Below are 50916 nucleotides of genomic sequence, written 5' to 3'. Positions count from 1 at the left end.
CAAAAACACAATAATATTACTAAAATTCATTCAAAATGTTAATACAAACTGTAATACAGCCTCAGTTGTTCTGTGCAGGTGCCACACAAATATTGTTTACATGTGGAGGAAATTTAGTTATAAAGAACAAAGAGATCTCAAGTTGTTTTGAGCTGATTATTGAAATGAGGTTTGAGCTTAGATCAAAAACTGACTGACTGAGTGCCACAGGGAGGTCCAGGAGTATTATTTCTGAATTTATTAGACAAGTTTAGCAAACTAGTTTTATGCATCCAATCACAATTGAACCAGTGACTTAATTAATTGTATGGAAGTAGTAACTTTACACACTAAAAAGTTTCAGGAATGACAGTCGCATTTGCAGGAATGATCCCCTAAATTATTAAAAATTTAGATAAAAAATTGTGAGATAAAATGTTCCAAGTACTTTTTTATTTTATTTTATTTAACCACTGGCAGAAACAAGCTTTGAAAGAACAGAAAACACAACTCGGATACATTTAAATATGTCATTAACAACTAGTAGTTCAGTATGTTTCTGTACACACTGCATATCATTTTTGTAAATGCCGTTATCACTGCCTGAGCTTTTCAGGAGTTAATTCGGTTGTAGAATGGGGTTGTCACACCTGTAAATTACTGAACTGTGTGTGTACAGAACCGAATTAAGCACTAAAAGGTGAATTGACAACCAAATTTAGCTGACGGCACAAGCAATATTGACTGGCAAATGTTTATATGACTCAAATGGGTCACAAGATCAATCCAACACTGAACAACCATCACAGATTCATTTTTACAGTATAGATTATACTCCCCAGTGACTCTCACATTACTCTTCCTGGGCTCGTGTAAATGGTTGGCAGACAGACAGACATCCAGTTTAATCTCCTGATATGTGGTCAGGTAAACCCCATCCTGTCTGCAGTAGATAATGTGTCATGGGTGTTATTAATGCAGGATTGGAACTAAAAATAACGGTGGCTGCGGTGTTTCAAAAAGGCCATGGTAATCTGCCTCTGCTGGGGTGTGCAGATTTTGTGTTCGGGTAAAACAATGTGACTCTCTCTAGTTTTCCTTCATGCATATCCAAATAAGTATTGTAATTGAAATCTGACTGTCTGATTCTTTTCACAGACCGCTGAGATCTGTTATTATCCATTTCTATACACACAGAGCTAATAGGACACAGTAATGCCCATGTATTATTTAAGAATATAGTAATGGGCTGCAGATTTCTATTCAAGTTGGACTGATTATAGGTGACTTGTTAGAAGAAATTTGTGGTACCGTAGCAGTGCTAAGCTATATGGCTTTTCTCTAACAAAAACAATTTAGTATGTATGTGAATTTAAGATTCTGTGAGAGATCTGAGCTAGTTGTCACATGAAATAACTACAGTGACAATATACCTATTGTGACAACATGCCCCTGTAGTGCTACTATATGGAGAAAGCTGTCACAATGTATGGAACCTGCCTTTTTAAAGCAAGATTAAATAGTAAGGCAGTTATGAAACAAAAAGATTCATGAAACGTTATAAAAATTGAAAAACTTCCATTCCAAAACATTGGAATGTCTACCTCAACAATTTAGGGTGACAATTACATTTTTCCATTCTCACTCACCCTGACTACACTGACCATACAACATACACAGCAGAACTGTATTTTAGCCCATAGGCAAACACACGAGCGATGCAGTCAAGCAAACTGTATGCACAGATGTGTTTCTCTGCTGTAAACTGTTATTCAGCATTATAACTGTTCACCGCACTAGTCTTTTGTTTATACAGACCAGAAGTGCTGCTTTGTTTATTGGCTGGATGTCTGAAGTGAGCAGAGAAGAGATGAGGGCAGAACAGAGTCCTTGCTCTCCCTCTATGTTCCTCGTGTATTTTCAGATATTTATGAAGTACAGATGTGTGTTTTTTTATGTTTTGGTGTTTTATCCACCTTGTCTGGGTCAGTCCTGTTATGCAGTACTGTACCTTTTGAACTCCATAAGTTTAAATAATAAATATGCTTGTTTTTGAATATGTCGAAATGACCGTCAAGGAAAGATGCTTTTTCTCTACATAATGGTTACAGTATCTTCTGTAATGGACCTGAAGTTTATGCCGTTGTTTCAAAAAATAATGTGACTTTTTTTTTTTTTTTTGGTTGGTTGGTTGGTTGGTTTACAAAATATTTTAGAGTGATTAAAACCATTAATTGTCACAAATTCTTATCAATATTTACAGATACTTACAGATGTTTATGCTGTTGTATCAACAGTTTTATTAACAGAATTAAAAGAAATAGCAATAAAAAATATATATAAAAAAAAAATACTTATTGTAATTATATTATGATATTGTTATAGAAAAATATGTTTAGAGGAATATTTAAAAAAAAATGAAATATTGCAAATAGAAAATTATTTTTAAAGATCTGCAATTTTATTAAATGGGACAAAATATTTCATAGTAATAAAATCCATTTAGAGTCGCACAGTTCATTCATTGCTAATATTTAGAGTACAGATCTCTGCGCTGTTGTTTCCCCACTGAAATTATGTTTTAACCAGAGAATTATTTAAAATTCAAAAACAGTAACCACAATTAAGCTAATGTGATTTTTTTTAAATGTTCTTTTCATTTTCTCATTCAATATATTAATACAACATGGGGACATGAAAATGTGTTACATAGTAGGAATGACCCGTCTGCTCACACATGGAAAGCAGCAGCACAAAGAGGACCTGCAGGTTTAAGCATGAAGCCACATTTATCCCTCTCCTTTACAATGAGTGATGAATGTAATTAGGGCAAGCACCATAATCTAGCAAGGCCACTTAAGGCATCCCAACATATACCCATGCAAAGTGCTTCAGACACGAGTGTCAGTGAGCACGCAACCCCTCTGTCTCAGTCACACACACGCACACACTTCCTCATGGCACGCATAGAGGACAGAAATGGAGATGAATGGAGCCCCAGCCACCAAAGTAATCAAAAATGCATTTTCCATATCTCGGTAATTGAATTGTGTACAAGCTGCAAGTTAATGAGGTCATCTCCCCTCCAGCTCTGACAGGAAAGCACAAATAATTATCTCCCCATTTTTCCTTATGTAGCAATTAATTTGAACCATTGGCAAGCGACCGCCGCCCCTCCCCGCCGTCGTTTCTCCTACTTTCTCTCCTGCTCGCCCCCTCCCCCCAGCCTTTTCCCCCATGTGCCCCTTCCCGCCTCTCGCTCTCGCTGCTTGAGTGCCTTCTGGTTAAGGCTGAAAGGAATTGACAGCCGATTGATGTGAGAGAGCCAGTGGGCGGCTCGGGGCCGACATGGGCGAGGCAGGCAATCAAGGCCCTACAGCTGTTACGAGGCTGAGAGGCTTCCAGGTGACTGTCACCTGAGATTTCACATGCTGGCACTCGTCGGGCACTGGGGGCGTGAGAGAAGTGCCAAAGGGGCATCTGGTTCCAGGTGGAGAATGAGGAGGCCGGGCCGGCGCTGATGTTGTTTGTCTTGTGCTCCACTGAAAAAGAATGAGGAACATAGCAAGAGTCTGAATTTGAATGACAGGAAGATGCTTGTCTTCTATCTATCTCTGTGTGTGTGTGTGTGTGTGTTTGTTTGACTGTCTGACTGTCTGACTGTCTGTCTGTCTGTCTGTCTATCTATCTATCTGTGTTTTTCTGTCTGCCTGTCTCTGTCTGTCTCTCTGTCTGTCTGTCAGAGGTGAACTTGCTGGTGTTTTGGGATCATTGTCCTGCTGCATAACCCAAGTGATGGGCTTGAGGTCACAAACTGATGGCCAGACATTCTCCTTCAGGATTTTCTGATAGAGTGCAGAATTAATTTTTCCAGCAATTATGGCAAGTCATCCAGGTCCTGAAGCTGCAAAGGAGCCTCAGACCATCACATTACCACCACCATGTTTGACTGCTGGTATGATGTCCTTTTTATGAAATGCTGTGTTGGTTTTATGTCAGATGTAATGGGACACACTCCTTCCAAAAAGTTCAACTTTTGTCTCATCAGTCCACAGAATATTTGCCTTGGGGATAATCAAGATATTTTTTGGCAAATGTGAGGCAAGCCTTTGTGTTCTTTTTGGTCAGCGGCTTTTGCCTTGGAACTCTCCCATGGATGTCGTCTCTAGTTGAGGCAAGTGAGGCCTGCAGTTCTTTAGATGTTGTTCTGGGTTCTTTTATGACCTCGTGGATGAGTTGTCGTTGCGCTCTTGGAGTAATTTTGGTAGGCCGGCAACTCCTGGGCAGGTTCACCACTGTTAAGTTTTCTCCATTTGTGGATAATGACTCTGACCGTGGTTAGCTGGAGTCCCAAATCCTTAGAAATGACAGGGTCTATTTAAGTGATTTCTTGATTCAACAGATCTGGCAGTAATCAGGCCTGGGTTTGGCTAGTGAAATTTAACTCTGCTTTCTAAAATAGTATGGTTAATCACAGTTTTTTCATGATTTAACAGGAGGGGGCAATTAATTTTTCACGTAGGGCTCGGTAGGCTTGGACAGCTTTTTTCCCTTAATAAATGAATTAATAATTTAAAAACTGCATTTTGTATTTACTTTATTTTGCATTATCTTTGTGTAATATTAAAATTAGTTTGATCTTATTTGGCAAATATGCAAAAAAAAAAAAAAAAACAGGAAGGGGGCGAAACCCTTTGCACAGCACTCCATCTATAAAAAAACCAAGGCTTTTAAAGTTTTGTCTAACCTTGCATTTTTAGTCAAAATGTAGCTATAAAAATTTCTTTAAATCTCAATTCATGACTCCTTGTTTCTTTATAGTCAAATTCAGATTGCTCTTTTGCATTTTGGTCAAATCCAGTTCAAATTCAAGAAATAAACTGAAAGGCATTTACGATTCATTTCAGTTTAATTCAAACTTTTTTACACAAGCCATTTATCCTGGTTAAAATCTGCACTATACATTTGTTAACACTGGGTTAGCATTATTATTTGCATATTTATAAATTTACTTAATGAAGTCACTGTTTAGTTTCTAATTGGTTAATAACTCTCTGTGCTTGTTGTAGCATTGCAAAGTTTAACCGTATACCTATGGCAATGTTAACCGCTAGTGTTGTTAACCCTACACTGGAATATAGTTTCATAATCCAGAGGTGCTAACTGGCTTTTAAAAATAGAAGTGTGAAACATTACTTTAGGGTTAAAAGTCACGGGTTAAGCTTGGTGTGAAAAGCCATGAAGAGGGTTAAGGAAGTGTTGCGTTAGAACAAATTAATTTACAATAAGTGGGTTATTTGTCACAATTAAAGGAGGGACAGACATTTATTTTTCAATTATTATTTTTATTTATTTCCTTAAGCTACTTTTCTCCATTCATCTCAACCACAAAATCCCTCCACACGCTCTGAGCTTTAGTAATTGCTGTCACTCAGTCCTCAAGTATCTCTGTGGCACTCCAATTATACGATCATCTGCAGTCATATAAAAGGGGCTGTCAGTGCTTTGTCTTTCATCTTCAGGGGATTCTTTCTGAAGCCACAAATAGTGGCTTAATAAGCATCCTCGGCCAGGAGCAGCCACAGAGGAAGTGTCAGTAATTGGGGTAATGGAGGAGGTTGGCAGATTTCATTGACCTCTGCCCTTCATTAAACCATTTTCCTTATCCAGCTAATATCATGTCTCAAGTGAGCCCCTCCACCCCTAACCAAACAGACAGTTTCCCATTGAACCTAAGATCTCACCTCAGCGGAGTGACACCCTGCCGCGTTTTCTGTATGTCCTTGAAAATTAGGCCTAATAAGTCCTTTGCTCCTATTTGGAAAGAGAAATGGCCCTCATTACCACATCTTTTCCTCTGTGGTGTTGATTTACACTGAGCACCGGTGAGCCGATAGGCCTGACCGTTTACCATGGTGTCCCCAGCAGCCCTGACACTGTTACTCCTTCGACGCCACCAGCAAATAAGAATTATGAATTATTCAGCACTTGAAAGAAGTGTTTGTTATCCACAGGCATAGTGAAAAGGAAATGTGCATTCGTCCTGAATTATTGTAAATTACCGACTATATGGGATTACCTTTCTGCCTCAGTAGTTGCTGAAACCAATTCACCTGCTTAGGAAAAAAAACAGATGCAGGAGGTTGCGACATCATAGTAAACAAGAAATTCAGAAATATGTTTTTGATGTTCACTGAGGCAGTAACTGAATTCATTCGTTTGATCACGCAAACTGGGCGTTCTCATACATGTAACTGCTTAATCTGTTCATCCCACCAAGCAAATAAAGATGTTTTCATGTGTTTTAATGAAGGACAAATGTGTCAAACCCTGAAAATGACATATTGTAACTTCAACAAGATCTAGTATAGCAAAAAAAGAAATTTCTGCCATTATATTTACCATTTACTAAGGACGGGTTGTAAGGAATTGACCAATTCTATTTCCCAGTTAATGATTCTTTTGAATTTGAAGAAAGATTATTTGGAACTAATTATTACATTTTAAAATAATAAAGAACAAAAGATATGCTAACATCATTCTTTAACTTTGTCTAAAATATCACTGACTTGCGTAGGCTCTCTTTAATTGCGTATTGTCATATTAACAAACAGTCTGTTCTTGATTAATTTAGCCTGACATGATTCAGAAAGTGAGTCAGATTAATTGAGACTCTGCTCCAATAGTTTCATGCTTCTTTGTGATTCACTAAACATAACTGATTCATAAAAGTATTCGCTTGGGATTTGGACTCAATTGGTACATAGCGGATTCTCTACAACCTTTTCGTAAGGTAAACTAGGCCTACCTATTGTGTGGTTATGTAAGAAATTAGTAACGCTCGTTCACCTGTTTACATTGCCTGAAGACTTGTCTCAGGAATACAATTGAATGATGAACGACAAAACGTACTTGTTCTGATGAACATCCTCTGTTGCTCATCAGAGTCATTTCTCTCGAAATGGTAAATAATGGTCATTTGTAACATGTAGGCTATATAATTTAATCAGTTTAATGCGCCAATTTTAGGTTTTTATTTACAAATAAAATTTTTGATAAACCTAATGCATTCTGGTTGAATAAATGTTTCAATTATGTGTTTCAAACCTTTGAATGGTACTGTAAATAGGCCTACTTTTATTTGGCTTCATACTGTTTAACATATTTCAGAGACGTTGAGCTCTGATTTGTTTTGTACTTTCTGCAGTATAATACAATTATAAACAATGTGTTTACCAAATTTAAATATTTTTCCAGGTCACAACCTGTTTTGTCTGGATGTGTGTACAATGGCAAATCAGTCAAACTTTTTGCTACCTTAATACGTTCTTGCTGCAGTGCTCATTTTAAAAACAGAAATGATCATTGAAAAATTGTGCAACTTGTTAGCTCAGAAATCCAAATGCATCCGTTAGCTTTTCAGACAGCAGGATGAAAACATGGAGGTCTGTGCTTGTGATAATGAGGGGGATGGAATTGGGCTCAGATCCTGCGCTTCTATGGATATGGACTTGTTTTTTTTTAGGTCAAAGTGCTCTGTGAGCCAAGACATCTAATGTTTTCTCACATCTGCCAATTTGTTCTCCTATGGTAATCAGGGAGGAAGAAGCGTGTTGACTTTAGCGAGAGGGACTTCATTTTCCCGTCCATTCCATGCCCTGTCTATCAAGATGTGGTCTCCATCTCATCTACGTATCATTATGTGTTGCTGTGTGTCACGCTTATTTTCCTCACATGCCATTAGGGCTGGAATATGGAATGCAATAATAGGAGACAGCGGTTGTGTGTGTATTTGTGAATCTCCATAACGTACACAATGCTAACATTAGCTGTGCTGGATGTGCGTATGAATGGTTGAGCAGAAATTGCTGTGATTTGAATGACGTTTGGCATTATGTGAAGTGACACGGGAAGGTGATAACCCAGCTAAATGCTTGCTTTTGTTCGCTGTAATTTTAAATGAAACTAACAACGTTTCAGTGTCATTTTGACATGGTTCTGGCATTCTCTGCAGCAATGACATGAAAATCTACAAGACAGTGTATTAGAGCACATGAGGAAGATTGGCTGAGGGAGAAAATTGAGTTTGCTAAATTCTCATGTCTGATAAGCAATTACATGCCAATTGTTTTGGGTTCTGAGTTCAGCTTTTGCTAGCGTACTTTTAGCGTAAGATCTCGTTTTTAATTTTAAGACTTTATCTAATGTATGCTAAGCTTATGCCACTGACATTTTTACTGGCAAGACCTGGATGAAGCCCATCAAAAAGTCAGTCCTTAATGGAAAAACTCTGAAATTAGCACATGCTGTTGAAATAAGACCGAAAAGTCTGAATGTAGATACCGGATTTAACCTTCTCCAATTTAGAAGGAAGAAACCTCAACCTCGGTCCCTTGACAACACTAATTCAGACTGCAAGATGATGTACAAGGACATCAAATGAGGACCCATTAGATCCATCTGTGGGTTGAAAATTAGGCCTGGGAAATTATATCTGACATGAAGCATAATTACCTTTCAGTGAAAGTGAACATAGATCACAGGTTTCCTGTTGAGGACTCGCGATTCATCTTGCAGTCACCTATTTTTTTTTAAAGACTCAACAAAGGATTGGCATCAGGTGTCAGTGCTAATGAATAAGTGTATAATAAATGTCTTCGATGACTGGCAGAGGGCAGGAGGATAAGCTGGTTTTGGAGCTTCGCAGAGTGATTTAATTCAAGTATTGGAATGGAAATTGCACATCAAATTTGTTGCTACACTGTTAGCTTAATGTAAAGTGGCCCCAAAACGTATTTGGACACTTTTGGATACCAAAGCCACACTTAAAATTGGCTGAATGTCATTGTGTTATATCAAAGTGGCATCTGCAAAAATGACATTTTCTCAGAACTAACTTCACTTTTCTTAGTTGGTTAGAGGATGTGTGAAGTTAGGTGTGAAGAGCCTAACAAACTTTTTGTAAAATTATTTGCTTGACTTATGAGTGAGACATTGATCAACTGATACTTTCAAAAAGCTAGTTCATGGTCTTTACGCGTGACAACTCTGATTCTTTCGGGAACGATCCAATTATCTGTCCTTATGAGTGAGTCATTGTATCATTTACTCAACCCATTTGGTCAAAAACAGTGATTCATTCAGAAACGCCACTATGTGTTGCTTGGAATCGTGCAACGGAAATTTATGACAGAACATAAAGGCCGGGATACACCAAGCCGACTTCAAAGAACTAGCAGCAACAAAAGCTGACGGTGTTGTTACCTTGTGTTGGCAGCGTCTGGACCAAAAAGCCGCACTTGTACACAATGAACGGACTATAGCCGACTGCAAACTAACACTTGCGTTCTGTGCCTGCATGAGAGGAATTAACTGTCTATTCGTCATTTAAAAGGAAAACCTGAAACAAGCATATACCAGATATATGCAGATATACGAAAAAACGTAAAACAAAGCAGCGCTTGCTTACCATTTTGAATATCAGTTATGTTGATATCTTTCTTCATTTTAAGCAGCTCATGTTGTTATGAAATTATTCGCAAATTAGCTGTCTATATCAGTTGCTATCAATAGTATATATTCGTCATTTAAAAGGAAAACCTGAAACAAGTATATACCAGATATACGCAGATATACAAAACGTAAACAAAGCAGCGCTTGCTTACTGTTTTGAATATCGGTTAGGCCTATGTTAATAACTTTCTTCATTTTAAGTGGCTCATGTTGTTTTGAAATTATTTGCATATTGGAATGCTTGGGTAAAATCACATAACATTAGAACAGCCTTCTGTCTGTGCCTCCTTCATTTTCATCACTTTTGCTTTAAAGGTGCCATAGAATGAAAAACTGTATTTACCTTGGCATAGTTAAATAATAACAGTTCTGTACATGGAAATGACATACTGTGAGCCTCAAAACAAAAAAAATGGAAAAATAAGCGAATCAGAACATAACACTGACTGTGACGCAACAGTCGGGATCACTATGCCCCCAACATTTGCATAAACCCGCCCATGTTCTAGGCCAGCCGCCAGCTGAACCATCAGAAGTTCTGCAGGTATTGTAAATAAGCTAGCACGGACAACAGCGAAAATGGCAGATCATGGAAATAAATTTTATGTTCCAGGCTGTGCAGTGGATTTGAAGTGCAGGGATGGGTTGGTGTCTGTATTCAGAAAGGCACGGAAAGCAAATAACGCGTTCTACTAAAATAACGCGAGCCACTAAAGAGACATGGGTTAGCTCCTTGGTAGCTGTAGCCTGTTACACTGCAGTACATAAGATTTCACTTACCACAGAGTAATGATTTACAGATCCTGAGCACCACTGACAAGCATCTGATCTTGTAAAATGTGTGGTAAGCTGCTCCATAATATAAACATAGTGTGTGCGATCGCGTATCTTGAAAGTGAAACTATAACACGATCGACCGATCGTTCAAAAACGGCACCCTGATACCTGCATTTTATTAACAGTATAATTACCCGACAATATTACTGCGAGAGAAAGTATTTAAATATATATTTTCCTTCTTGCTGTGTTACTGAAATGAAATGAGCCACACTGTGAAACAGCTAATCAGAGCAGAGCTCAACATTGAGCAGCACTGTGAAACAGCCAATCAGAGCAGAGCTCTCTTATTATTCATGACCCTGCCTAATAAGCCAATAACAGACCGTTTCATTCTAGGGAGAAATCCTAGGGTTGTAAATGGTCATGTTTCTGGAGATTTTTTGCCCTTACCTAAGCTACATTCCTTCTATGTAGATATCAGAGAACAATTTAAAATACTGTATCAATGCATTCTATGGCACCTTTAATTCTCGGGTACTGATTTGTTTGCTAAACTGAACATCCAATCAGAGTTCTCACTCTTGCTAACAGCCCTGGAATCAGCCACACCAAACAAACTATCCCGACAGACGCTCTCCTCATCAGCTTGGTGTGTCCCGGGCTTAATAGACTGGAAATATTGAGAGAAATAGAAATAGACTGAAAATATTGTGCCTGAAATGCAAATGTCTTGGAGTAATACTAATATTCAGAACAGCTGCTCTCGTGCTGATGTTAAATTATCAGTGATACTTTAATATTATTATAGTATTTGTTCATATTTTGAATTAGTTTTTATTTTTTATATTTTCTGTTTACATTTTAACTTTGTTTTTTTAGATTTTTTAAAAATATATATTTTATTTAAGTTGTTCTTAAATTAATTGTAATTGTTTCATCTAATATTTACATTTTATGCAGTTATATTTTAATTACCCCCTAAGTTTTTATTTTTTTTTACTGGTTTTAGTTAATAACAAAATCTTCATATCTATGCATTAAGCAATTTTTAAGTGTGACTGAAGGGTCCAACTAGTTTTCAGAATATATATATATATATATATATATATATATATATATATATATATATATATATATATATACATATACATATACATATATACATATATACATATATATATATATATATATATATATATATACATGTGTGCATATATGTATATATATATATATATATATATATATATATATACATATATATATATATATATATACATGTGTGCATATATGTATATGTATATATATATATATATATATATATATATATATATATATATATACATGTGTGCATATATGTGTATATATATGTATATGTATATATATATATATATATATATATATATATATATATATATATATATATATATATATATATATATATATATATATATATATATATACATGTGTGTGTGTATATATATATATATATATATATATATATATATATATACATGTGTGCATATATGTGTATATATATATATATATATATATATATATATATATATATATATATATATATATATATATATATTAGTTATTGTGCTTAGATCTCAAGGTTGAAACTCCTGGTTTCCAGGCTTTTATTTGCTCTGCTTCAGTAACTCCCCAAGGAGGTGAATTTAATGGGTTCAAGTATTGCTTAAATTCTGAGGATATACTGGACAAACACACATGCGTTACCCCCATCCACAGCTGGGTCAGGTGTAAGTGTTGCCTGAACAGAGACTGAAGTCTTTTCCATTCTCTTCCCATCTCTCTCTCCAACCCATGTGCACATCTTTCCTTACGTCTTTCGCACAGAAAAAGGGCTTGAGGCGGAGAGGGTCTGTAGGCCTTTCCCTGGAGACGCGGGAGCCCATCTGTCTGTGTGTGCCGCTGAAGCTAAACTAGCGGCGGGCACGACGACTCCTCAGAGAGCCCCCCTCCCCCCGCCCCAACTTCTACCACAGACGGCAGATGGTGCGCAGCCTCATCGTTTCTTTGCCATGTTTGTTTAATACATTTAATTAATATTCTACCTCAATAGAGACCCACCGCAGACCCTCCCTCCAGCCTCCTTGTGTATCCATCGCCATCTCTCGTTGCTCTTCTTCTCCTTCTCAACTCTCCGCTGCTCTTTTCTGATGGACAGACTGGCATTGGACAATTATACACACAAGAGGCTAACAATGCCCTGGAGTGGTCTCTAAATGAAAAGCTCCATGTGTTTTCTTGTAGTGTCGGATGTATTAATCACACGCCACCCTCAGGACACGTACAAGACCCCCTGAGAGCCTATTGCATCGACACTAACCCTGGCGACCTAATGCATTGGTTAACCAAATATAGTGCTTAGGAATTTTTTAAAGTTTCCCTTGGGTGTCGGTGGCCTAAAATTTAATAACGCCGTGCTTAAAATGCAATTTGAGCCTAGAATTTCCTGGATGTAATTTTGACCAAAGGCCAGTTTACGCAAAATTCAGTTGTGGCTTGTTATCCCATGATTGGGACCGAAGGGAGTAGCTATCGTTTTAATACGCTGACAAGTGCTTCTCAACAAGAGCTAGGGCAGATATGAAGTGGTCCAAATTGGCAGACACTGCTAAGTATTGATAAAAGGTCAAAGTCGGACACATACAGGTAAAGATATTAACTGTGCGATTCTTACTCTCTAAAATCTGTCTCTAGTGACACCTAACACTAGGGCTGCACGATATATCGAAATTAAATCGGAATCGCGATTAGACAGAAGCTGTGATTGTCATGCAGCACGGTTCTGTGATCAGCAGTAAATCTCCATCTGAAGGCCAGAGGGCGCTCTCGCGCGGAAAATCCGAATACGCCCCACAGAAGAATCCCAGGAAATGCCTATGCACCTTATTTTTCCGTTAGAGCGGGCGCGGCCATTTGTAAATTTAATGTTTCTGGCTTCCGGTGTCATTCGCTTCCAGCTGTTTTCAGCTGTACAAAACCGTTCGTTTTGCTGCTTGATATTACAAATTGTTGAGTCTTGCCATATTATTTTAATGTTATCTTAATTATAAACACACTGGTTTGTAGTGCAAGCAGTTTTACCGTTTACTGCACTTTGTTATTCTTCTCGTTATTTCTCTACGGTGGCTCATGAAACGGAAGTCTCACACATTCACAGAAAATGGCTTACTTCTGCGTTGAAGAATAAGGTGGATAGTGGTGCTGAATAAACAGAAGATTTAAATGCTTTCATTGATTCAACATGACTAATAAACACATGGCAATATATGGTTTATCTGAGTTGTTATTATTATAATTTTCATTATAATAAAGTATATCTACATAGAATTTATCGCTGCTTAGAATACTATGAAATATGTTGCGTGCCTTATTCTGTGTAAGAAGCCTTGGAGTAAACACGTGTTATTAAATGTGGTATTTTCACGTGCTTTCAGATGGAGCAGCATTTACTACACAGAACCATAGTTCACTGAGAGGCTACGCAAACAGCTGTCATTATCGCAAACTATTTCTTCGATTTCATAATCGTGTTATGAATTATTTCGTCTGCAGTTTTTTTTGCGTAGCTTTTCAGAGAACTACGGCTCTGTGTAGTAAATGCTGCTCCATCTGAAAGCAGGTGATGGAGATTTACTACTAATCACAGAACCGGCTTTCCTGACAAGATGTGCATGAAAATCGCATTCGATTAATATAACATACAATTTTTTTCATTTTTATATCCATTAGCACACTTTCAATATCCTGTAACATTTTATTATCAGCTCAAAATTTGTTTAAACAGTGGAACTATTATCAATCAGACTTTTGCTAGTAACTAATATAAGTCATGTCTCAATATTTAAATAAGTACATTTTATTGTGTGTGTGTGTGTGTGTAAAATTGATCAAACTGATTAGAAAGTCTAATTCAAAAATATTAAGCAGAACCACTGTTTCAACATTGATAATAATAAGAAATATTTCTTGAGCAGCAAAGCAGCATATTAGAATGATTTCTGAAGGATCATGTGACACTGAAGACTGGAGCAATGATGCTGAAAATTCAGATTCTCATCACTGGAATAAATGATATTTTACAATATATTCAAAACTGAGTTATTTTAAATTTTAATAATATTTTATTATTAATTATAGTTTTGCTGTATTTTTTAATATTTAATCTTTTGCTTAGAACTTTTACATCACACAGTACAGGACAAAACAAGACACAATAGGACTAGATAGAAATGAAAATAAATTTAAGAAAGAAATAAAAAAAATAAAAATAAAATAATATAATACCAAAAATAACAATACATTTCACTAAATTGTAATGTCTTAGATAGGGGAAATTTCCATCTGGTTTATTAGTGTATTTTCCATATAATTAAGGAAGTAGTTGCCAAACTACTTTTATTTCTTAACTAGTATGTTTGTTTTTCTGAAGGCATACAATAATTAACCTCTGATAACCACAAACCTATTGGAATAACTGTATCAGGTTTCAACTTCATTGCAATACACTTCTTCGCAATAAATAATACAATTTCCATAAGCTTCATCTCATGGCTTTGTTTTACTGTATTTTTGATCAAATAAATGCAACCTTGGTAAACCTAAGAGACTTGAACTCCAAACTTAACCGGTAGTATGTGGTATATGATCACATTAATTAGATCACATATATTTTTATTTAATATTTCTGTTTGATTTATTACCTCTTATCACATCTTATCCACAAAAGTAAGTGTGTGTGTGTGTGTGTGTGTATACTTGTTTATGCAACATTGTATGTCCCCACAAGGATAGTAAAACCTGAAACTTTTGACATTGTGGGGACTGGCCTGTGGTCCCCATGAGGGGAAAAAAATGATTAAAAATAGTAAATGATGTTTATGTGAAAGTGTAACATTGCAAACAGGATTTCTGTAAGGGGTCTAGAAGTCTATGGAAAGTCCCCACAATTCACAGAAACAAATGTGTGTGTTTGTTTGAGAGAGAGAGAGAGAGAGAGAGAGAGAGAGTGAGACAAACCATCCAAGGACATTCCTAATTGGAAAAATTATTAATAAAATGCAAAAAAAAAAAAAAGTTCTCTCTTAGTGGTAGAGAAATCTAAATCATAGGACATTGACATTTGGAACAATTGTTAACTGTTGGTCTTCATTTTTTTAACACAATGAGATAAAGGTCTCATCCTTTTAAAAACACTTGATTGTATGATTGTATCGCACTTTTCCAAAAAACAGATGAATACATAATCATAAGCGAAGATTGTGTTGATGACAGCGTTAATGACGTTAATTGCGAGCAACAAAAGGAACAGCAGTCAAATAAAGCACATCTGTTTCATTGAAATCATCCAAATTGTCTTTGTGTAATGATGAAGACGTTAGTGGAAAACAGGCCGACTGTAATCTGTTTACAAGCACTGAACTGGGAGACCGTCCAACGCCTTAGGGCAGCGCTAATACAACACTGCTCGTTTCACCCAGATGTACATGGCACATTTCTCTATCAAACAAGAGCATTTACATACGCAGAGCAGGACATGAGCAAATCAAAAGTGTCATTAGCATATGCACCACGGGCTCATTTGACTTGCTAACGTGCCGGGCATGGATTTTGCCACTGTGGATACGTTTCTCTCTTTTCACAAAGACAAAGGTTATCTGACATGTAATCCAATTTGGAGTATCCTTGGGGCCTGCTTTATTTAAACAAGGATCTGGCTTTGGCTAGACCGAAGCCGGTTTGTCAAAGGTTATTCCATTGCATTGGGAATATTGTAATTGATTTAAATCAAGGAGCACGATGGTGCCAAAAGAATCCATCTTTGTTTTCCCCTCTAGAAAATCCCCCGATTTTTGTGTTTCAGTGCATATGTTTATTCTTACTCACTTTTTGTTGTTATTTTAGGCTGTAATCTGCTTTATGCAGGACAAGACAAGGGATTCTCTTCCAGGCCATGTTTAATTTAAGACTTTTTTCACCTGAATAATTCACCTATTTATTGAACTGCGCGCTAACTGACACACAACCCCATACACATCATGCATATTTGATCTACATTCACTCAGTCGCTGCTTGCTTTATGACTGAGGACTGCGGCAGCTTTTCCAGGGACATGAGAACAGATTTTCTTTAGCACTCACATGAAGACTAATACTGACATCATGTGGTTAAACAATGCACTCGGCCATTGATGTGCAAAGACTCATTTATACTGGGTGAGGGACACATTAAATGTGATCTTGAGAAGAAAATGTTGTTTTAAAAATGAAATAATTTAGGCTATATTGTCACTATTCTAAATGAAAACAAATTATCAAAACAAATTATTGTTCTATAAATAAATATAAATACTGTATTTTATGAGTGTAAATGTTTTCTACTCATTATTAGATGATTATTAGATGTAGTTCCATGAAAATAAGTATTTATTTAATAACAGCTTAGATTGATTTGTAAAGCTCTCTTCCATAAGTGTTCCAAAATATGATGATAAATTGTGTTAAACACATTTAATAAATATTGAAAGTTAAGAATGATAACTTTCACAGGCCTAAAAATAAATTAAATAAAATATTTTTTGTTCTTTCTTAAACTTTGTGGTGCCTTAGAGGACCCTGATTCAATATTATGTTAATATCACTAATATACTATTATAGTTTTTGTTAATATTTTGAATCTGATTTAATTTTTAATTTTTCTGTTTTCATTTTAATTTTATTTAAAGTCTTGGTAGTTTGTTTGTTTTTTTTAATATAATTTTTAATGTAATGTTCCAAAATATGATAAAAAAAAAAAAGTTACATAATTTTGTAAAATACATTTTTCTAAAATAAATTTTGTGGCACTTTAGGGTGTCCCTGAATCAGTATTATTTTAATATTACTGATATACTATTATAGTTTTTGTCAATATTTTAGATTAGATCTTATTTTTATATTTTCTGTTTTAATTTTAATTAAAGTCTTAGCAGTGTATATATCTATATCATATTAAATTTTAATTTATTAGTTTTAATTTCTATCATTTTGGTTATTAAATGAAAATGATGAAAGGTTAAAATGAAAATGTTGCTTTGGTAACTAGCTTGAGTAAATGTATTTTTTTTATGTACTTTGTTTATTTATTTATTATTTTCTATTTAATTGTTAATTTTAATGAAAAGGTTTCTGCCCTGGAACCCAGTTTGAAAACCTCTGGATGATAGGTCTATGAAATTTCAGCTTGTTCCAAAACATTTTATATTATTATTATTACTGTTGTTGTTGTTTGTTTATTTATTTATTTATTGAGCTTGACAACCTAGTATGCCAAATTATTTAACAAAATAAATGAAAGTAACAACATGTGATTTTAGAACAACCGTATTTATATTTTTGGTCACATTTTTTATTTGCCTTCAAGCAAAATGAAAAAATAAATATAATCCGTCCATTTATCAGAACCTAACTACCGCCCTCCTCCCGTCACCATCACTAAATCTAGCCATTAACACTTCAGTTTGTTGTGACACTCGTTCCTGTTTTGAGTTCATCTTTCACCATAAGGCTTCCTCAGACAGCCCATAAATCAGATAAATAGCTCAACGATGACCTTTGACCTTTCAGGTTTGCTCTCTGGTCACTAGGGCACAAGACATGTGTTAGGTGGAGTATGTGATAGTGTGTGTGTTTGTTTTAACGGGCTTGATGAATGTCATCTGAATCCTCATTGACTTTCACTATAGGCTGAACAAAGACTTCGATTGTGGACTCTAAACTCAGTTTGTCTGTTATAACTCAATCACTTTAAAATCTCAAAACATAAGGGCCAACTTAATGTCACATGTTTTCACAACTTAGAATAAAATCTTCATAATGGTATAATATTAAGTCTAACTCAAAATGTTTGTTCTGGTTGGATCCATTCACTGGATCGTGTGTTGTTTAAACCCAGGTGTTCCTACAAGACTGTGATGCGTTTAAAGCATGCTGAGGTCTGGCAGTTTACATCATCAATCTGAACTATGGTCACATTCCACAGAGACAGCTCATAATGACCTGCCACAGCAAGATGAAATGCACCATTCTCAGCTCCTCGTCATGCTGTAAACGGACAGTAGAAGGCGCTCTTCTCCCTTTCACTCCCCACACTGGACTCGAGCTCCTGTAAAATATGTAAAGATATCATTTTATTTCCCTCCATTAAGTTATATATCATTGGCATGTCTGATGTGAAATGGCCAAAGGTTATATTTTCCCCATGTTCGTTTGGATAACTTATTGTCCTGTGGAAAGGGTTTCTTATTTCCTGTTAGTTTTTGTGCCAAGCAAAATATGTTTTTGCCATGTTTTGCCAAGCCAAATATATGTTTTCACCACTAGACAGAAAGAGAGTCTGCTGATTTTCAGGTCTGCCAAGCACTTCCTCAGAAGCAAAGGACTTTTGCTATTCTGGGAGATATTTGGAGAGTTTCTTAAAAGATTTATACTGGTTTGTTCATGTGACATCATTTGCTTTCTTTCAGCAAATTTATCAGTGATTTATTTCATTGAACTGAATTTATATAAAAATAGAAATCTAAATATTTTAACTATACATTAAAATTAGTAATATATATAATACATATTGTAATAAAATACACACAGAATATATTTAGCATTATTCTAAACATATTTGATATTAGATTTTTTTATATTTTATTTGTATATATACATATAATTCATTTAAATACTCATAAATATATTTAATATGTATATTTATTTTCTTTTTATATGTAAATATTTCATTTGAATAATTGTACATATTTTGATACATATAATTATGTATTTTCATTTGGTAGGTAGGTAGGTGGATGGATGGATGGATGGATGGATGGATAGATAGGTTATTTATAATTCTTATTCATAGAAATAATTTATTTTATATTATTTTGTTATTTTATCATTTGTATATTTCTTATATTATTTTATATAAATACATACAGTATATTAATATTGTTTATTTATATATATGATTTTATATATTTTATTTCTCAATTTATAATCCCACAGTCTCATTCAGTCTAATTATTTAAAATACATAATTATTCTAAACATATATTTACTATTTATAATTTAATTTATATTTAATATTTATCTTTATTTGTATTTTAATACATGGTGTGTTTATATATATTTTTTAATTAAATAATTATACATATTTAATGTTTATAATGATTTCTTATTTTATATTTAAATATTATTTTGTTTATTTAAATAATTGTACATATTTTAATACATGTGACTATCTATCTATCTATCTATCTGTCTGTCTGTCTGTCTGTCTGTCTGTCTAGTTATTTTGGTTTGTAATTCAAATGATCTTTTGGTAAATAGGTTTTATTAACCAGAAGAACATTTGAATTACAAGCCAAAACCTGCATGCAACTTTAAACAAGCAAATTTCATGGTTTTAAGTGTGGGCAGGAATTTCTCCATGCAACACAAACAAACGCTCAGTCAATAACAGCTGCACAGCGATATTCATCCTATGGCCTTGTGAGCTCCGTTTCTTTTTTCAGTGCAAAACATCATATTTGCGCAAGATACTATCACTTTGTGGAAATGCCTCTTCCGAGCTTCAACATCTCGATAAGGCGATTGTTTACTCTGTTAAACTAAGTATTGTTCCTTTCCTCAAATTAGCCATGACAAACGAGTGGAGATCGTAATGAACTTTAGCTGCTACTGGGAGTGCTGGAGGAACTCGGTCTCCTTTATTTACTTTGGGCACTGAGTTCCCAGAGGTATTTCTGAGACCTTTCAAGCATGCAGACCGCTTACTCATTACCTCTGCTGTCTTAAAACACTTATCACATTTCCCTCTTTGCTTCTAGTCCTTTTGCTGTTTAGAAGACACTTTTATATTTTTTAGCTCAATCAAATCCAGCCACAGTAACATTAGGACCAGGCCGTGGAAATCAATATTTGCTTTAAATCTATAAAACAATAGGCTTAAATAAGAAATAAGTAAGTAGTGTGTTTCTTTTTAAAGAGAGACAACAACCTATTATGTGTATGAGTCACATTATTAAATTATGGGTGTTACAGTATGTAATTATGGGTAATGTTTCATACTTGTGGACCTTGAATGATCATAAATTCCACTATTCAAACTGCAAATGACCCATTGGTTATCATTTATAAATACAATTGCAATCTGATCTTTCTCAGAGAAAATCTGAACCTGAAATGTTAAAGCTCATGATTATACAGACAAGCTCAGGTGTTATTAATATTAACAATAACAACAACAACAACACCAATAATAATAATGAGATATATTTCCAATCATGTACATAAATGTAATATATATAAATTTAATATATAATGTTTATATGAGATACAAAAATCGAAATGTATAAATTATAACTATACATTCGTATTTAATAATCATAAATGTTAAATATTTTAGTTTTATATTTTAATGCTTACAAAAATATTTAATATATAACAAATATTTAATATTCAAAAATATGAAAATATGCACAATTATTTGTATATAATTAAAATGAGATTTTAGTAAATATTTAAATAAATACATATTATAATATTTATTTTTATTTTATTTCAGTATTATTTTATTTATACAAATAGTTACACACATTTGAATAATTTACCTATTTTTGTTATCTGAATATTATTTTTTTTGTAAACATTAAAATATTATATATTAATATATATACATGTCCATATTTAATATTCATAAACATTTGTTTTATGTGTTTCATATAAATATTATTTAATACATATATAAATATTAAATGTATGTATTTCACACTTATTATTATTATTATTATTATTATTAACAACAATGTACATATGTTTTGAATTATTAAAATATACATTTATATTATATCTATGTATTAACTAAATATAAAACTATTCATATTTGTATTTCATATAAATATTAATTTAAATTATTCTTTACATAAATATATTTAATTGTTATTAATAATAATATTTTTATTAACAACAGCAACTATCATTTTTAAGTTAATTATTAATAATGACCACTTTAATAGATGATGATGATATGTCATTGATGGTTTGGTGTATATAAAAGGAGACTTACTGATGGGGCTGTTGAGGTACAAAAGACAAAAAAAAAAGATGGGGAAGCATCGCATTGGATGTAGATGACCGATTCATGTTTTTTTGTGCAGTGTGGGGCATTAATTTAGGGGTCACACTATAAACAGCACCTTTTTCTTGAGGAGCTCTTCTGTCATGTACTTTATCAAGTCCTTTGTCATAAGGGAAACACAATAAGCAACAACAGTTTTGAGCTCCATCTGAAGTTTGTCTGTAGTGGGGGAATTGCCCAGATTTGAAGATTCCTCTTCAATGACTTGTTCACTCAAAACATGGCGATCTGGCATTGAGAAACACCAGCCACTCATGCCGAGCCTTCCCATCTACCAAAAGAGGGAATTTTAAGAGGGGTTTAAATCAAAGCTGTTTCCTTCATTGCCCACTTTTCCGTCCAGGAGAGAGTTATAGTTGCGTGATGAAGAGCGCTTACACGTGTGGACAGTAGAAGGCTTCTCTGAAGAACCTGTCCTCTGTTTCTCTAGAGATAAGTGCGAGTTGGAGGGTAACCTCCTGGCCTCTAGGGCTGCAGCTGGGAGACAGGCCTCCTGACACTTGTGTTTGCTTTCTTATGTCAGTCAGTTTTAGTGGCTGTAAAAGTTAGGAGAGAACCTCAGTATAGTGGAGCTAAGTTTCTAACATAAGTTGGATTAACAACGAGAGGTCAAAGTTAGTCCTGAGGTGAAGCTCTTGAGGTTACATTAAAGGTTTGGGCAGCATTTTAGTTTCTTGGTTCTTTAAAGCAGTGGTTCTCAACTGGTTGCAAAAAAAATAAATAAATAATAAAATTAAAAATTGGTCTCTGATCAAAGGAGGAGGATGAAAGATGCAAATCATAAAATACAATATTATGTTTTTTTATCTCTGCATGTGGTGTTAGTTTCATATGCATTTATTTTCAAATTCACATCATTTCTAACATCTGTGGACAGACGTTTACAGCATTTCAGTAAATTTATAATGAAAAGTATTTATAAACGGTTAACTAGGCTAAACACAGAAATATATTTTTAATATATTTATTTGTAAAATGTTTATTTTTTATTTCTGTTGTGAGTGTAGTCATGAGTTAATATTAATTAATTGGTAATATTAATATATTAATATGGTTAAGAAAAATATGATTATTAAAGAAATTAAGATGTGCATATTTTACTAAAGAAAATTATGAATTTATTATTATAACATGCATTAACATTTTGTTTATATATTTATTTGTTTATTTATTCATTTGATTTTACAGAGTAAAAATTATATGTTGATCTCACAATTGCTTTTTTTAAAATATATAATTGTGCCTTTATTTGTTGGTTCTTCAATCGTATGTGACTTCATTTGTTCCCTTTATTTGTAAAACAAATTTAACAGTGATTTAGTTGGCTCACCCAGTTTAGGGTCGGATGGATTTAGAGTGTCTGAGCCTGAGCTTAATTTTGCAAGATTTCAACCAAATATCTCCGCTATGCATTACATCACGGTTTTTCTTGCTGAACAGCTGAAACATCCCAAGAAGGCATTTCAATTAAGCTCTAAATAAGGGGGTGGTGATTCTAAATATAAGATTGGAATTCACACTCTGTGTGTGTGTGTGTGTGTGTGTGTGTGTGTGTGTGTGTATATGGTATGTATGTAATTGGAGAAAAGTCAGCCTTGAATACACACTCCCACACAGAGAGTCCAGGAAGGAGCGTATCTCACCCTCATTACTGTACAGGCTTGAGGAAGTGCAGAGGTATGAATGATGACAGTGCCAGGATAGTGTAGAACTATTGCACAACAAAGAAGAAGAGTGTGCCTCAGTGTGTGTGAGAGAGAGAGAGAGAGAGACAGAGAGAGGTGAAGGAGAAAATCTGTCCTGTGACTGATGGAATGCAGTCTGTAGAGATCCGTACCAGGACCTTCACATCAGAACACCATCCACAGCCATTACAGCATCACCCTAGAGGCCTGGATCAGTTGGGGGTGATCACACACACACACTTACACTTACATTTACGCTTACGCCTACTGCTTCTTTCAGCTCTGGATGCTGTCGGATCTACTTTTTTTGGTTAACTGGAGTGTGCACTAGTTGTTGGGAACTTTGGGGGGGGAAGTCGTGGCCTAATGGTTAGAGGGTCGGACTCGTAATCCAAAGGTTGCGGGTTCGAGTCCCCGGCTGGCAGGTATTGTAGGTGGGGGGAGTGAATGTCCAGCGCTCTCTCCACCCTCAATACCACGACTGAGGTGCCCTTGAGCAAGGCACCGAACCCCCAACTGCTCCCCGGGCGCTGCAGCATAAATGGCTGCCCACTGCTCCGGGTGTGTGTGTGTTCACTGCTGTGTGTGTGCACGTTGGATGGGTTAAATGCAGAGCACGAATTCCGAGTATGGGTCACCATACTTGGCTGAATGTCACTTCACTTCACTCACTCACTTAAATTTAATTAAGCTTAACCATTAATTAGAAATGTTGCTCAGGCAACTAAATGAAATACTTTTACATTGACTGAAAGCCAAAATTAAGATAAAAATAAATAGAAATATTTACTAAAACCTAAACTAAAAATAAAACGAAAACTGAAAATCTAATGCAGTATAAAATCGCATAAATAATACTAAAATAACACTGAACTATGGTAGTATCACTGTAACAAGTGACTTATTGCTTGTGAAAAACAGTAACAATACATTTCTTAAAAAAATTAAAAACATTTATGACAGTTATCTCAGATAAATTACACATTAACAAAATCACATTTATTAATAATCAATATTGTGATTATTCTGTTAGATATATCTTCTGCACAGTGCAAATATGTAGTAAATAGTGCAGAAATGACATTGTTTTTTTCATAAAACAATATTTTTTAGGGATGCACGATATTGGATTTTTGCCGATATGCCGATATTTTTCGAATCATTTTGGCCGATACCGATATATTTCCTTTTTGCTTGGAAACAACACCAAGTCTCTCCTGTGGAGAAATTATAAGCTAAATATTTTTTTTAATTTTGGTTAGTTTTAAACAAGAACTTATTTGTTAGAATTAAATAAACCATAATGAAGGTTTTTTGACAGTACATTGAAGCTTTGAAAATCACTATAAATAAACTATACATCAATCCCTGCATTTTTCCCCAGAAAGATGCAGTTTTAACCCTAACATTTTATTTTATTTAGAAGATTTAACATTTATAGATGGTCTAAAGCAAAAGAGTTGTCAAAATTCTGAAACTCTTTTGGAGCTTATGATTTGTTTAAAAAATAAAACATATGACACGTCAATGAATAAATCAGTATATATAAAATGACTTAATTTACAAGTGTCATGTTTGTGATTTTTTTTTCATGTAAGCTATAGCTTCTGACCTTTAAATAAAAAATACTCATTATTTTATGACATCAATTACTGCTTTATTTAATCAGAAACACAGTCTAAATGTTACTTGTGTAGCTTGTTTTACTTTTAATTTAATTAGACGTAGGCCAACAGCGCCCCCTACAGATTAGAACGAGTATTAGGACCTGGGGGAGGCTGTCACTGCTGCACTTGCTCTTACTGTTTACTCTATCACACACCAAAGGCATCATTCCGTACATGCTTTCACAGATTAAATGCAGCATCCAAAAGAGTGAATCTAATCATCATTCAGACAAAACGTTGCTTCAAGAATGAGCCACCCTGACCACATGTGAGTTAATGTATTCCTCTTATCGGCAAGACATATCGGCATAATTTTTAATATCGGCCGATATTTACATTTAAAGCCATTATCGGCTGATTCCGATAATATTGTGCATCCCTAATATTTTTAATGAAGATTATAAAAGTATTAATAAAATAAAATAATATTGTTAATACGTTTTTACTTTTATAGCCACAAGTTGGAGCGATTTCAGCTTTATTTTTAAATAGTTTTTAATTACCAAATCCCATGCAAAGAACTACATTATTCACAATTCCCAATCAGAGAAATAGCACAGATTTTATATACTTTTTTGGAGTAAATGTATAAAAATGAATGGGAAAATACTTCCAGAGCTAAGGCTTCTTTTTAGGCTATGGCATCAAACGTGGCTCATCCTATTAGATTTTAGAGTCGGAACTGTCATTTTATAATGATTTTCATAAAATGTTTCATGTGCTGTTCATCTATGCAAGAAACATTATCAGAAAGAGCAAAAATAGCCAGAATGACTTAAGAATGAAGAAATTTGATCCTAAATGACAAACCGTGGTTAGACTTACACCCCGGTAAGCCCTCACATCCTCACCATTGAGCCACTTCTAATCCCATAATGGCCGCTGACCGCCTGATAAACACACACACATGTGAGGCAGAGGGTCAGAGATCCTCCTCGCTCATCTTACCTCTCAGTCTGTCCAAGCATTTATCACTCCTGCTCTCTCTTATCTTATCCCGTGAATGAAGGGGCTCACTGATCGCCCAACACTAGGGTCATAAAGGTGTCGTGGACTCGGTCAGTGTTTATCAGTGAAGAATCAGATGTAGCTCTTCTCTTGTGTGAGGAGCTCTTTCCTCCGAAACTCTTCACTTTTTATTAGCTCATGTCTTTTTGTAGATGCTTATCGAGTGGCATTTCAAAGTGGTATTTTAAGTGTTTTGAAACAAATAACTTAAATATCATATATATATATATATATATATATATATATATATATACAAACACAGAGCTGGGTAGATTACAATTGTAATCCATTACTGATTACAGTAGGCTAACTGTAGTTACTAATGTAATATAGGTTATTCATTTTAGGTAGTGTATTCTTTATTCTTTAGTGTAAGTCTTTTTTACTAATATAGTATAGCTTGTCATACGTTTGATCAGCAATGTTAAAATTAATCTGAAATAATATACAATTAAATTTGGAGCTTTAAACAATATAAGCTAAATCTAAAATATACATTAGAATACTGAAAACTTCACTTACATTTGATATTAAATGCAAAGGAGCTTTTGTTTATTTTGGCTATTTTTCTATGGAAAAGGTACTGGATGGATGGATGGAATCACTTTGAGCTTTCCAAGAAGGCTTTTGAATACTCACTTTGAGAAAGATGGAGCAAAAATGGAAAAAGACTGCCGTGTGTCAACGTACGCTCTATTTTGGAGCTATTCTTCAACCATGGATGTCTTCATCAAATTAACCCTCCTTCTGAGAGTTTGAAGGGCCTGAGATGCCCCTAAAACTGGAGTCCAAATTTTATCAGCGTTTGGAAGGATCACAGAAAAGAGAGTTCAGTGAGAGTGTGAGTTTCTTTCATCTTGTGGTATCAGAGCCAAAAAACAGGCTGCTGATTAGCACGTTTTTCTTAAGAAAAAAAAATCAAGGCAGGGAATAAAAATTGAGTTAAAAACAAGAATTGCAGGCTTTGTCTATCATTCGGACCCATAATATCCTCCTGGCCAACAGCTATCAAACACAAGACTACTAGTCGTTGGTCATTTCAAGCTGTTGCAGTGCTAAAGTTTCATCCGCCTTCCCCCTTTTGAAGATCTCCATTTCAAGACCAATGATTCTTTGGATTGAAGTGGCGAGTAGAAACGTACCATTGGAAGTGGACTGTGCTGGAGTTACACAAAGCAGCCACCTCGCCTTCAAAGGGCACTCGGACCAAATCTATAGGACAGAGATTAAGCGCTGTCTCTGTGAGATATAGCGGGACTTTTCGGCATGAGTAATAGGGTGGAGAAGCTCGCTGATTCACACCGCACTGGGGGCCAAGCAAATTGTTTAAGATGGAAAAGGCTAGACGGCCAAGACTTGGGCTCCAGATAAAGATTAAATAGCAGCAGATAGCTGTACATTTACATGGGTGTTTTAATGTAGAGCATGTATGTTTTGAAGGGAAATATTTTCAAATTAAGTACCAACATTGAGTTTATAATTAAAACAAAAACACACTGTTAAAATAGTTTTAATTTGAAGGGAAAACAAGTTTTCATTCCTACTGTCAGGTGTTCATAAACTCATTTAATTTGATCATTTTTCAGAAAACAAGATTTATTTGTTCAATTTGCATCTAAAGTAAATTTATTTATTGAAGAATGCTTAGATATTTGTTTTGGCAAACAAAACAAAAATCCTGTTGTGGAGTTTCATGCCAGAACTCTGTATTTATTTATTATTATTTATCAAGAGACAGTACTTTTTTTCTCCATTTTAAAAAATAATAAATAAAAAATTAAGAATTGGAGCTTCACATTTCATCAAGTTAATGTTTTTAGAGTTTAATTTTTAAAAAAACAATGACTGTCAATAACAGATATATATGACAAACATACAAATAAAGCTCATTTAAAAAAAAAAAACCATGTCCATCCAAATACGTTTCACATTTCTTTCCATTACTTATAGATAGAGTCACATTTCCCATGAACAGAATTTTGCCTGTTAGATTTTTAATTTTTTGGTGTTGGCTGAGGATTGAAACTAATATTTACAACTTGACCACAACCGCTCAGCCACATAACCAGTGTGACCTACTCATAAATTAACTGGTCAAAGAGAGTGGATTTTTACAAACAGCATGGATGAACACTTCAGTGGAGAGAGATTCACAACTCCAGATACAACATGCCAAGGACGGATGTAGTTTGGATGATTTTACAAGGAACGGAAAAAACTGTTACTTTTTAATTTACAACAAAGAAAATAAATTACTCTAAAACCTACTTCATTAACTGTTAGGTACATAATATTTCACATCCCAAATCTCAAAATCTTATTTAAGACATAAGGTTTCCTTACTGGAAACATACTTTTATGTTGAAGCCACTGTAATGGTGTATTAGAACTGTTGTGAGCTGCCTCTAGGGGGCGCTGCACAAGCAGATAAAGACAGTGTTGTCTTGGCTTGCCAGTTTCCCATATCCAAACCATAACTTGAACTATTATAAAGGAAAACAGACTATTGCTTTTCCTTAAAAAAGCTGCAGTTAATGCTTTGGGATGGGGCTGCACCAGCACCCACTGCCAATGGGACGTGGCTCAGATGGCCAGCTGTAGTTTCGTCAGATTCCTCTGGTGCATGTTGTGGTGCCGGACAAGCTCATCAGACCTGGCGAACTTCTTCTGACAGTTTGGCCATCTGCAGTTAAAGGGCTTCTCACCTGAGAGAGATAAACAGGATATAGACATTAGGATGGAATCAAAGATAAACGTTGAAGAGCAATAAGGAATATCTATGTTATTAAATTATACTGAGGTCACCTAAGAGCAGTGGTTCTCAACTGGAGGCTCGTAACCCCAAAAAATTGAGTTGCAGGTATTTTTTAAATGCAAAAAATAAAGTGTAGGACAACAAATAATAACAACAACAAAATAAATAAAAATTATTTAAATAATTTATCAAGTTTTAAAGAGAAAAACATTTTTAAAAATAATTTAATTTATTTATTTATTTATGTTTAAGGCTGTGTTCAATCAGTCTTTATCATAAATTGACTGAAATTCATGTCACTTGGTAAATGCTATTGAAATGAGATGCATAAAAGCATGAAAAAACATTGAAAGTCAGAATTCAAGACATTTAGAAATAATGATAATTATTATGAAATTAATTTTTGCTTTTAGGACATTTTAGTTTACAATGTATGGTAAGAACTTGTTTAATTCCTGCTTTTTAACACAGTAATACTGTATCTACTATCATTTGACTAAAACAATAAAAACATGCATTATGAATAGTTCACTATTAATAATTATTACTATTGTTATTTATACAACGCTTGTTTTGTGATCTACTATATTTCTATTTATTTTTTTGTTTTATTTATCTATTATATTTATTGATTATATTTATTTAAATTGTTTTATGATCTATATGATCACAAATGTTTCATCTTTGTTTTTACATTACATTAATTAGGCCACTTTACCTATGAATATAATAGCTGTGTGCTTTTCTCTAGTACAGAAAAATGGAAAAAATATTTAAGAATGGTAACAGATTAAGTTGAAAATTGTGAATATTAGTAAACGAAATTGTATATCTCTAGTTAAGAACCACTGCGGTCGACTGATTTTTCAGTGTGCTCTTTCGAATGCAAACTGAAAATATAATGCTAAAGAAAAGTGACCTCTTAAAGTTCAATTATCCATTAAAGAGTGGAAAGAGAGGAGCGAATCATGAAAAAAATGAAAAGGTTTACGCACTTGTTTTACCTGTATGTGTCCGGGTGTGGGTCTTAAGGTGGTCTGACCGCGAGAACTTTCTCTGACAGGTTTCACACTGGAATGGCTTAACGCCTACACACACACAGGAACACACAAGTGTGGTCACACACACACACACACACACACACAAGGAGAGGACGAGTACAGGCTACAGTAGAGAGGCCATGCCAAAATGTGTCAGAGGGAAAAAAATCACTCTTATATTAAGTATGTGAGACCAACGTCCAAAGAGAATCCTAGCAATACATCGGCAAACACTTGAGCTAAATGATGGAGGAAATCATAAAAGTGTTTTCACACACTTGGAACGAGAGTGAACATGAACATTAAGGCTGTTTTATCAAGTTTTTGTTGAGATGTTAAGAATTAGCATCATTCTACTTGCATAGCAGTGTCTTTAAGGCCCCTTTTAAAATTAGTACATACTACAAAAATATTATACTTTAAAATAATATACATATGTGCATCCTGAATGTAATGTTTTCGGACACTTAACTTCATATTATTGACAATTAAATGAAAATGTTTTATATTTTATGTTAAATGCAATTAGTTACTTAAGTGTCCTTTTTTTGACCCACTTAAGTACATCTTTATATGCAATTTTATAATTGTCATAATTATCTTCTATTGCCTTTGAAATATGATTGAAGTGTACTGCCGAATGTACTGACAAGCATTTATGGTAAACTAAAATAAATTTTTATGTCATTGTTATTGAAACTTCTGTTATGTACTTAAGTATATTTCTAATGATAAAGTTGCAGTTTAGTACATTTAAAATATATTACTTTTAAATGTAATATTGAATAACACTCATCAAAATAATATCAAAACATATCAAAATAATTGTACTTCTTTACAGCATGACTATATATATATTAGTGCTGTCAAAAGATTAATCGCGATTAAGCGCATCCATAAAAGTTTTTGTTTTCATAATATATGTGTGTATACTGTGTATATTTATTATGTATATATAAATACACACACATGCATGTATATATTTAAGAAAAATATGTTACGTTTATATATTAAATATATTTATATATAATATAAAATATCAGAATGAATATATAAATGTATAAACGTAAATATTTTCCATATATATACTGTATGTATGTGTATTTTTATATATATCATAGTTCACCTAAAAATGGAAATTACCCCATGATTCAGGCTACTCACCCTCAAGCGTTCTTCTTTCAGACGAATACAATCAGAGTTATATTAAAAAATGTCCAAAAGAAGTACAAAGCAAGGATTTGTAAAGAAAAATGTCAGAGGATTTCGATATATGTCAAGAGAAGACTGGTAAAGAAGACTTTGCTGTAAAACTTGGTTCTCACGAGACTAGTATATTCTCACCGGAGCTTACGCTACACCTACGTCATCCGCTGGAACGCCATTCTCTCGACTACAACAGTTAGCGGAAGCTGCAGATTGTGGTTTATAAAGTTTTTAATGTGGATATTTTTCTTACACAAATGCATCGATTCACTTGAGATGGTGCTGTGTGGAGACTTTTTATGATGGATGGATGCATTTTTTGGGCTTCAAAATCTCGACACCCATTCACTGCCATTATAAAGTGTGTAAGAGCCAGGGCATTTTTTTAAATAACTCCAACTGTATTCGTCTGAAAGAAGAAAAACATATACACTTAGGAAGACTTGTGGGTGAGTAAATCATGAGGTAATTTTTATTTTTGGGTGAACTATCCATTTAAGCGTGATCTGAAAGTGTACTCTCTTTAAGTACACTTAAATGACCTTTTATTTCACTAATATTATCTTTTCGGCAAGTACGGTATTTAAAAAAATATACTTTTGAAATTTGAAGTACACTGTAAGTGCACATTTAATACAATATTTAAAAAACTACTTTTTCTCAAGGGGGCCTAGATCTGAAACTCTCCCTCACCTAATAGTTTAATATGCTAGCAAGGAAGTACTACAGGAAAACAGGAGGAAATGAAAATATAAAGGACAGAGGCGCAAACCTGTGTGTCTTCTCTGGTGTCTTTTAAGCTGGTCTGATCTGGAGAACCTGCGACCACAGTCTGTGAAGTCACACTGATAGGGTTTCTCCCCTATGAGTTTAAAACAACCAAACATGTTAATGTTACTCTTAGCATTTGTGCTAATGGTATCTAATCACATTTGTGGGTTGTCTTACCTGTATGTTTACGACTGTGCATCTGTAAGTGAGATAGTTTAAAGTATCTTTTGTTGCAGCCCGGGTAGGCGCACATAAACGGCCTTTTTTCGTTGGTTTCGGATGAACGCACAATGGCGGGTGTAATGCCCGGTACTCTCCGCACATCCTGTGAGAAAGTAAAAAACATTCAATTCATGCTACAACAAACGCTGCGCAGCGAAAAAGACATCCAAACCCAACACCCATGGGGAAAACTGCTAATGATTAGCATGTCCAATCGGTTCATTACTGCAGAATTAGCTGTGAAATGATCATTCGGACTTCCCCATGCTACTGATATGAGCTCTAACTGTGAACAGTTAGTCACAGACGTTAGGCAGACCCTATTTCGCTGCTTCACTCCCTCTGTTCCTCCCGTTTCACTCATTTGCCCACTGCTAAAACCCATCTGCTCTTAATTAACTAGCGCTTAGCATAATGGCGTTTCCGTACGCTGGTACGGTAATGAAAGAGTGTTAAGTGTTATTGATAAGTAAATTACTGAAACTGTTTTACGGCTGTAGTGCCAGACTTATATATTGACCCCACGGGGATGATAACACAGCAGGCTAGGCAGTACAGCTCAGCGCCTAGCATGCTACATTTGATTTGTATGTGACAGTTAAGTTCAGATTAGCTGTCTGCAACCATAAATTTTAACTAATGTTTTGTATGCATTTCCGTACATTTAATATCTATCTATCTATCTATCTATCTATCTATCTATCTATCTATCTATCTATCTATCTATCTATCTGACATTTTTCTATCTATCTATCTATCTATCTATCTATCTATCTATCTATCTATCTATCTATCTATCTATCTATCTATCTATCTAGCTGACATTTTTCTATCTATCTATCTATCTATCTATCTATCTATCTATCTATCTATCTATCTATCTATCTATCTATCTATCTATCTATCTATCTATCTATCTACACTGCAAGTTGAGAAGTCATTCTAAGTTGCCCATCATGCATTTATACAATGAAGAGGGAACAAATAAACAGAGAAGTGAAGAAAGGCATCCCATTTTGAGCGAGAGCAGCTCTGGAGTATCTCTTCTTTTACAGCTTTAAGGCCGCTGACAGACATTAATTAAGAGCTAATGATTTATATGCATGAGCAGCAGGCAACTGGAAACTGCAGCTTTATGGCTAATGGACTTTTTTAAGTGATTCCTCTTTGCTTTTCATCCTGAAATGCCTTTCAAATCTCTCAACTATTCTGGCAGGGGCCTGCTTCCTCTCGCATAGCGTTCTCATTGCGTCAGATGGTTTTCTTCAGCACCTTCTTTTTAAATTATATTTGTCTCTTTTTTATTAGTTATTTAAGGCACTGTATCACACTTCTAAATCTTGGGTTTTTCATTTCTTTTTGGATTATACATCAGTTTAGCAAGCTGTATAATCAACCTTTTGATTAAGGGTTGTGTGTGAGGTGTTTGTCAGTGTCAGTGTGTCTTTGTACGCTGTGGCCTGACCTTGGCCCGATGTGAGCACATCCCAAGAGCACAAAGAATCTTAGTGTGTCCTGAGAGTGAACTCAAATGAGCTGTGAGCAAGAGATACTGACCTGAAGGCCTCTGAAGACACCGTGGGTGTGGATGCGGTACTGCGTGCTGCAGCTGTAGACCATGGGTGTGCTGGGGTCACTCTCATAGCCTCCTGCATGGCTGTTTGTGATTAAACGGGAGAATATTTTGTTAATGTGATCAGATGGAATAAGGTAAGGTTATTCAAAAAAAAAAAGGAAATGCAATTAATTTTTCTAGCTGTAAGTAAATCTTGTGATTTTTTTTAGTTTGTGCTTAAAAAAAGAAAAAACATTGCCAGTGAGGTAAAAAAAAAATCACTTCTATTTTAAAGGGCTCAATATTTTTTTTTCCATGCATTACATTCAAAATTTACAGTAAATACATTTATAATTTTACCAAAGATTTATATTCATCAGAGAATAATGAAAAAATAATGTATCGTGTTTCCACAAAAATATTAAGAGAAACAACCATTTTCAACTTTGATAAGAATAAGAAATGTTTCTTGAGCAGCAAATCGGCATATTATCATATTAGTATGATTTCTGAAGGACCATGTGACATTGAAGACTGGAGTAATGATGCTGAAAATAAATTAATTTTTTTAAATATATTAAAATAGACAAGTCATTTTAACTGTAATAATATTTCACAATATTACTGTTTTTACTGTATTTTTTGATCAAATAAATGCAGCCCTGGAGAGCATAAGAGACGTATTTCAAAAGCATTTAAAAGCAATCCCAACATTTTAACGTACTGTAGTGTATATTGAAAACAAGTCATTGTATAAGATATTTTTACTCAAAAATAAAACAATACTGATTAACAAAATTATTAGCTTTTTCATAATGTTAAAAAAACGTTCAAATTTGAATATATATTTAATGAACAAACTTTTAGTTTTAAAATTTATTGCACTGATATGGTACTATAACTAGAATAAAACTTGTCTGTTGATGCATGCAAAACATCAACAATTGCACCACGCTAAAGCAACTGTTAACCAAATGTATTTCTACTTCATAACTTTCTCATTTATGTGCGACAGCAGATACAGTCCTTCCTAAATCTCTCCATGCATTATTTCACAAAGTTTGGATGACATACAGAGGGCATTGCTAGCCATAAAATACACAGAGTCATGTCTTTGTAACTCATCTTGACATTGGGGCAAATTGCTCCCTGTTTCAAAGAGTAATATTTTTGCCCTAAACATTTGAGGTAGGGCCAGTCAGAGAGATGAATGGGGAATGTATGGTCTTGCTCACTGTTGAACTTCTGCCTGAACCTCAGCGGTATGGCTTTTTACATCACGCTGTAAATACACGTTTCTCAGGACAATTCTACACCATGTTTCTCCGCTTTGGAGAAAAGACCACACATTATGGAAACTGTTTGTCGTTACTGTGCAGATATTTCCCAAAATTTCCCAAATTTAGATTCATGAGGTATAAAGTTCTCTTTGTCTGACCAGCCAGACAGAAAAGACAGTCCAAAACAGCATCCTGCAGTAAATCTTCTCACAGTTCATTCATTCACCCAAGCCGAACCACCTTGGGCTTGCGACAGGCATGGGATTTGGAGCTATGTGAAGAACTATAGATAGCTGGACGTGTATAGGAATGATTAAGTTTGGCTTGAGGAGCCACAGCAACGCTTCCATGGCAGCCCCCTTGAGATCGATCAGCGTGTCTGATTTTTCCTCAACTGAAACCAGCCACGTCCCTCTCATTTATCAGCATATGAATCATTCCGTCACCCAGGGCTCCTCAGACTCTTTCAGGGAGGCTGGGGAGAGGTCACAGCCTCCTCCCCGCCTGGCCGAACGTGACTGCGGATTCTCGCTCGAGTCCCAGGGGGAGTAGAGGCTGTCCCATTGTACACTGATGCACTTCCACCTCCCCCCTGCACGACTCCCTTCCTCCCGGCGGGCCGGCGCTCAGCCTGGTCAAGGCTGAGGTCCCACTGGCAGAAATATATGGCAGGATATTGTTCTCTAGCCAGACAAAACAGAGGCTTATTCTGCATGTGCACACTCTAATCTCTGGCACAAAGAGAAAGATGAAGAAAGTTGTGGAGAATAGATGTTTAGATCATGTGAAACTGATCCAATTAAGTTTTTTAATGTTAAATATGCAGACACGACTATAAGTACATCTACAGGTTGATTAAAAAAGTGCACAACCGCAAACGGTTCTGACGGATTTTTTGCGTGCTATTTTTGCCTTTATTATGATGTGGGAAAGAGGGGGGGGGCGGGATCGGGACCGGAATTCGAACTCAAGACGCCCATAGTGCAACAGCACTGCATGTCGGCGTGTTGCCCACAAGGCTACCTGTGCCAATGAAAACTAGTATTTTATAGGTTGGTTATCTAGTATGAATTAATACAATGTGTGTCACATAAAAACATATGATTTTTAGAAAAAAGTACACAAAAATCCAACCCTAACCCCACCGCTAAACCGAATCATACGATTGTTGATTCAGAAGTCCTTCGTTCAATTGGACTGCACTAGCTGCGCTGTATATTTCTGATTCGCTAAAAGAAATGTATAACAAGAGACAGTTGTTTGGGAATCAGACAACACTGTTCGCGCTATATCTTTTTGATTCGCTAAAAAACAACTCATTTGTTCGGGAATCAGAGTAAACTGGTTGCCCTGTAATACACTACAAAGAACCGACTCATTCACAAGAGGCAATTTTTCAGAATTGGAATATATTGATGAGGTATTTGTTTCACTAAAATGAAGAAGTTTATTAGAGAACCTGTAATCTATAATCAGTAACTGTGATTACATTGATCAAGCTGTTTAACGCTATTTATTCAGTTGAAGAAGTAACGCAGGAAACTCATTAACATTTTAGTACAGTATTCTGCAATTATGGTGAACATTAATAAGAAAGAACCGCTTCTTAATTCTGACACCTATCGTTTTATCCAACCAATAACAGAAGTTTGGGATGAGCATTAAAGAGACCTGTCAGTATTTTTGCAATTCATTTTGGTGGTGCTAGAGGCTCAAAAATTCCACATTTAACCTTAAAATAAACATTTAAAGGCCGTTCACACCAAGAACGATAACTATAGAGATAACTATATTAGCGTCCAGACCAGTGGACGATATTGCCTATTTATTCTAAGAGCATGCTCATCTGCCGCTTTAAATTATTGAGCTCATTATAGCAAGATTGATTCTGATTGGGTGTCAAAGTTTTTATCGTTCATCAGCTGGAAAAAAAAATTTTTTTGAAAGTGATTCCAAGGATATCGTTTCTCTGTGGTGCGGACTCTGCTATTCTTTAATATTGAGAAAGATTTTTAGAACTATATGTATATAGCCAATGTTTATTGTTAGCTTTAAAGTCATCAATCATCCTTGGTGCAAATAGATCTTATTACTAAAATAAAAAATCAGTTTTATTTTGTCATTCAACTTATAACTAAAGTGTTTTGTTTTATTTATCTCCCTCCCTCTCTTTCTTTTTTTTCTTGATCTGGCTAGTATTGTACTATTTGCAATGAATTTGGTTTTCTGACATCCATGGCAATGTACCTTAACAGAAACAGAACCCAAACCATTGTGGTTTGTACACATAATCCAACTTGAATTCAGACTTATTATCAGACCCTCACAATAATTTAAATTCCCATTTTATTTTCCCAGCGTAAATACCAGCTTAAATGAAGCATATTGCAAGTCCTTCTCTTCTCTTAGCTGAAACAAATGTGTGCTCATTCAAATCACAGAAGAATTTCCTACATGACAGGAGCGGGTCACATCGACCTACCTCTTTATAGTGGACGCCAGAGGGTTGACAGGATTCCACGCCATGCATTCCAACTGTGACGCCATTTGATATAAATTATCACTGCTGGGATTGAAAACAACAGAAATACTATTTAAGAAAATATACATATGCCGTATTTTCCTGCACTACAAGCACTCTTAATCTTAAAAAATAGCAATCACTGTTAGATGTAAAGAATGTGTGAATGAAAAATAGCCCTTTTGACAAAGGCATCCTGGGTAACAGCGAATGAATGTGTCATATGTGCAACAAAAAAAAGGAGGTTACCCACACCAGGGGTGATCAGTTAATCAGGTCATCCCTCTGACCAAAAACCTGCCATAGGTTATTAAAAGCCTGTCTGTAGGACCATTAGTTACCCTGCCAGGTGCTCACCCAAACACATAGTTTGGATTTATCTACAGCAACTCTGACATCATAGTGTTTCATCATAGACAGGCAACAGTGTATGGTGGTATGAACTGGTACCTGGTACTGCGCTTGCTTCACTGCCAAAGAAACATCACAGTATTTCAGCATCAACAGAGTTTGTTTTGAGAAAATATTGGCTGAAGAAACTAATTTGACACGTTTGTGTTAGAAATGTTTCAGGACTCTTTCTATAATGATAACTTCTGCACATCAGTAGTATTTGTGGCATGTTGGTTACCACATAATTTTGTGGTAAAACAGATTAATACTTTTATTCAACAAGGATGCATTACATTTATCAAAAGTGACAGTAAAGACATTTATAATGTTAGAAAATATTTCGGTTTTAAATAAATGTTGTTCTTTTGAACTTTCTGTTCATCAAGGAATCTTAAACTCTTTTAAACATTAATAATAATAATCAAATTTTCTTAAGCAGCAAATCAGCATATTAGAATGATTTCTGAAGGATCATGTGACACTGAAGACTGGAGAAATTATGCTGAAAATTCAGCTTTGCATCACAGGAATAAATTACATTTTATCATATATTAAAATGGAAAACAGTGATTCTAAATTATAATAACATTTCATAATATTACTGTTTTTACTGTATCTTAAATCAAATAAATGCAACCAGGGTAAGCATTTTTAATGCATCTAAAAATTCGCAACACAAGTTAAAGAGTATTTATCAACAGTATTGATGGCATAATGGTTACCACAAAAATACATTTTAAATTATTTTTCTTGCATTAACATGATTTTATTGTGCAAAAATTGCTCACTTTACTGTGCTTGCTTTGCATTATCTTTACTGTGTAAAGTTATATCCAATGTTACTATTCATTGCCATAACTATATAACGCCTAAACAATAAAAATGATTATTTATACAGCTCTGCACCTTAAATAATACACCAGTTTTAAAAGAAGAATTAATGTTAGTGCTTTTATAAAAAAGAACCTGGTATATTCCTTTAAACAGAGTAAAATATAATCAGGCCAACCCATAAATGTTAAAATTTTCACTGTTTTAGAAGTACAGCCACAGGTTAGAAAGCAATTTTTTAAGCTATATTCAATTTTACAATCCATTGGCATGACAATGTAATGCTAAAAACCATAAAACTTAAATATACTACAGGCAAATCACTATTACTAAAGCAAACCGTAAACTTATTTACCCACTGTTTCAAAAGTAAAGCCACAAGATGTACAGTAGAAACACTATGTGTTAATATGATTTAAGCATGCATTAGTCAAAAATCGTTTCTTTGTAAAGTTCTATCCAATTGTATGATTCATTGCCTTACAATTAAACCTTAAAAAGACAGTACAAATTGATTTACACAGCTTTGCAGCTCAAATAATACACAGAAGAATTAATGTCAGAGCTTGTATAAAAGGAACCTGGAATTCATGGAAAAAAATGAATAGTTTATTCAAAGATATAATATATGGTCTTGTAAGCTCCCCCGTTCAGCTTTGCTCTGTGAACATGGTCTGGATCTTTGTTTTTAATTTTAGAGCACCAGACGCAGATGCAGGAAGCCTGTAGATTGTGAACAGTTTACATTTTCGTACACTGCATCTGCTTTTGAGATTAACAACGACCTAATTTTACTTTGAAAATCTGGATGTGTTTTTATTCCAGCCACCTCGTGCTACCTAAAAAGCGCTTTAACCGGAGGCCTGTGTAAATACAGGGATGTAGGTACCAGGCATTTGATTTGAAAAGCAGCACAGCGTTCTGATTTGAGGATTCACAGCCGCCTCGCTGCGGCCCGATAGGAGACTGTTTATTACAGCGCCGAGAAGCTGCAGCCGAGAACCTGAGTCAAAGTCCTCTTATCATCCCAATTCTGTTATTTTGAATCTTTATGTTCCCTCTGCGCTGGAAAAACAACATGGCGAAAGCATCCGAGGAATGCGAGATCATTTCGGGGCTGTAGTACTCGTGCTGTTAGCCGAAGTTGCGAAGGGAATTCCACCGAGAACAGTTAACCACTTATCAGAATGAAAGAATTCAGAGCTGGTCTGAAAGTGCAAACTGGTTGTGGATTAAACCGTTTATCTTGGCGTAGTACACCATGCTGTTCAGCACTTGACCTTTATTAAACACGGTTGACAGAACACAGCTTTGATTTGGAAGTATGCTGTTATATGAAATTATACCAATTGGCATTTTAACTCGTGACACACTTGTATTTTATATTGATGAAATCTGGAATTTTTTTGGTTTGTTTATATAGTGGCATCAGAGATTACATTACTGTTTAGAAGTTTGGGGTCAGTAGGATTGAAATCTTTTTGGGAAACGGATTCAAAAAGGACATTAAACTGATCAAAAGTGACAGTAAATACATTTATAATGTTAATACATTTATAATGAGAATTAATGAAATTAATTCTGTTCTTTTGAACTTTTCATCATTATCACTATTCATCAAAGAATCTTGAAAAAATATTTCCTACATTAAGAATAATACAAGTTTCTTAACCAGCAAATCTGAAGGATCATGTGACACTGACTGGAGACTGGAGCAATGATGCTGAAAATTCAGCTTTGCATCACAGGAATAAATTACATTTTAATATATATTACAGTCATTCTAAATTATAACAATATTTCACAGTATTACTGTTTTTACTGCGTCTTTGGTCAAATAAATGCAGCCTTGTTAAGCACCTCTTTAAAAAAATTAACTTTTAAATGGTAGTGCATATCTTTAATGCATTTTTCCCCTGAAACTTTATTCGAACATCCTGTGCCTCCTTTTCCTCCTCTTGTTACCTAACTTCTGCACTTCCTCTACGTGCTCAGTGGCAGCGTGACTTTTTGGAGCTGCCATAATAACAGATTTTGATGTGTCTCTGATTGTTGCACAGGCCTGGTTATTGAACAGAACTGGATTTGAACTTCCTGCACCCCGTGTGTCCTGACAACTATCAGTTGTACTGTCTGTAGCCTGTGTCTGAACGACTTTTTTTAAAGAATTCGGTGGCCATGTGCATGACTTTCTCATTTCATATCTCATTTCCTTCATATCTTTTTGGATACATATTACATTTTGTGAAGTCTGTTTTTCGGTTATGAAGCATTTAAGAAACTTCTGAAGCGGCAATGGTCTACATGTCTTGTAGCGAGAGAGAGAGAGGAGTCAGATGTGTAAAGAACATGTTTCAGAAGGCCTTGAGATGCTATTGGTGATGGATAGGACTGGAGCTGTACCTGTTGTATGGGTTCCTCAGGAGCAGAGCCTGACTTCCTGTACAGCTGTCAGAGGGAGTGTGGCAGCCGTATACCGGAGGAGGAACAGGATACTGCTGCTCACCTGAAATGCAACAGAAATATGAACGAAAAGCCTTTGATAGTGTTTATTTCTGGCATTGATTTGATTTCTAAGATCTTATACCCAGGCATCGGCCAAAAATTTGATTGATATATTTAATATGAATATATTTATATGAATATAAAAAGAATCTAAAGTAAATAATGCTACTTGTTTTATTATTGTTAATTACTAATTAGTTCCTAATTAATTGTAATTAATAATATTATTACAAACATTATTAAAAAAATAATATTATAGACATTAATGTAAAAATATACATATTTTACAAATAACTTAATATTAAAAAACGTTTTAAAAAATACAAAAATAAATATTAGTATTTATTTTTCTTGTGTATTATATTTATATGCCCTTTTATCTTGAGTATTATTTAATGGTCTTTTTGCTTTTGTCTTATTGTCATGGTTTTAAATTGATCTCAGTATTAATATAAACATTATATAAATATTTTCAAAATAATTATAAAATGTTATAAAAGTACAAGAATAGATACTTTTTGTATTATTAATGGTCTTTTTGGGTGTAATATATTTCCTATTTTCTTGTCATGTTATTAAATTCACTTGAGTATTAATATACACATTATATAAATATTGCAAAAAATAAAATAAAAAGATAAATATTTACTTTTAATACTGTCTTCTTTAATTGTTTATATATATATATATATATATGTTTTCTTGTCAAAGTGTTCTTAGCTGCAGAACTTTGTTTTAAATAAATGAATTATAAATGAATACATAAGTCAATTATATTAAATAAACATAACTTGATTCAGTGCCTATGCAAGGGATAAAGAAAAAAAATTTTTTGAAGAAAAATTTAATTTTTCCTTAACACGAAATGTTGTAATATTTCACCTCTATCACTCTTTGGTTAACCACATTGTGTGATTGTGTTTTAATACATTTTGTTTTTAATAATTCCCCGCAGAGTTTAATTAACGGGAATGAACATTTGTGCACTCTGTTTATCTTGAGTCCCTGATGGAAAATATCCATGCCTGGATGCTCAGAGTATCATAACTTTGCTGTTCCAGCGAAGCGCATGATCGAGCATGTGTGGCGTAGTGCATCTTACAAAGGGAATATGAGCGTGAGGGAGGGTTATGGAGATGCAGCCGAGTACACTCAGCAGTTATGAAAACAACAGGCTGACTTTCTTTGAAGCCATAAAGCACGCAGACCTCTCGCTCTCCGTTTCAAAGTGCAAATGAGGAATCGCTGCTTTGTCTCATCCGGCCCCCGTATTGTGAATGCGTCCCATGGTAGTTCTAAACATTCCGAAAGGCATCTCGCATTGCCACAAGCGCAGAGACCTCAGGCAGAATTTACTGCGGCACAGTGAACACCAAATCGTCCGGTTAGCTGTTTGCTGATGTTTAACATTATGACGTGCGTAAGAGCAGAGAGGACTATGGGGAGAAAAAAAAAAAGTTTCGGCTGATTTACTGTTCAGCAATGGGACGTTTTGTGCAACTTGCCCCCTGAATGACATTACAGAGATCGTTCTGTAAGTTCAAAGAACAAAGGCCACATCTCAAACACGCAGAAAGTGTTTGCAGATTAGAATCTCTTCCAATATGTGCATTTGTACAAACACTATAAAATGTAATTTAGTGCATGGTGTGTGTGTTTACCCATGTTGCTTTGCTGCGTGATGGGGTCCTCGTGTTTGAAGGAGTGGTTGGGAAACTGTGAGGTGTGGTGGGAAGGTGTGTGTCCGTAGTTTGTGGCTCCATCAAAAGAAACTGTGCCGTAACCTGTGACAGATAATAGAAATGAAGTCAGAAATATTGTAATATAAATATATATATTTTCCAAATATATATATATATATATATATATATACATATAGAGAGAGAGTGAGAGGTTTAAAATACATTTAAAAATATAGATACATTTTTACTATTATATAAAAAACATATTTTTTAAAAAAAATACACAGATCTTATGTTTTAGAAATTTTTGAATTACATAATTACATACATAATTACAATATTTTCTGTTGACGTGGAAATATAAAAGAAATTACAAATATTTATTTTAATGTTTAAATATCTTTTAAATATAGATTTTGTACCATTCATGTTTTAGAAATTGTAAAATTGCTTAATCAGTAAACTTCAATTATTACTTATTTTAAAATATATAAATGAAGTCAGAAATGTGAAATAAAAAGAAATATATAGAAATATATGTATTACTATATATACATAAATATCTGTTAAATATGTTATATATGTTATGTTAAATATATGTTATGTTACATTTTGCACCATTTGTGTTTTAGAGTAGAATTGCCTAATTATTCCATAAACATATAAAATATTTTCATTTGAGGTGGAAATATAAATATTTTACTTGTATATCTTAAAATATATTTTTTTAACTTTTAGCTATTTATCATATAACATTTTTATTTTAGAAATTTTTAGAAATGTCCTAATTACTCCATAAACTTCAAATATTTTGTTAATATAAATTAAGTCAAATTAAAAAATTTTAAATATATATTTTATAATTTCAGAAAATTTCAGAATTGCCTAATTTTTCCGTAAACTTCAAATAATTTTAGTTGAGATGGAAACAACCTATTTATGTGTGCCAGAAATAAAAACAGCAATTAAACAGCAAACCACAGCTATTCTCCAGATAATAGGAGTATTCTTCCTTGGATCCTAATCAGCCCTCTGTTCCCCAGCGGGGGTGCGCGGATAAGCTGTGCGAGGAAAACAAACGCTGGCAGGACGGTGTATCGGTGAGCCGACACCAGGTTTAGGGGTGAATCATGCCTCGGTGTAACCCCAGGTCAGACGTAACATCATATATCATGGTCTCCCACCACCACCTTCATTAATTACAAGCCAACAACTTTCACCTCAGACAGAGAAAAACTCATTAAAGATGACCATTTCTCTTCCACCCTACCAGATCTCAGCAAGAGTTTTAACCTGGGAGACAGTGAAGAGCTGGAAGTGTGGCCTGATATTGCTAAGAGTGGCACTACCCACATTTAATTGTAACTTTAGATTTCCAAAATTCAATTTAGAACTAAACGAGTATCAGATGTCTTAGGGAGTAATGGTGTTTTTGAATAATTCTCCTACGTCTGGGTTAACTCGACCACTGAAGATGTTATTTATTATTATTGATTATCTTATTTTATTACTATTGACAGAGGAGGGCTAAAAGTTACAATTAAATTCATACCAAATAGCAAGTATTGGAGTAGCAATGTGGATTAAAATTGTTAGAAGGACTGCAAAATATGTAGTCATTTTGTTTAGTATGTAGTCATATATATATATATGTAATAAAGTTGTTTATTGATGAATAAAAGAAGAAAATTTATCCATGTATCTAAAATCATAAAATGCATAGAAAATATCAAATATTAATACAGGTGTCCAATCAACGTATCGTCAGAAAGAATACCTTTTTTTTTTACTTTTCTCATTGTGTGTCTCTATTATATGTTATTATTTATAACATCTTATCCAGTCAAATATCATTTCAAAACATATTTTGGAAGTACTACTTAAATTTAGTCTTTTTTTTAAATATGTTAATTACTTAAATACAGTCTCCAATGATTACTGAATGACGACATAAAAAAATAAGTCAAATAATATTAGCAGTTTTTCATCTGTATTTAAAAAAAGATGTAGTTTGTCATCATGAAAAGGAAGAAAAATATATTTTTCTTGCCTGACTGCAAAATCTTTATTATCCCATAATTTTCTTACGCACTGACACAGTAATGAGTCAGATGCATTAAACGCCTGTGTGATGAGGTGTTTGCAGCATATCTGTAAAATAACTGGGGACTGTTTCGCCAAATACAGGAGCACTGAGATACGTAATTACTCAAGGCAGACAAATATGTGTGAGCTGATGGCCCTGATGATGGATGATGGATCACAGAATACATTTACTCATTAACTTAAACAAGTTCATACGAGCAAACTACACAATTTACACAGTTGTCCAATAAAATACTCACACTAAAAAACTCAAAAATTAGAAGATTATAAACTCTTTTAACTGTATAAACTTCTTTTTAACTGTTCATAAATTGTCTTAAAGGAAGGTGTCAAATAAAGACAACCCGCTGAAAGTCTTAATTGCTAATACAAATGTACTTTAAATTGTATAAATGTGTAATTAATTTAATAAATAAAAAAATTATTATAATAACATTTACAATTAATAATTAATAATGAAACGTTTTTGCGTAATCAATATTTCTGAACACTGTTGACCTACTTTGACATTTCATCTAATTTGTTAACAGTGCCTTTTAAGTCATTTAAATGGTCCAGTTTCGACATGTTTTGACATTTAGAGTGATCAAAGCTAAAAATAAAGAGCAGAAACCTCTGAATTTTACTTTCTTTTGTTTTTTTTAAGAACTGGAACATAAAAGCTGAAGTTTTAATACGCTTGAATTAAATGTATTAAACAGATGAAATCTAAACTGAATGACTGAAATAAAACAGAAGGCTGTAATAACAATAAGCTGTGAATTTATAGGCCCCATATACTCTTAAAAATAAATGTTTCATGTGGAAGTTTTTGCCGCGATGGGTTCCACAAAGAACCTTTCAGTGAGCAGTTCTTAAAAGAACAATTTTTCTTAGTGTGATTAATATTTTAATAATCTTTTTCCACTATTAAGAACCTTTTGTGGAATGGAACGTTCCATTAATTAAAAATTAATTTTTAAACGTGTACCATTAAACTCTTTTTGCCCTTTATAAATATGTTAAAATGTATACTTGTTGATAAACACTGGCTTATCTTATTCAAACATTTCAAAGCAATGTCACAAAGAAGCAAGAACAGAATAACAGCGACATTTAAAGGAGTTTCTCACCCTGATTCCTGGAGCTGGGCTGGCTGTCCATGCAGTTGGAGAGGTAAGGGCCATTGCTGAACATCCTGGGCTGACTGGGTGGAGGCTGGCTGGATGTAGGGGCCCCGAAGGCTCCGTACCTGCAGGCCCCAGTGCCTGTGAACTGTCCAGAGAAGTGCAAGGTGAAGGCGCTCAGCCCACAGTGAGGGTCTTCATGGGGGTCGGCCGTGCCCCAGCTGGGCTCCTGTTTGATGAAGGAGTGCGGGGCCAGCGAGCTGTAGGGAGCGCCGGTGTGAAAGTCCAGCATCGGAGCCCACTGTGGGGTGCTGCTCACAGGCAGGGTGCAGTTACCGTTCCCCCCGGGCAGCGGGGGCACGGGAGGGAGAAGAGTGTTGAGGTCACGTACATCAGAACCCATTTTTGGCTACTTACAAAACAGGCCCAACTGAGAGACGTTTGAGTTCGGAGCTAAAATCCCAAAGTCAAGATGTCATCGCCAAGTCAAGTTGGGTCACGGCCAGAAAAAAGTGCAACGGCTTTTCGTTTTCAACAGGAATAGTCCATGTCACAATGGGAGAAAGCAAACGGGGGCTCGGTCGGGAGGTCCCAGCAGGGGCGAGTTCTTGCAGGCTCTGTGAATGGAGTGAGGAGAGAAGAAGAGATGTTCCTCCTTTCTTGCGTGTCTGTTTTCTTTGGAGGCCCAGGAGCTCACACTCTGAGGAGTCGGGAGGAGGAGGAGGAGCCACGGCTAGTGAGGAAAGATGAGCATAACACTTCATTCATTTACTTCTCCCTGTACAATACTCCTCCCTGTATACTCATACAGCATGCTGGGAGTCTCAATAAACTGTGTGTGTTTATGGGAGTCGGGCGGATGGATAACAATGATTCAGAGACTGGCTTTTTATGAGCTTTGAAACACATTTTAGCAGACACTGTAAAAGTGTTAATATATGTACTTCAGCCTTCGGCTGCGCGTGTACAGTATAGATTTGAGGGAATTATTTAAGAGGCGGCAATAAATTTAAATTCCGTTTTGAACTGGAATTTTAAAATTTGAATTGGTTTGTGAAAGGACAGGCTTTTAGTTTCATTTATCGTTCTAACTCTAACTTAATTTTGTTTCAATATATAGGCTATTTTGAGGCGCGTGACCTTACAGCCTGGTAATGACCGCGCGCAAGCTCGTCCTTTATCATTAACATCCATCAAACTTAATGCTTTTTTTTGTCTCGTTCAGACGGCATAATACGCATTAAACAAATGCGGCTGTCTTTTTATAATTTAGCTCGTTTAATGAAACTGTTTTAGAGCATTATGGCCGTAAGAAATTCATACATTGAAGGCAAAATTATGAAGATTATTTTCTAAGTTGTTGAAACAAAATCTTTATGAGAAGGGAAATTGTATATTATTAACTGTGTGTTATTGTTTGTCACGTTTGTTTTTAAATGTATGGAAGATGAAAAAACCTTAAAATAGATCACTGACTCCGCAACTTCTTTTAAACGAGAATAACACACTAGTTATATAATAATAATAATAATAAATGCCCAATCAATTATTGGTATTTAATGTTTTAAAAATAGGCTACCCACGCGGCCATGTCAGCCCTTTTTTTCTCCCATAATTTATCGATAATATTATGCAGCGTGTCTTGACTTCTTTCCTTTAAAAAATATAATTTTTAAAATGAACTTAATGTATAGGCAGCAACGAAAAGACAAACTGTAAAGAAGAGATAGACTAAAGATAGTCTTATTCCTTCTTTTATTTGATTTATTGATATTCTTTTTTTTACAATTATTAATATTTCATAGTTGTTTTTTATTTTACCGTATTCTTATATTTATTCATAAAGCTCTATTATTCATAATGTTTCTCATTGCCTAATATTTATGAGCCGAAAGCGCTGCATAATTAAATTAAACTACTTCCTTTCTGATTACTCAACTCACTGCTAGTCAGAAAAATAAGGCTAACCTTGAGGATCCATAAGAACTGTGTTTAAGTGCAGATTTTTGTTTAAATTAAAAAAAGGTGTCTTATCACCATTTCATTATCGAGTGAGAAACATATCTGCAGGTGCTCACGTTCACTTGAACTTTTGAACTGATAAATAATTTAACAGTCAAATACAAACGGAATGAGTAACGTTATTTTTATCACACACACACACAAAAAAAGTTAAGTTATAATGTCACATTTTAAATTAAATCCGTCAGTCGTTATGCAAAGCAATGAAGCGCGTTTGATTGATCGAATCAGAAAGAAATTCCACGCAGGCAACATCATTAAAGCGCATGTACAAATACTGATGAAACGGGGTTGTCTTACAATTGGCGACCATCAAGTGCAGGACGATGAAAGGCCGATGAAAAATTCGCGATGAGGACATGAGGAGGGATGAGTCAATTATAACACTGCAGAATCTGCCGTGAGGAAGAGAGGGCTTACACACCCCTACACACACTCCTTCAGCAAGGGCTGAGTTCCTGCTTAACCTCTGGCTCACTGTCTGGAAGAGAGTAATATTACTGGAGTCCACAACTCCAGCCTGAGATGGACCTCATCTGGAAGTCCTCATGCCTTCAGGTTGGAGATGTGAAAACAAACGAATCCTGTATTATATTGTTAGCACTTAGTCAATTTTTAGCTTTAACTTTTAAGCAGGGCCCATGGACATTCATAACCATTTGTAGAATAGCCTACTTGCAACAACAATAATAGACAGTGGTTCGAAAAAATATGGTGTGACACAACACATGCCCGACATCCAGATGATTTTATGGTCCAAGATGAAACAATATAATGATGTATTAATAGAAGTATGGATAATTATTGTAAAATACTGGCAATATATCTGTTGAAGAACTAGGAAATAAGTTGGGGTGGTAATCAAACATTGGTGAACGAAGTAGCCTACACATGTTAAAGTACAGATACCCTAATATGAATTATTAGGCCTACTCCAGTAAAAGTATATGTACTTTTAAAAAGCTTGATTTTAATTTAGGCTTTAAATATCATTAGGAAATAGTACAAAGCGATGGCTCACCATTTGTTATTTTGCTATTTTATACGCTGTATTCTACTGCCCAATACATAGCCTATTTGGAGAGACACAAGATGGAATAAAGCTTAGGGAGGTTTGAGCAACTTAGTTCTCACGCAATCAGTTCAATAATAAATAAACTCGAATCACGAGGATAAAATTTCTTCCGGTTTTTGTTGCATTTTGAGTCAGACAGGGCCAGTTCAATGAGTTGAGTGGAATCTCCAGGTAAATTGAATCAATGAGTTTTGACTCGAGAATAGCTGCAGCTTCCATTTAGAAAATGAATGATTCAGTTCTATTTGTGAACAGATTCAACATGTTCATAGAAAAGAATCAGCTCAAAAATGATTCGGTTAATGAATCGCGTAGGTTTCTTCAGTGTGAAATAGCGATTATACTGCAACCAAATAATGACAAAATTGGGAATTTACGGAAGCAACTTTTCTTCTGAATATAAATAAGTATAAAATAAATTTTGATTAAAAAATAGCCTAAAATCGTTTATTCTGTACATAAGTGAGTGTGTTGTACACTTCACAGACATATTTGGGTCCTTGCTGAAAATGTTGGCTGATTTAGGCCTATTTTATCACAGGGGGTAGCTGTTAGCGTTCTTGAAAGTTTATTTTGTTTTGATCCCTTTAAATGTTATCTTTTCTGTTTCTTATCTTGCCATCCATTTTGCTTTCATAGCAACAGTTGCACACAAACATTGCAGACAACACTATATTGCAAATCTAAGAGATGACTGTTGCTATAAACTTTACACTACGAGGAACAGAAAAAAAATCAAAAGTCATTTAGACTACCACATAATGAATAATGTATTTCATCACACATAAACCACCACTTCCTCCACTTCAGCCACCCCCATTTTGTTCATTACAAATGTGTTTAAATGAGTCTGAAAGGCCACATTCAGTCACTATGATCTCAGATGCTTTCAAAAGGTCACGAAAACTGCTGGATCTGCATCATATCTCGCTGCCAGTTTCATACATGAAGGCCATCCCTTAACCAAAATTCGTCTTTATTTGTCAAACGTTTAGGCCTTGGTGTAGCCGGAAGCGTTAAGGAGCAGGACATGGCTAAGCAGAAGCAGTTCTCATTAAATTGATGAGCTGAGATCTGGTCCTACTTCACCATCTGGAATTGTAGTCTGGGGTTCTGCTGAAAGCTGCTGACCCAGGATTCAACTCTTCAACTCAGGGAAGAGGAGAGCAAGGAAAAGAAAAAGTCTGTCATGTCAGCAGAAGTCACTGTGTCAAAGTCCTTTATCTTGTCATCAAGCTGAAGAGTTTTGGAATAACGGCTTGGATTAAACTAGCTCTTTGGCAGCACCAAGAGGCAGAGATCCAAAGTAAAGGGTAGATGGAAGTTATTAATTTAATAATTGTAATAATTTCCATTGTATATCTCTTCTATATTTAAAGAATATAGTAGGCCTAGTTGATTTTTCGTCTCTTTTATATTCTTCATTACATGAAAACTCAAACACATATCGTTTCTTGTTATTTTGAGTGAAAGCAATCGAGGTCTGTGCCGTAACACGATAGCCATTTCTAAAATTATGATCAAATTATTCTTTCGAATCGATTCTTTTGAATCGGTTCACAATAAACGGGTCATGCTCGAACTGGACTGATACGGTTGGCCTGATTCAATGATTCGTTCGGAGCGAGTCTCCAGATATCATCTCAATCGAATTGTTTATTTCAGATTCAAAATGAGCCAAAAACCGTGAGTAATATAATGCTCAGAACTCACGGACGCGATTTTACTGATAGCGTGAAAAGTAAGTTATGTCGAACTTAAATTATGCCGAGCTTAAACCTACAGTAGGCTATTCCTATAAAATCCATATTCTATGTTTAGGACATCCTGCCATTTTTAGAAATATAATTGAGTTTTAAAAATACAAATACTTTACCTGAAGTCCACAATTTGTGTAGCCTACTTCATCCGGCACTAACATGTTATTGAAACTGAAATGCTAGATGAAATGACACAAGCTAGATGAAAAATGTAATAATGTTTGGCTTCAATTAGGCCAAATGCAGCACTATACTGAGAAA

General features: G+C 34.8%; 1 protein-coding gene across 5 annotated transcripts; it reads right to left on the bottom strand.

Annotated features, from left to right (window-relative positions):
* Window positions 1-27319: 27319 nt before the first annotated feature.
* On the bottom strand, window positions 27320-48173 carry LOC306868194 (Wilms tumor protein homolog). Of its 5 annotated transcripts, none has more exons than XM_079414268.1 (10): window positions 48121-48173; window positions 45805-46531; window positions 42566-42688; window positions 40803-40905; window positions 37137-37220; window positions 33377-33476; window positions 31775-31922; window positions 31599-31688; window positions 29576-29668; window positions 27320-28530 (listed from the first exon to the last, which is right to left on the bottom strand). In XM_079414268.1, exons 2-10 carry the CDS (start codon window positions 46199-46201, stop codon window positions 28409-28411), a joined length of 1260 nt encoding a protein of 419 aa, XP_079270394.1. In that variant the 5' UTR covers window positions 46202-46531; window positions 48121-48173; the 3' UTR covers window positions 27320-28408. The 5 variants fall into 5 exon arrangements, with proteins under 5 accessions (XP_079270394.1, XP_079270396.1, XP_079270395.1 ...); XM_079414270.1 differs by having other exon boundaries at window positions 29585-29668; XM_079414269.1 differs by lacking the exon at window positions 48121-48173 and having other exon boundaries at window positions 37137-37217; window positions 45805-46477.
* Between the last annotated feature and the right edge of the window lie 2743 nt (window positions 48174-50916).

Source organism: Barbus barbus, assembly GCF_936440315.1.
Source record: "Barbus barbus genome assembly, chromosome: 50".
Classification (NCBI taxonomy): Eukaryota; Metazoa; Chordata; class Actinopteri; order Cypriniformes; family Cyprinidae; genus Barbus; species Barbus barbus.
This window is presented reverse-complemented; position numbering and strand designations above follow the sequence as displayed.

Excerpts from the sequence above, each read along its gene's own strand:
- LOC306868194 (XM_079414268.1), bottom strand. The coding sequence starts at position 46,201 with ATGGGTTCTGATGTACGTGACCTCAACACTCTTCTCCCTCCCGTGCCC. Across the intron at positions 42,689-45,804 it reads GCCCAGCTCCAGGAATCAGG|GTTACGGCACAGTTTCTTTT; the intron begins GTGAGAAACTCC and ends TATCTGTCACAG. Across the intron at positions 29,669-31,598 it reads ACACCAGAGAAGACACACAG|GCGTTAAGCCATTCCAGTGT; the intron begins GTTTGCGCCTCT and ends GTGTGTGTGTAG.